Here is a 72,089-nt window from a genome sequence, read left to right on the forward strand (position 1 = left end):
TCTTTTCTTGCCAATCTGTCCAGGGTTTGTTTAATTATTTGTCAGTGGGAGGCCAGTCTCCCCAGAAAGATCAGATTTTGTTTTTACATGCCCAGATTTCAAGGTCTTTTCTGGCCATTGTCACTTTGGTGTGGGGAGCCCAGGATCCCTGGGACCTCAGAAGCAACTGTTCCCTTGATTTAGGAATGCAGATTATTTTAAATTGAGAGCAGTGAAGACCCCAGACACGAAGTTCTTATCATTGTCTCTGTCCTTTGTACTTTTTTAACTGAAATAATAATTACCATTCTCCCTTTTCATGATCTAGAAGAATATAGTTTGGAATAGGTTTATCAGTGAACATCTTCAGAAGAATCTCTTAGAACATTTTCTTAAATACACAAACTATTCTTTTTATGCTCTAAGTAAAAGTAAAGTGATACTTTTCTTATGTGAAACCTCACTGTCTACCTTTCTTGATACCCCAAGTTCTTGAACACAGGATAAATATCTGAAGGCCACTCTGTTTTTCTTTAGAGTTTGCTTTCATGTAAATTTTCCATGCCTCAACTATTAGCATAATTTTCCATTTGCCATCTATTGCTATGTTGATTACTCATCCAGCCCATGAAGACCAAAGGCAAGAGGGATTTATCATCGTGCCCCAATACTTTCCAAAATGAAGTGAGAAGGTTCTGATGTGATGACTCTGTTCTCCAATGTAATGTAATGCTGAATTACATGTTTCTTCATAATGTGTGTGTGTATATATATGCATATATATATATATTCCCACCTCTGATATTTTTTTCAATAATACCTGCAAAGGTTATAAAGTCCACTAATGATCAGAAAAAATCTATACCTGGTCCACTCAACATTTACTATGGAATTGGGGTTTATAGTACTTTACTATATCAAGATGATGAAAGTAGAATGATTTTAGCTATTTGCAATCTGATTTAGGTATTTTCTCTCTGTCAGGTGTTTGCTATCTAGCTGAGAAATTTTCGCCTATGAATCTGGTTAAAGAACTCTAATATTCATGCCTCAAACAAAATTTCAAAACAATCAGAGATAGTAGGATGAGTCAGCTATCTCCTTCTGGTTTATATTTTAAAAGAGGGTGTATTCTATTTGGGTCAGAACTAGGAACTTTTATAATTGCTAATTATGAGAAAAACAATATTAAGAATTATAAATCATTTGAGCAGTGGGTTTAAACATGTCAATGTCCCTGGTATCTATTTCATAGTTTTAAAATAATTTTGACTTGAATTTAAGTATCTCTTATATTTAATTATAATCTTAATTTATTTTTATTTTTTTGCTTTTTTCGGTCACACCCGGCGATGCACAGGGGTTACTCCTGGCTCTGCACTCAGGAATTACCCCTGGCAGTGCTCAGGGGACCATATGAGATGCTGGGATTCGAACCCAGGTTGGCTGTGTGCAAGGCAAACACCTTACCTGCTGTGCTATCACTCTATCCCCTATTTAATTATAATCTTGATCCACTTAACCTCTTCAATTTATAGCTTGCTTAGAAGTGATATCTACTTTAGATGATAGCTGTGACAATGAAATAAAATAACATGCCAGGTGCCTACCATAATACTTAACATCCCAGATAGGGCTAGTAAATATTCTTTTTATTTATTCATAGTCACAGGAGATAGAAGAAAATCATGTCATTCTCCTTTCAAAAATCAGAGCTATTTGAAAAAAATCTAATACTCTTTCTTCTGAATAGTAATTTGAATAATCAGGGAAATAATTTTTAAAGAAATAGAACTTTACTATTTTAAGTATTTTATATCACTTGATATAAATTCATGTCAGTAGCCAATGCTGCCTTTTGATGAAGGAAATTATTGAGAATGAAGGAAATTAAGTGGTTTTGAGCAATACCTTTAATAGGGTGTGAAACTAGCCATGTCTTACATAAGTGTATACTCTTAGCTTTGATTGACTGATCCAAGAGTGAGGACAAGACTCAAATGGATCCAATAACAACAATAATGCTACATTCACAGTGGCTATAGTTGACTGGTCTGAGGGTTGACATCTACCACAATATAAAGCAAAGCTTCTTTCTCAAGTATCCTTGAATGTAAATTTTCTCTCTGATGATATGTATTTCATATGTCTGATTCTGAAGTTGATGACATGTATAACTGCCATATAATAATATCAGCCAGAGAAAAGAAGAAGCACAAAAACAGAACTGAGGATGAAATATGGTGAGAACTGAGATATTAACTTATTAGATTCAGGTTCTTCACATCCTTGTGCTAGGGTTCCACAGAATATTAGGGCCAGAGTAATATTACAGCAAGTAAGGCACTTGCCTTGCATAAAGAACCCAGGAACTTTGCACCTGGGTTCAATCCCTTGCATTCCATATGGTCCCCCCACATATCCCTCAACATTGGCCAGGAGTAATTCCTGAGCACAGAGCCAGGAGCAATTCCTGACCAACTCTGGGTAGTGGCCCCAAAACAAAATAAAATAATAAAAATTCTGTTTTGGCTGATGTTAGTATGTGTAGTTTTTATTAATTGGTGCCAAACAAGCCTAAAATAAATTTTTATACTAAATTTAGTGAACTTTTTACAGTACAGAGCACAAATCATCACCATTCTCTAAATTCTCTCCTTAAACTTTTTTTAAGCATTAACCTTTTATCCCAAGTAGAAAAGAAGTGTAAAGGGTGATCTTTGAATTCCATGCAAGCACTAAATGCATTACATTATGTAAGAGGGGATAATATAAAACAAGGCAGGAGTAAAAGACCTACATCCTAAAACTGCTCCAGTTCATCAAGTACACACAAGTCCCAAGAGAAAGTTGAATTACTTAAGATTTCTCTGCACCATATAAACCCAACCCATGCTATACATTTTGGTGTGTGTAAGTAAACACACACATATGTGTATATATATATACACATACACATATGTACATATATACACATATGTATGTATATATATACACATATGTGTGTGTACTTACAACTGCTTAAATTTTACCCAAACTCTTACCTATGAATAACCTTGACATTTTACCTAGTTAAGTAATATTATTCAGATATCAGAATCAAGAAAATATTGTTCAAAAAATCTTACTCAAGTTTGAAATATCAGTTCTGTGCCTTCCTAAATGCTCTAGAAACACAGGGATTAAGACCATAATTCCTTTTCCTTTGCAATAGAATTGCTTGATAAAAGTTCATGAATATACTCCCAAGAGGGCAATAACTATCTTTCCCAATGCTGTATCTTCAGTAGCTAGGATTGTGTTTAAATCTAGGACCCTCAATAAATATCTGAGATCAATACTTATTGTAAATAAATTTGGCTTTTTTAAAACTTCCTATAACCCACACACTCCAAAGACATCAATGATGAAGTATCTCATTGATGAAAATATTACTGAGTTATAATGGAGTGGACAGTAGATTAATAATCTACTCAGCTCCAGAATACCTAACATCCACTTCAGAAATACCATGAAAAGGATATTTGAGACAAAATTAAATAGGGAATTAAATATGCATGCCTCTGAGGCATGTATAGACAATTTTATTTATACTGATAATAGAGAAAGATTTAAAATTTACATTCCAGCAAGGAGCAATAAAATGCCAAATATTTGCGCAGAGAAAAATAATTTGCAACAGGTTAAAGTAGACAATTGTAAAATTAGCCTCATTTTCTATATTCATTGGCTCTTACATTTTGACACCACCATTGTAGAACAAGTATTTTCAAGATTTGTCTTATGAAAGTGGACATCACTATGTAAACCCAATTATTCATAGACTATATTAGCAATGACAGTGATGAAATAAAAATGATTAATCTCTTAAATAAACATATATGCTCCTCAGATTCCACCAATTTAAATGGTATGAAGCAAATGATCCCCGGCATGGGTGACATCAATCTCACATAAACAATAGCAGCAGGAGGAAAACATACCTAAATATACTCCTGTCATAAGGGCTTAGGTTGAAAACAGGCAGAGAGGAAGCCCAGTGTTTTCATTTCTATCAACAGTTTGAGGCTGTGTTTTCATCCCATTGCTGTTCTTGGCCCTTAAGTATTCATAAGAACAATCCACTGTTTTTCTTAAGATTACTAGAAATAGCAGATCTAAAATTACAAGGACAGTGTGCATTCTAGACCAAGAGAATGGCAGTACCTGGTAATACTGTATGCCTAATATTCGGCCTGGCATATGAACTTGTATCTAAGAAATATTGGTTGATAAATGAATCAGTGATTTATTCAATTAGCTTGTTGATTTTTCATTTTGAACTTATTTTATAATTTGCTTATTTTAATTGTTAACCTCCAAAAAAGAAAACTTGGTCAGTGTATGAGAGTAAAACAGTTTTATTCATATGTAGAATGGGCAACTTTGAACAGATCTTTTGTTTAAAATATACCTCTTCTAAATTGCACTTAATATTTCTACCATTAGAAACACTTTGGGTTTGTTTGCAGAAGTGCACCGGTCAAATTCAAATATTTACTTTGGATCAAGTATCTGAATATGAAAGTATTTATAGACCCTATTATGACAAGAGACATGTATACATTTCTCCAGAAAAAGATCAAGAAAAAAGGACAAATTTATTATTTTAGGAGTAACTATAGAACCATAAATTCAGAATGACATTATATAGTAATACAATATTATGAAAATATGTTTGATGACCTAAATAGAATGGGCAATTTCCTGCTAATATAGTCTTGGCATAAACTCTCTCAAGGGAGTATAAAAAATATAAATTGTCCTTAATCCATGGAAGAAATAATTATTTTTTCTTTGAAAAACTACCCAGGTAATCCAAGACATTTTACATTATTCTATATTAAGTTAACTCTACTAACCTCTACAAAAGAGGAAAAAATTGTCACTAACTTCAAAATTCTGCCAGAGGAAAGAATAGAAAGAACACGGCAGAGCCTGGCAAGCTACCCGTGGCATATTCGATATGCCAAAAACAGTAACAAGTCTCACAATGGAGACATTACTGGTGCCCACTCAAGCAAATTGATGAGCAATGGATGACAGTGACAGTGACAGTGAAGATGACATAAAGTTAATACCAATATTGCTTCATGGAATAGAAAATTTAAGCTGAACTTATACAGAATCAAAACCAAAGAATAACAAACAGGTATGAATTGTTCTATGAGTGCAAAATAATTAACAATAGAAAATGCATTTATAATATTGAGAGATTATAGTAAATACAGAGGCATGAAAATCATTGAGTAAAACTATATGGTACTTCCATAAAATCAGGAAGAAAACTTCATTACATAGGGCTTTTCACAAAAATCTATAATCAGTATCAGTAGTGAATCTTTAAAAGCATTTTCTTTAGGTGCCAGAGTGATAGTATAGAAGATAGGGTTCATGTGGCTGACCTGGTTCCATCTGTGGCACTCCATATGGTCCCCAATACAGCCTGGAATGATCCCTGAGGCCAGAGCCTAGAGTAAGTTCTGAGAAATACTGGGACTGGCTCAAAAAAACAACCAAAAAAAGTATTTCATTTACATTCAAGGGCAGGGGCCAGAGAGGTGATACAGAGGTTAAGACACCACCGACATGAATTTGAACGCTAGCACCACATATGGTCCTGAGCACTACCAAGAGTAATCTCTGAACACAGAGCCAGGAGTAAGCCCTGAGCCCTGCTTACTTGAGGTAGCCCCCCAAACCAAATATAAAAAAATATATAAAAATAAATTCAAGAGCAGATAAGTCCTTCTATCACCACATTTAGTTTTATGCTGGTGTTCAAAAACCATCACAGTAAAACAGGAAAGACAAGGTCTGAAAGGAGAAGATTGAGGTTTTTTTTTAATCATGTAGTCTCATAAAGGGTTTTGCCATCAGTTGAAGAGGCTAGAGTTTAGCCGAAAGCAGCAGAGCTAAACCCCCAGGTATGATGCTTTGTGATCTCACTTCTCTCTACTTGCTTCAAAGATACCATTGGCCAGGACTACATGTTTTTGCATTCATATGCATTTTTGTCCTCTTATTACACAAGTATGTTTTTAAAATAAATACTGTATCATACTTTTTTGCTTACATGCTCAATGAATGTAAGAGTCATTGACATTATTCTTCTGATATATTTTTTATTGCACAATTTCTGCATGTGTGTAGTTTACTCATTTTTCTATTGAGTACTTATATTTGGGGGATTCCATTCCTCTTAATATATTGACAACAAGATTTGAGGATACCCAATATCAAGGATAAGACATTCTGGCTGTGTTAACTCATTATATATGGCACTTAAAGGAGGAGCAGAAACAAGAGCAAGAGGTGTGAGAAAAAACAGATAGATAAGTGGATTAAGAACCTTGTCCCTTCATCCCCGACACAGGATTATTTTGTTACCTAGATTTCTGTCAACCCTTCATCATTTATCTTTTCTCTTCATCACAATTCCTCTCAGACCATTTTCAACATTCTCATCTCTTCATTCCTGTAGCAACCCACAAAAGGATATAGAAAACAGATGAGGTTCTACCCTTAACTATAGTACTGGTGATGGTGGTTGGTTAGTGCTCTGGGACTATACCCACAGGTTCCAGGGACCCCAGCAGCATTGGTAGGAAACAGCGCCCATAGTGCTAGCAGTCCAGGGACAGATCCTAGAGCCTCACACGAGCAAGGTATGTGTCTAGTATTTAATCCACAATCTCCGACACCATAGACAACCATTTTCTTACTCCGTGCTGTTGCATTTTCCCCTGTTTGTACACAGCATCACAATCTATCCTATTTAGCAGAAGATAGCAAGGTGCTCAGTAATCATTTTGTAAAGGGTGAGAACCCAAGTTTATACACGTTGAGATAAAATGATGCTGCATTGAGGGACTCATTGCTTTCCAAATTTCCACTTTCTCATCTGTGAGTTGGAAAGATAATTAAAAATAAAATATGAGACTGGAGAGGTAGTTCAACTGCTGGAATGTGTTTGACACGTAGGAGCTCCATCCCTGGCAATTCACAATCTTCTTAGTACCAATGGAACACAGAACTGGGAGTAGTCCCTGAATACCACTGGGTGCGACCCAAAAGCAAAATATAAAAATACCCACTTCAAGGATTAAGTGATATGTAGGACTACTGAGATATGCAGGGAAAGTCTGGATGCAAAGTCCTATCCACAGTAAATACTCAGTAAAAAGTTTTAGCACTGTAGCACTGTCATCCCATTGTTTATCGATTTGCTTGAGAGGACACCAGTAACGGCTCCATTGTGAGACTTGTTGTTACTGTTTTGGGCATATCGAATATGCCACGGGTAGCTTGCCAGGCTCTGCTATGTGGGCGGGATACACTCGGTAGTTTGCTGGGATCTCTGAGAGGGATGGAGGAATTGAACCCAGGTCGGCTGCGTGCAAGGCAAACCCCCTACCTGCTGTGCTATCATTTCAACTGAGTAAAAAGTTTTAACAAAGAAAAAGATCTACAGTCCTCAAAAAATCCCACATCAAATATTACTACAAAATATGACCACATTGTGATCACTGCCATCAACTCATATCAACAGCCATCAACTCATATCAACAGAGGGCAATTTTTGAGGTATCAGGATACGATGCTGACTGAACAAACTCCTTTATGGCTCCCAAATTGGTCCAAATGTCATCAGTGATATACATTTACAAAAGCAAACTTCAGCTAAAGAGTGATCAAGGAGATTCACACATTTTGTATATTATCTGATATACCACGGCCCCTGATCATGACTATTGAAATAATATGACTAATATATATCCTAAACTTACTTTATAGAACCTTTCAAAAAAGTAACAAATGTTTATTATATACCTTATCACTAACATAGCTAATAAACTATATAAGGTCAATAAATTGTGTAGAATTAACAAGATTCACATTTTTTTCTGGGTAACTTTGTGGAAACTTCATGAGCCTTCCCTGGAATTGCATATAAAATTTTTACATAAATATGATATAAATTTGACATAAATATATATGCCATAAAATTTGACATAGAGAGTTATTTGTTTACATTACAGTCATAAAAATATCTGTGGGGGCCAAAAAGATAGCTCAAAGGACTGAAGTGTATGCCTGGCATATCTCAAGTGTAACCCCTGGCACTGCATCGCCCCCTGAGCACTGTTTAACATGGCCCTGAAGATTTCTGAACACCACTGGATATGGCCCTCGTGGTTCCCAGCACTGCTGGGTTGAGCCACACTGAATGCCAGACTTGAACACCACCCAAAACCACAGGCTGACACAAATGCTAAGTATCTCAAGGATGGGCCAAGGGGCCACTACTGAGCATTACTTGAGCACTACTGGAGAGGTGCCCTCCTCCCATAAAAATAAGTGTGTGTCACACATTGAACAAATCTCAATTTACTTAAACCACACTTGGAAGAGTGGTAAGCAGTGGTTTAGTGTATTCCTTGAGTTAGTCTTGGTGGCCTATAGTTGATATGATTGACACATGGGCATGGCATTAATCTATTCTCTAGACCACATTATGACAGAGCACTTTTCTTCCTGTGTCAATCTTCCTCACACAGAAGCACTAGATAAAACCAACTCAATGTTATTAGTGCCACAGTGAACATTCAAACTTTCATACTAGTGTCCCTGCAACAATCTTCCTGCACCTGTGTCCTTTGTTGTTATTACTAACAATAGCCCTTTCACTTTCATCAGTTTGAATAAGTGATTCTATAAACCCAATTCAAGAATGGCTGAAGACAAGGTGGACATTCAATGAATCATCATCGTTTTTGGTAAAAAAAATATATATATATACATATATATACACACATATATATATACTGACATCAAAAAATACATTATTGTTGGCAGCAAATTGATGATCAAAGAATGAAGATCTGCAATACTGATCTTCAGTGAGTTCTTGCCCAAAACAGGATTTTGGGACACCTACTGTATGTATTTACCAGGGATTCCAAATGAGGCTGGGAGATTGGAACAAAACCATTCTGCACTGTGGAGACAAGTCAAGGAAGTAGTTCTATGACAGCATGATGAATAATCACTTGCCCCAACACAGCCCTCTCCAACTAAACCATCTGACCTCTGAACTGATACAACTACTTTTAGAATTCAGATTCTCAGAATTCTTGGTAACTTGTTCAGATCCCCAAAACTAACTTCATAATTCTGAGAAACCATGCTATGAAAATTCCTGCAGTATCAACAAAAGTTAGACCAAGATGGGCACATTAAATGAAAACATATCTACTATATTTTCAATGCCTATGTTTCATGGCAATAGAATGTATATATGAGAAAGACAGTGTAATAGATATTGGCATGGCAAAATAATGTCACATTTGTAAAATACTCTGAAGTGAATATTGAACAAAATATCGGTTTTAATATTATATTAAATGCGGCCACAAAAATGAATTAAATTCAACTTTAATGATAGGCACTGTTAGTGATCAGAAACTCTTCAAACCGATAACATTCCAAGTTTCAAATATACTTTGCCACAAAACAATTGTAAATACAAATTAGTGGTAAATATGAATAAAAAGACAAAATTTTATGATTGAATTTAGAATTATATAAAATTTATATTTTAGTAGGAACATTCTATATCTTACAAACATTTCAGAAGAAATTCCTTTCTTTTAGAAAACAGCTAGCACTCTAAGTAAATTGAACTAACGAAATCATCTGATGCCAATGAGGATTAGGTACGTATCCCTGGAATTCACCTGGCTTACAAAATAAAAATCCTATTGTTGAAAGTATTTTATTAAGGGAAGAAAACCAATCCAATTTATAGTATCTAAGAAGAAAAAGTCTAAGGAAGAAGTGCTCATCCCACAAAACAAAATAAAATTTTAAAAGAGCCTGTATTCTGATAAAAGTACTTATGATCTTAACTAAACATTCTTTTGCTGCTGAGATTTCTCCTACAGCTGGAAGCTCAGTGCCTCTCGGGACATGCTTCTTGTTCAAAATTCCAGCCTTACCATGTGAAGTAAAACCCTATGTCAACCTTGAAGGGGGGGGTGTTTTTCATTTGTCTTAAGAATGAGATATGTAGAGCCTGAGCTGGGAACACAGTTTAACCCAGTTCCCATCCAAAACCTAAATCCAAATGAATCCCTCTTGGATTTTATATTCATGGTACAATAGATTCTTTATCAAGATTAAAAGAAAGCTGTGACATGATGAGCTTGTGGACTCCACAGCAATAAAGCCAGTGACCAAACCCTGGAGATAATCTAGATTAAAACCGTATCCTGCATGGGCCTCCAAACCTCATTGACACTCAATTATTCTTTGTTGGGTCATCTGAAGGCATTTCAAATCCCATGCACTATCCTTCCAACAGGAATGCAGGTATTGTTACAAATGCCACCAACAAATTCACCTGTTCTTTTTTTTATGGCTTTTGAGGTCACACCAGACAATGTTCAGGGCTTAATCCTGGCTGGCTCTGTACTCAAGGGAATTACTTCTGGTGATACTCTGGGGATCATATGTGATTCTGGGATCATATGTGATCAAACCCAGGTCAGCCACATGCAAGGCAAATGACTTACCCATTATACTATGCCTCTGACTCCACAAATTCACCAATTCTTATTCCTTCCTTATGCTGCATCTATTGAGCTAGCCAACTTCCCATTCTGTTACCATGGACTAGTGTCTCTGATAAGTATGATGGGTTTGGAGACTGATTACTTACTTCAAACTTCTCCTCCTACTGAGCTACTCATATGCCACCATACTGATTCCCTGAAAATAGAGCACTTCTGAATCAACATCAGATTCCATCCATTGTCCTAGGCTGCTCAATAAGGAACAAGATTTTCATATTCTTTATCCATATTTTATATTCTTTATCAACAAGTTTTTTTTTGCTTTTTGCGTTACACCTGGCAATGCACAGGGGTTACTCCTGGCTCTGCACTCAGGAATTACTCCTGGCGGTGCTCAGGGGACCATATGGGATGCTGGGGATCGAACTCGGGTCTGCCACGTGCAAGGCAAATGCCCTACCCACTGTGCTATCGCTCCAGCCCCCTATCAACAAGATTTTTATATTCTTTATCAATACTTTTAATTAAGGAATCTGAGCATAGCATGATAGCCCATGGAAAAGGAAACTACTTCTTTCCTAAAATTCTGTCTCTTTTTTTCAAAATTAAAATAAGCTTTATTTGAGTGCAGTAAGTTGTATAAAGGTGAGGTTATGGAATGGAAGCGAGAGCAAGTGTTTACTTGGTTTGGTAATAATACAATAATTATATTACAGTTTAACACTCCTGCTTTTTACAACCCTTTGCTGTTATCTCCAAAAGGATTATTCCTCAACACCTTAATTGCATGTTTTCAGCATGGAGTCTTATTACATCTCTCTTCTGGACATTCTTTGGATGTTGAAAGAACCACTAAAGTTCACTTAAAACAACCTCCTGTTATGCAGAATGCATAAATGACTATAGATTATCTTCTGATTATTTTGAAATTTCAGCTTTTCTCTCCCTATAACTTGAATTTCAAATTCTGTTCTTTTATGTTATAACATAGCATATTAGGAACCCAGTAAAATGCATGAGGAGTATACCTGACCTCAACTTCAGGTAATTATGAGTAGCTATGGATTTCAAGCTACCTGGAAAATATAGTAAACACTGAAGTTCTAAAACATTTTTTAAATGGCTGGGATGTGGCTGAATGATAGAGCACTTGCAGTGCATGAGTGAAACTCCAAATTCCACTTCTGCCATAGTAAAAAAATTTTTTGAATAATAAAAACATTTTTATAAAAATTAATATAACAATAAAAGGTGAATCAGTCAACAATTATTCATGAGAGTAGTGGGTACTGATTCACATCAAGATAAATAAAACACATCTATATAAGTAGGTAAATATATAAAAAAAAATTACCTATTTGGATTTTCCTTGCTCTAATGTACATCAGGGATATATTTTTTTAATAAGTTAAACTTCCTTTATTGTGTGATGATCAGTTGAAGGACCAGCCTGACAGGACTAGGGGGCAGACAGGTATTGGGGCAAGCATGTTTATATGAGAGCTTTAAGTAAGACTTGCATTAGTAGGTAAGGTGAAGCATATAAGAGTTCTAAATGTTGCTCTCATTGAATAAATTGCAAGGCTTACCCTCCCCAAATAAGAGGGACATCCATCTTTTCCTGCCTTTGAACTTAACAGGTATACCACCAGTGGCCCATATTTGAATGTAGTTTAATTAACCCAAAACTGCAGGCCAGCAGTGACATGTTAAATACAAGTTTTCCTGGACTGCAAACTGCCAGATTTCAGATAGTAACTTATTCCTCTGACTTATTGTCTCTCTCAGACTTTCATTAGACTGGAACTCCACCACTGGCTCTGCCGAGTCCCCATCTTGTCAACTATAAATCTTAGGACTTCTCAGCCTCCATAACACTATGAGTCAATTCCTAGTAATAAGTCTTTCAAAGTACATAAACATCCTGTTAGTTCTGTTTTTGCAGAGAACCATGTGTATATGAGGGAAACCACCACAATCATCACACATCTTTCAAAGGGTTACAAAAACATGCATTGCACTTTATGTCAATTGAATGGATAAATATTTTCTTACCTATCTAGTGAGTCCAAATTTGGTATTAGTAGCACAAAAGAAAAAAAACTTAAATGCTAACGAAGTTTAGAAAATTTATTGTCTAAGAAAAAATAAATTAAGGAAATTTATTCACTTTTTACCCATGTGAAAAGTCAAGCAAAATTATGAACCGATCAACAAACAGAAATACAAATTATGGCCTACTCATGCAATTGAATATTACATGGAGATGAAGAGTAATAAGCTGCTGAGATAAACTAGCAATAAAGATGAATTCCCCCCTCCAAAAAATACTGAGGATGGTAAACATGGATACATATATGTTGTATAATTTCATTTGTATGAAATCCAAGAAAGACAAATATAAAACAAAGGTATAAAAAAAGATAAGCTTGACCTTACCAGTGTCAAAAGGGCATTGATTGGAATCAAACATATGAATTTGGATGTGATGAAAATGTTCTATGCTTTCATGATATTAGTATTATGAAATTACATTTTTCCAAAACTCATGAAGTAATACTTATGATGTGTGCATTTTCTTATATGTGGTCAAACTCTACTTAAGATACTTTTGAAGAACCAAAGGAAATCCAAAGAATAATCTAATATTCTTCCCCAAATACCCAGATTCTAGAGTCCCTGCTCTGTTTGATTCTTTGATCATTCAAAGATAATTCAAATAATTCTTTTCAAAAAGGACTTTAATTTTTTCTTTAAAATTCCAACTCTTCTTTCCAATTCCAGATGTCTTTATCCTGTTCCATCTTCTATAATGCTTATTATAAACCAGCATGCTATATAATTTCACTGTATCACTGTCATCCCGTTGTTCATCAATTTGCTCCGGTAGGCATCAGTAACATCTCCATTCATCCTAGCCTTGAGATTTTAGCAGCTTCTCTTTACTCGTCCTTCCCAACAGTGCCACATTGGAGACTCTTTCAGGGTCAGGGGAATGAACTAGACCTCTTACTCTATAGTTCTCCCTCTCAGCGAACCCGGCAAGCTACCAAAAGTATCCTGCTCACACAGCAGAGCCTGGCAAGCTCTCCGAGGCATACTCAACATGCCAAAAAACAGCTATATAATTTACTTATAAATTTATCATTTATTTACCAACTGAAAGTTCTATACAGCTACAAATATTTTATCCTTTTTTTATGTTTTATTTACAAAGGCTACCTAAGTTGATACATGCCTTACATACACTACCTGGTCCATAAATCTTTGTTGTATAAGCATTGAGGTGCCTTTGGGAAAACCATACCTTTTATATTCTCAAATGCAGGCATTCTTTCTCATGCATGTTCTCAGTGTTACAGATTAACTTTAGCCAACAACTAATCTTGGCATTGTAGCTATAGAAAAGGGACTGAAAAAAGTGTAGAGAATGAAATAAATATACAGATTAAGGTAACATATTTAGTAATACAACAAAGGAACTAACACAATACATCTAAGTAAAATACCATTTTAATCACATTTATTCTTACAAATGCACTACAGGCCAATTTACTCTTAGGACTATTCAAAGTGATTTGGTCACTTAAGTGTCTAGGCAACCTTATTCTATTTACTATAATCAAGTTATTTATTCAACCTAGATCAGTTTTCTTATCTGAAAATGGAAGATGAAAGAACAGGTGGAACCAGACTTCTGAGGAAATATGTTCTAAAGGTATTTTGAAAGTAAGTTTGGGATTAAGTAGTTAATATATTTTAAACTATGTCATTAAAATGTTCCAATATTTAGAAAAGACACACACTCCAGCTGTTCTATACTTCCCCCAATTAAACTGTTCCTCTTACTTTTATTCGGTGGATTTTTACAGTGCTTCTTCATTAATCTTTACCCCTTCTTTCAAATTTATGTTCCACAGAGTAATCCTCTGTTGCTTGCAACTAAGAATCTTAACTAATAAGGAAATCAGTCCTTAGAAGAGGATTTCACTGGTGCCATATGCTCGAAAGTAAAAATAATTGAGTGAAGATGCTATGAGAAACAGCAAGGTTTCCTAGCATTCGCCTCTGGGAAATTTTCAGTGCTTACTACTCTAAATAGAAAAGTTGATTGATTAAACTACCATCTGCTGTGTTTTGAGACCCAACTCACGTGACTAAAGACAGACATTCCAGGCTGCTAGATAGAAAATGTCAGGGCTGTGAAGTAGTGCTAACTACTTCTTTCAGATGTTGATAAAATATTGCATACACATGCCTCAAGGTGATTCAGGTGAAAGAGGTCAGTAGCAGAGTAAGAAAGATATGTTGAGAGAGGCCCAATAACCTAAAATTGTCAGTGGCCACAAGTTGTAATACTGTCATTCGTTTCCTTTACAATTTGACTAGGAACATATTGAAAAGGAACAGAGGAACTTAGGACGTTGTCTACAAAATGATGACAAGATTTTACACAGAACACATATGAAAATCAAGTGTGAACAGCTCCATCAGGTAATAGAGAAATGTGTACTTCAAATAACAACTTAAAGTCTAGGTAGAGGTTGAAAAATTCCAACCTTATGTAATTAAAATTGGTGGACAAGATTTTAAGAGGAGATTGAATATAGAAATTGGATGAGAGCTAAACTTAATGGATTATTTCATTAAATCTCAATTCTCTATTGAGGAAGCAAGTAGTAGTAGTGGATGGGGAAGACCATCTTATTGATCTAATCCTGCTCCTGAAATCTTTGGCTAATAAAATAACTTAAACCTATGATTGATTATATTATAGTCACCAACTACTAATCAACACTTGCAAAAAATAGTATCTTTCTCTATCTCTAGATAGAGAGTTGAAAACTTTTTTTTTTGCTTTTTGGGTCACATCTGGTGATGCACAGGGGTTACTCCTGGATCTGCACTCAGGAATTACCCCTGGTGGTGATCAGGGAACCATATGAGATGCTGGGAATCGAATCCGGGTCTGCCGTGTGCAAGGGAAATGCTCTACCCACTGTGCTATTAGAACAGCCCAAGAGCTAAAAACTTTGAGAAGTTGTGAAAATAAGAGATAAAAAGTAAATCAAACTGATAATTTCAACAATTCAAAATTATATAAGTTTCTAAAAAACAAACAGTATTTTTGCTTGCTTCAAATGCTGATAAAACTTGTTACTTGTTACACAGAGAAGTTGGTGTATTTCTATTAAGAATCTAACACATGATGTGTTTGATGCCCTATACAAATGAAAGGAACACAAATATTAAGACTGAATTCTTGTAAGTCTTATGAATGCTATTATTATCATCCCCATTGCTATTATATTATATTCCATTTCTAAAAGCCAGAACACAAACACTGAACTGGATTCCAACATTATTATATAGAGGTGCTGAGATTGGAATACAAGCAATCTGACTCCAAGACCAGATACTAGTATTGCAATTCACCAAATGCAAATATTGCAATTTAACAATATTTTTAGCACTGATTGTTAGGTATCAGTATCTTCTAAAATGAAAAGCAATGGATTTAAGGTTGTTTTGGCAAGATAATACCTTTTCTGAAAGATGATCTAGTTCTCCAGCCTTTTGATAACTTGGAAATTAACCCACAACTTAATTTACCCAATAGCAAAACTATGCTCTACAAATCTCCCCCACATAAATCCTTAAAAATTATCATTTATATGTTCCAACCCAAGATAAAGAATACCCCCATATTGAAGATAGCCACTTTCATTTATTTCATTTTCCTGTGGTCAAACATACTTATGAACTGATTTTGTAACCAAAGAGCAGCTACGATTTAAGAAACTGTGTTGATCTTTGGTTTAGTAGCAAAGAAGAATATTCGCACTGAACTCAAAAGGCTTCTAAAATAATATCTTCTCAACTCATATCAGTCAAAGGTTGGAGTTTACTCAGAGATTTGATTCAAATAATATATTGCAAAATACTGGATGTAGAAGCAGCGATAAAAATCTACCAGTCTTCTATAAGATATCTCACACCAGTGAAAAGGCCATATATCTAACAAACAAAAAAGAAACAACCAGTTTGGGAAGGATGTGATCCTTGAACACAGAACCAGGTATGCTTTGAGGACACCTGAGTATGGGCCAAAAACCACAAACAAAACAACAAAAATTTCAGGGGCCAAAGAAATATAACTTCTTTAGCAAAAACTAAGCAAATTGAATGAGGCTTAACTAAAGGTTCAAAGGAAGAAGCAGCAGAACCCTTGGGGTGTTGGGTAGTGGGGCCGTTGACAGAAGCAGAACCTCAGGCCCCTCCTGAAAGCCAGTCAACCAAATTCACCTTCCAGACACAGAATCTCAGATGATATGGTTACCTTACACCTTCCAGTTTTAGGAACTTCATCCAAGACATCGACACTAGTTATTACTGCAGTGATTATTCCAATGTCTTTTTTAATTTATTTTATTTTTTAATTAGTGAATCACTGTGAGGGTACAGTTACACATTTACACATTTTCATGCTTGTGTTTCCCTCATACAATGTTCGAGCACCCATCCCTCCACGTGTCCATTCTCCATCACCAATGAACCCAGTATCCCTCCCACCCCCAATCCCAACCCCCCATCCCACCCCGCTCTGTGGCAAGTGTTCCCTCATCTTCTCTCTTTCCTTTTGGATGCTGTGGTTTGCAATAGGGGCATTGAGTGGCCATCGTGTTCAGTCTCTAGTCTACTTTCAGCATGCATCTCCCATCCTAAGCGGGATCTCCATCCACATTTTACTTGGTGTTCCCTTCTCTATCTGAGCTACCTTTTCCCCCAGCATGTGAGGCCAGCTTCCAAGCCATGCAGCCAACCTCCTGGTATTTATTTCTACTCTTGTTGGGTGTTAGTCTCCTACTCTATTATTTTATATTCCACAGATGAGTGCAATCTTTCCAGTGTCTTTAAAGGCAAGTTCTTTAATCCAGATTCATGTACTCAAAATTAATTTATGGGGCTGGGGACAGTACAGTGTTTGGGGCCTTTTTATGTGCCAACCTGGCACAAAATCTGAAATACAATAGAGTGGAAAAGTTGATCACCACATTGGGAGAATGCATGGTAATAATACTTTCAGTGTCTGGTCAGAGAAGCGATAGAAAACAGTTAAGTGAAGGGAAAAATTTGCACAGTAATTTAAATTTAATCACTAGACCTAGTGACAAAAATACAATGTTGTATTGAGCAATGAGAATATGCCTATATCCCCATTTTTCAGTAAGTCAAAGTCCTAACCCACAATTGAGCTACTGATTAAGAAAGAGTTAATTTTTTTTCAATGTCAGAGGCCCAACCTGGGTTTAATTCCTGGCACAACATGGTCCCCTGAGCATCACTGGGTGCAGTCCTGGAGTTACCCTGAGAATCACTGGGCTATCCCAAGCATCACTACATCCTTGGGTTCTTAAGTACCTTCCTGGTTAGAAGAAAATCTTTGTTGGATATTTCCCTGGGCCTCCTTAGCACCATTTAGAAAGTTCCCCAAAACAAAACAAAAAGTTAATTTAAGCTACAGCAAGTATATATAGATATAGATATATATTACACACACACACACACACACACACACACACACACACACAGAGAGAGAGATAGAACCTGGGACTGCTACACGCAAAGTGTATGTTCCATCCCTTTTAGCTATGTCCTTTGCACCCACACAAAATTCATTTACACTGAACACCTGAACATTCTGTCAGCACAGATTTTTCTGAAGCCATGAGCATCTCTGAAGTGCGGTGTTATCTACAAACACATGCTATCCACTTGCCTCTTGCTAGTGGGACTATTTCCCTAACTAGCCAACTCTGAAGGAAGAAATTTTGTCTTGAGCCATCACCAAGACCCCTGCGCACATAACAGTAGGAGCCGTGGAAAAGGCAGCTTGCAACGAACTGTCTTACAATCAGTTCGTTTCTGCATCCCTGACAAATACAGGAGACAGGAAAACCTATACCCAGATGCAAAATTGCCTGCGTTTTGAAAGGAAGGAAACGATGTCATTCGGAACCACATACATGACTGAACCCAGAAGACATTATGCTCACCAAAATAAGCTAGAGTTAGACAGACAAACATCACGGCATCTCACTGACATGCAGAATCTAAAAACATCAAATTTGGGAAAATCTGAGTAACAGGTGGTTTCCAGTAGCTTGAATAGAGGGGAAACGGTTGTGTGCTGGTCAGAGAGTACAAATGTCAGGCAAGGTAGGTTCTACAGTTCTAGTAACCAGCACAGTGATAATAATTAACAATGCTGAGTTGAACACCAGGCATCTTGGTATGTCTTGAGAATTCTCATCCTAAAGAAGACAGAAAAGAGGTGGGAGGAGGAAGGAGGCAGGATAGGGAAGAGGAAATAAGGATGTGAGGTAAGGATGATATGTAAGTAGCTAGGTTGTGCTGGACTTCTCATAACACCAAGTTGTAGAACTTCAACATACATCAGTGCCACTCATCAATTTTCTCTCAATTAAGCTGGGGGTGGGAGGTAGTTAGAATAGAATCCTTTCTAAAATTAATTGGAAAAAGAGACCAGGAAATGAGCCTGAATTATTTCAACTTTGAGGAAATAAGAACTTATTCATAAAAAGAACACAGAAGGAATTTTTTTCCCCCACAAATAAAATTTTTTTGAAGTTTTAATGCTTGGCCATAATCACACTTCTTTCTAACACAGGAGCCATTTCTTTGAATTCTTTTCCTGCTAACGACATGAACCATAGTGGCTGTGCCATATTTTGGTAGGCACAATCTCTCTCCTGAGTTCCCAAGTAGGAAAATAAATGTCTTCAGACTAGTGGAAGTTTCCTTGAGATATGATATAAAAGATGAAATTCACTGCATATGTTCCATGATCATCCATTTTTGTCCTCCAACTGGGAAGAGAATGATAAACACATACGACTCCTCATTTTTATGAACCAGATGTCAATGTGTTATAAAAGGTTGTATGTTTGCTAAAGTTATCTAAATAGAATATGACCACTCTCACAATTTCTGCATGGAAAGAGAACATGGCAGAAAAAAAATCATATGCATATATATCTCTATATAGCTATATATAGTAAATTAGTAGCATATTAGCAGAGACTAAATATTCTGTGAACATTCTCAAGACATACATTATGCAAGAGAATTTGGCTTCCCCCCAAATAAAACGATAAACACTCTTGCTAAAGCTTGTCTGATCACAAATCTGGATGTGAATTTACAATGTGCTTTGCTTGTAGACAAGCTTTACTTGATTTGACCAGCCCGTGAAAAAAGGAAATCCAATTACACACAGATGGAGGAAAACAAACTCTCCCTCTCAGCAGGTTTTCAATTCAAATACAGCCAAGTCCATTATGTATGAAGATTTGAAGTTGAGGAGGGAAATGGAAAAAGAAAGTTCAAGATTGAGGAGTAAAGTTTTGCACAGGACTTAGAATTTCGGCCACTAACATTTTCAAAAATGTTAACCCTTTCTCAATCAGTAGCTGAATTATGGGTTAAATCTTTGACTTCCAGGAAAAATGGAAATACAGGCATATTCCCATTGTTCAATACAATGTTCTATTTTTATCGCTAGGTCTAGTGACTTAGACAAGATCTAAATTACTGTGCAAATCTCACATGAACTTACCTGTTTTTTACTGCTTCTCTGACCAAGTGCTGAAAGTATTATCATGCATTCTCCCAATTTGGTGATCAACTTTTCTATTCTTCGTTGTATTTCAGCTTTTGGTATTTATATTCTAAAGCCATATGTTCAGTTCATAATTTTTATTTCTCTCGAGTATATCAAACATTAGCTTATATTGGAGTGACTCCATAATATAACAGTTATTGCATTGTTTGTAAAGTTTTCTTTGGGCCTTAAAGCATATTTGCAGGACATTACTTCAGCTGTTCCTCCTCTCCTTCCAATGCCTCTGTTGATGTTGTGATGACCAAGAGTGGCACACAAATTTGTGGAACTCCCCACATTTCATTGAGGTGCTTGCACAGGGATTGAACTCCTGGTCACAGTGCTCACACATCTTTGTTGTAGTGCTCACCAGGGGTTCATGCTTTACCTATCATACTCTCATACATGCTCACTAGAGGTTGTCACTCTCCTGGTCATGGTGGTTGTTGGGGGTTACACACTTTACACACTCCTGGTTGTGGTATAGTCAGTTATTGCTTGAGGGTTCCAAGGATCATAGAGAGCAGAACTGCCAGAGACTAAGAACAAAGGTGCTGAGATTGTCTTCAACACCTGGGTCAGACTTACAGTAGCCTCTGAGTCATCTCTTGGGTCCTCATACCTCCACATTGTCTGCTTAAGAGATTGCTCTATCTTCTCCTTTAAAACATTTGCTATTACTGGCAGGAGCTATAGTACATGGGTAGGGCAATTGCCTTTCATGGAAGCAACCCAGATTTGACCATGGCACCCCATCTGATCCCCCGAAGCCCCCGAGCCCCAAGCACCCAAGAGTGATCCCTGAGCCAGATCCAGGAGGAAGTCCTGACCACAGCCAGGTGTAGACCCAAACAAAAATTAACTAATTAATTACTATTTTTAATACCCTGCCATTTAAAAAAATTAATTATTGTGTCACTCAAGTTTTAAAGATTAGTATTAAAATTTAGTGATACACTTGGAAAGTATACTGGCTTGCCTTTATTAATTCCTGATGAATTTTCATTTGGTTTTTCCATCATAATGTGCTTTCTCATTACTATTATTTTTTCTTTATCTTTTTTCACCTTTACATTGACTGGGAGAAATTATTATTTTATTTTGTGAGAGCATGGGTTTGGGCCACATCTGGTAATGCTTATGGAGTGACCACTGGCAGTGCTGGGAGAAACAAATGTTGTGCTGGGATCAATCCGATTGGCCACATGCAAGGCAAGCTCCCTGAGAATTTCTCTGTGTGTGTGTGTGTGTGTGAGAGAGAGAGAGAGAGAGAGAGAAGAAGAAGAGAGAAAGAGAGAGAGAGAAAGAGAGAGTGAGAGTGAGTGAGAGAGAGATCCTCTCTATTTATTTATAAATTATACTTTGATGTTCATTTTTTCCAAGTATGTCATACACAATTAAATCTCAACCAAATCTAATATTGACCAAGACGCTTCCTCTCTGCCCTCCAAATTTAAACCTCAAAAGTCTTTAATCCTGACAGTTCTTAACTGAATTGTTATTTTTCTCATCTATTCTATCTTGCTCTAATAATTTCACCAATTAATATGCAAGGTGTGTGAAGTTGTATTTAACTACCTTTATATGAAGTTATATTTAACTACCACGTGTTAAATCATATTTACTATCTATTGTTTTACCTTTTGAGTCTTACATTTTTCTCTGTATACAATTAAAAAATTCAATCACACTAATAAATATTGATATACAGATACAGATATATTCATTGCACAATGTTCGTCTCGCTTTATCTCACACCATGACCAACATCCTGGGCTGCAATTTCTTCTCACCTCATAGTATTTCCCTACAGTGTAATTTAGACTGTCCTCCAGAGTGGACTTATTGGTGATAAATGTGCTATTATCTGAAAACAACTTCACTTGACCCATATTTTGTCATATATTGTAAATAGTTTTAAGCTAACAAGTACTTGTGCACTTTGAAGATACTCTTTTTGTCCCCTGGCTACTGCTTTGAAGGAGTTATGGGGCCAGGGAGCGAGCTCAAAGAGCTGGAGGCATGTCTGGCATGCAAGGGGGCCCTGGTTCAATCCTGGGGGATCACAGAGCCCCCCAATCACCACTGGGTATAGCTGCAGTGGTCCCCAACCATGCTGTGATGGTCTACAACAATTATGAAAACTGCCATTTTTTTTCTTAATCACTTTCCACTGCTTTTAACTTATTTTTGCCTTTAGTTCTCTATTGTTAACTCTGACTCCTTTATATTAACACTTTCTAGCTCTTTGTGTACATGTTTCAAATTGTTTTAATTATACAACTCTCTTAAGGATACTGACTAAATTTAAAATCTTTACAAGTATCAGGGGATTGGTGTGTGTAGCGGAGGTGAGGGCGCAAATGGATCATATGCACCCAGGTTAGTAAGCCTACATGAGAATTAACTTATGTTACAAATAACCAATGGTGTCATTTTCCCCCCACTCAGACCATGCCAATTTTATGTTCTGTTCTGGTGACAGGACTATTGCTCATTCTCCAGGACTTTGAAGTGAGGCTATTTGCAGTTCCAACTTTAGATTCTTTACAGTCAGTCCTAGTTTGCATCTCCTTTACATCAAGCACTATGAGTTTTGAATGATTGGAGCTCAGTTCTCTTCTACCTATCTTTTCTCTTTTTAGCTTAGACATTAACATCCCTCTTTTACTCTTCAAAATGCATAGGCAGTCGTGAAGGAAGTGATATCTTCAGGGAGCAGTCTCCCTCAGGAAGGGATTCTCCGCCAGCAGAATGGGAACACTGGCGATGCACTCAGGCTGAGATCATGGGAACTGTGTTCTCATCAGAAGCCAATGACCAGACGTCCAAAGGGGAGAGCGAGAAAAACCTTCTGCTTTCGTATTGGTGCCGAACACATACCGAGTTAAAGGAATAAATGTGACTATATTTTTTGTTAATATATGTGTATACTATATTATACTATATCATATAGTATAATATGATAACTTTCATATATAACTCTCTAACATCACCCACAATTTCTACCCAGATCCTGTTCCCTGAGTACTGGAGTCAGAAATCTTTGGGGAAAAGTGGAGAATTCAAAGACAGGGTATAGGAAAACCAAGTAGCACCTGGAGTATCTTTACCAGCCAGAAAATAAATAAATAAATAAATAAATAAATAAATAAATAAATAAATAAATAAATAAATAAATGGACAAAGAAAAACAACATAGTAACCATAGGATTGAAGTGAGAATACAGTGGATAGGGTTTATGTTTCTTTGGTTCTGCCATATTATTAATTTTTCAACTTCCTTATCTCAAAGCATTTATTTCAAGGTAACATGATACTATAAAGATATCCTCTTAATTTTGGACTGCTCCATGGGACATTATTTCTCACCTGAACTAATTTTTATTCCTTTGTCATATTTCTGTCCAATTTTTTTCTTTCTTATAGTATTTAGAGAGATCCCCTGCTAGTTACTCTCTGGTTATTGCTAAAGGTCTATTTCCAGCTACATTGTTAAAAGATACATAAGGGAAAGCCTTAGAGAATAAAATAGTAAATGGCTTGGATTTCAGCTCCTAATCTCAATACAATCACTTCATCACCATCTCTTCACACCAAATGAGCAAGTTTTCACAGCAGAGCAGGATTTTTTCCAGGTTACAATCAAAGACCTTAAGTCATAAACTTAAGATGTTGTCCCTTACTTTTCTTTATCTAACAAAGCTCGAGGACTACAAAACTAGTAATAGTAGCAGTGTACTGATTCAGTAAAAGGAATAAAGTGGGTAATAAAGATGACATTTGCATACTCCTTTATAGCTGTACCCAAACATTATTTTGTCACCAGGGACTATTCATGCAGCATACTGTGTGTGCATTTACATACATAGAGACACACTATACTAGCTTGTTTTTTTCTGAGGAATATAAGTCAAGAGTTCTCAGAAAGTATTGCACATGTGTGAGATGAAACAAATAGAGTTCATTTCAGAGAGGGTCCTGGATTATGACAAGGAATCTATTAAAAAAATTTCAAACAAAATGGGAAGCAAGTTAAAAATTTTAAGAAGGGGAAGTAATATAACAGGTATCTCACTCCACAAATAGGGTCCAGTTAGAATGTTGTTTCTCTAACTGGACTAAGTTGGCAGCAGTGAAGAAGTAATGGAGTAGACAGATGCTTCATTTAGATGGAACAACCAACAGGACTTGCTGCTGGATATGATGTGAGAGAGAAGAACCAAAACAAGGACTCAAAGATATCATAATTTTCTTAAGATAGTCAAATCCATCTACCACAAGCCCACAGCAAGCATCATTCTCAATGGGGAAAAGCTAAGAGCCTTCCCTCTAAGTCGGTTACAAGACAAGGTTGCCCGCTTTTGTTACTCTTATTCAATATAGTACTGGAAGTAATGGCCAGTTAGGCAAGAAAAAGTTGTTGTTGTTCTTCTTCTTCTTCCTCTTCCTCTTCCTCTTCCTCCGTCCTCCCTTCTCCTTCCTCCCTTCTCCCTTCTCCCTTCTCCCTTCCCCTTCTCCTCCTTCTCCTTCTCCTCCTTCTTCATCATCATCAATCATAATCCTGTTGATCATCAATTTTCTCAAGAAGTCTCAGTAATGTCTCCATTCATCCTAGCTCTGAGATTTTAGAAGCCTCTCTACTCATTCTTCCCAATGGTGATGCACTGGAGGCTCTTTCAGGGTCCGGAGAATGAGACCCATCATTGTTACTGGTTTTGGCATATGAATATGCCACAGGGAGCTTTTAAGGGCATACCGATAGGAAAGGAAGAGGTCAAATTATCACTATTTGCAGACAATATGATACTATACTTAGAAAACCCTTAAGACTCTACAGAAAAGCTCTTAGAAACAATAGGTTTGCATAGTAATGTGGCAGGCTATAAAATCAACACCCAAAAGTCCATGGCTTTCTTTTTTTTCTTTTGCATTTTGGGTCACACCTGGCAATGCACAGGGATCACTCCTGACTCTGCACTCAGAAATTACCCCTGGCGGTGCTCAGGGGACCATATGGGATGCTGGAAATGGAACTTGGGTCGACCTCGTGCAAGGCAAACGCCCTACCCACTGTGCTATCGCTCCAGCCTCCATGGCTTTCTTACATACAAATAACAAAAGAGAAGAAAGAGACATTTAAAAAACAATCCCATTCACAATAATACTTCAGAAAGTCAAGTACCTTGGAATCAACTTAACCAAAGAGGTGAGGACTTATACAAGGAAAATTATAAAACATACTTCAAGAAATAAAAGAGGATACTAGGAAATGGATACATATCCCCTGTTCATGGATAGGGAGGGTTAACGTTATCAAAAAGGAAATATTCCCCAAAGCACTATACAGATTTAATGTGGTCCCTATCAGGATACCCATGACATACTTCAAAGAAATAGACAAAACACTCCTGAAATTCGTATGGAACAATAAATCCCCACGAATAGCTAAAGCAATCCTTGGAAAAAAGAAGATGGGCAGTATCACCTTCCCCAACTTCAAACTGTACTACAAAGCAGTAGTAACTTAAACAGCATGGTATTGGCTAGAAACAGACCTGCAGACCAATGGAATAGAGTTGAATATTCTGTCACAGACTTCCAAATATATGACCACTTAATCTTTGACAAAGAAGCAAGAAATGTGAAGTGGAACAAGGAAAACCTCTTCAATAAATGGTGCTGGGAAAACTGGATAGCTACCTGCAAAAAAAAAAATGAACTCTGACCTCTAATGCCAGGCATAAAAGTCAGATCAAAGTGGATTTAAGACCTCATATCAGACATGAATCCATAAGGTACGTAGAGAAAAATGTAGGCAGAACCCTCCATAAGATTGAAGCTAAAAGCATCTTTAAGGATGAAACACCACTGACCAAGTTAGTGGAAACAAACATAAACAAATGAGACTACATCAAAACAAGAAGCTCCTGCACTTCAAAAGGAACAGTGACCAAAATACAGAGAGAGCCCACAGAATGGGAAAGAATATTTACCCAATTCACATCTGATAAAGGATTAATATCCAGGACATATAAGACACTAGTAAAATTGAACAAGAAAAAAACCTCCAACCCCATCAAAAAATGGGAAGAAGAAATGAACAGAAGTTTCCTCAAAAAGGAAATACAAATGGCCAAAGACACATTAAAAAAATGCTCCACATCCCTAATCATCAGGGAGATGCAAATCAAAACAACAATGAGGTATCATCTCATACTACAGAGACTGGCACACATTCAAAAGAACAAAAACAACCAGTGCTAGCCTGGATGTGGGGAAAAAGGGACGCTCTTTCACTGTTGGTGAGAATGCTGACTGGCCCAGCCTTTCTGGAAAACAATATGGATATTCTTTCAAAAACTAGAAATTGAGCTTCTATATGACCCTGCTATACCACTTCTGGGAATATATCCCGAGGGTGCAAAAAAAGCACAGTAGAAATGACATCTGTACCTATATGTTCATTGCAGCACTGTTCACAATAGCCAAAATCTGGAAACAATGTGAGTGCCTGAGAACAGATGACCTGTTAAAGAAACTTTGGCACATCTACACAATGGAATACTATGCAGCTGTTAGGAGAGGTGAAGTCATGAAATTTGCTTATAAGTGGATAGACATGGAGAGTATCATGCTAAATGAAGTGAGTCAGAAAGAGAGGGACAGATATAGAGGAACTGCACTCATTTGTGGAATATAAAATAATATGATACCCAAGGAGAGTAGACACAAGGGCCAGGAAGATTGCTCCATAGTTGGAAGCCTGCCTCGTGGTGGGGGGCGCAGGCAGGCAGGGGAAGTAAAGAAGGGATCACTAAGAAAATGATTGTTGGAGGAATCGGTCGGGATGGGAGATGTATGCTGTAAGTAGATAAAGGACCAAACATGATAACCTCTCAGTATTTGTATTGTAAACAATAAAGTCCAAAAGTAGAGAAAGAGTATGAGGGAAATTGTTTGCCATGGAGGCAGTGGGAGGGTGGGAATGTGGGGTTGGGGGTAAACTGGGGATAATGGTGGTGGGGAATATGCACTGGTGGAGGGATGGGTGTTTGATAATTGTGTGATTATAACTCAAACATGAAAGCTTGTAACTATATCTCATGGTGATTCAATAAAATTTTTAAAATATCATAATTTGTCTAGACAAAGGGGGAAGTTGAGAGAGGGGTGTCTAAGAGCAAGAATGAAAAGAAAGTCGGGCCAGAGTGATAGCACAGTGGGTAGGGTGTTTGCCTTGCACATGGCCGACCCAGGTTCGATCCCCAGCATCCCATATGGTCCCCCAAGCACCGCCAGGAGTAATTCCTGAGTGCAAAGCCAGGAGTAACCCCTGAGCATCGCTGGGTGTGACCCCCAAAAAAATGAATGAATAGAAAGTCTTACAAGATGATTATAGGTATTTACAGTTGAAATATAAATAATAAAAATAAAATGAATTAATGAAAGCATATCAGTTTCTGTCCCTAAGGAGCATCCCAGTGGAGATACACACAGAACCAAGGGGGAAAATTCAATCAGCTGTGGTAAGTGCAGTGCTGTAATCTGAAGTGGGTAGATCTCTGCAGCAGTACATAGTCAAGACTCCTAAACTGTGTTTTGAGGTCAAAGGGGATGGCTTGGAGGAGGTCACTGTCACCAGAGTGTATAGGCAGCTTTAGTGAGAGCTGAGGGCTTCCTAGAATCTTAAGGATTGCTTAGATAGAAAACGAGAGAAGAAATAATGAAGAAGGGCCAGGAAGGCAGGAGGCCGGACAAAACGGCCTTTTAAATTATACTCAGCATTTGATTTTCATGATGGGAGCAGTGGGATGTCAGGGTAAGCAATATAAGCTGGAAACCCCAACATGCATGTTTCCTTGTTCATATTGTCTTGGCAAACCTCACAGAGTTGTTGTGAAGTAAGAAACCGTGTGTGCCTACAAAGGAAGAGTTGGGAACACCAGCCATATTCTACAACTGAGGAAGGCCCACGAGTATATTGATTATGTATTTTATACCAAGACGGCAAATTCATTCTCACTAAGTGAAGAAGACAAAACAAGAATGAAAAGGAAAAAAGATCAAACGTATGTTGCCATCTGAGCGTTTATTTGTCGACATGAGTAGAGCATGGGTAAGGATATAAAACGCTGTCATCAGATAGGGACATTACATTGGTAATGATTGTTTCTTTATATGGGCTCTGCACCAAATGCCTGAAAAACTGATGCAGAGCAGCAAGAGGGACGGCCTTTGTATGGCTGCCAGTTGGAATTGATTTGCCAGCTAGGTTAAGACTCCACTGACAGAGAACACAGTCGTTTCCAATCTGATCTCCAAACAGAAAGCCACAAGAGTAGTTGTTTCAGATTGCTGTGATGGGTTCAAGCTGCTGCCTGTGTGGGTTGCTACGTGCGTGCCCAGTTGGAGAAGGGTGGCAACAGACTGCTAAGAGCTCTGTGAAAACTGACTTTGCTTTTGATAGTATAGTGAACGCCCAATTGATCACTAGTACAAATCTCTGCTTAAATAATCGGACAGTGCTAAGACTACAATACTTTTGCTTCTGTTTAGGTCATGGAACACAGTTGGTGCTTTGGTTTCAGCTGAACACAAATGATGCCCAGATTCTACCACCCACAACACTGGTCTTGACCAATAAGTCCAAACTTTGTGAGGTTCAGCTTCCTCATCCAAACTATGATCTCCGTAATGTGTGTTGTCCTATGCTGTTGTAAGGATTAATCCGCTAAGTCCTACAAATTACACCCTAACACGTTTGGTGTGCGGAACTTCTTAAAACATCTTTGTGTTTCAGTTTCTCAAACTTTGCTATAATTTTCTGCAAAATCCTATTTCCCTTAGGTTAGTAAAATTCAAAATTCTATCATTCTTACATTGAGTGAACAAAATAATCATTTTAAATGGAGGAATTTTTATAAAGTTTGTTTTAATGAATCAATTTTGCAATTAAAAACAACATGAATCTTATTAAGGTCAGATCTCTCGTTCTTCTTAAAGTGCTGACAAGTAAAATGAAATGTTTGCCATATGTTTTCCCATCTCCTAGGGACCACAGATGCCCTGTCATATGGTGCCATGACGCCCACAGTTATGCCCACAGGATAAAGGACTTTAAAAAGTTTGATGTCTGGAATCGGAACTCACCATGCTCAGGAGCCAAAAAAATGTCCCCAAATACACAATTCTCAGCCATAGGTTCTCAGTTTGCTGACAGACCCCTCGAGTCCCCCCCCCCAAATTCAATACAATAATTGCTGGAGGTCTTAGGTGCAGATTATATGTTCTATGGTTTCCCAGGTCTGGGCTGCTCCAGTGCTCAGTGCTCAGACAGGGAACAGAGAAGAGGCCTTCAAATCAAGTAGTGCCTGGACTTTTGTCTGATAAATGGCAGCAACATGAAACCATTAGTAGGAAAATCACTCCAAGCTGAAAAGCTCTCCATCCGGGTCTCTGTGGAGACGTGTTGGTTAATATGAGAAGAGACGGGACCAGGCTCAGGAGATAGTACAGTAGGTAGGGCATTTGCCTTGCACACAGCCAACCTGGGTTTGATTCCCAGCGTCATATATGTTCCCTGAGCCCCACCAGGAGTGATCCCTGAACACAGAGCCAGGATTAAACCCTGAGTACTATCAGGTGTGGCCCAAACCATCCTCCACCCTTTCCCAGAAGGATACAGGGAGATTTTGCTCTGCAATTAGGCTTCATAGTACAGGAATATGGAAGTAGATGGATACCACATAGTGTTTCATATTTGCAGCCATGAGGTTCAGCTCACAAATTATTAATTGGTGTTCCTCTAAGGTGTTTCATTCTATCTCTGCTACTCCTGCTCATGTGCCTATCACCCACTGTGAGAAACCCTGATCTAGAAGGTTCCTGTACAAAACTCTCACCAGAAAAGGAATAGCTGATGCACATTTGCCTAGCTTATTCAGAACGCTAGAGAAAATATTCCTTCCATGGAGATGTTTTTGGCTTTTCCCGAAAGTCCAAGGGGATATATGGCTTATGCACTCACTCAAATTCTGAAAAGCACAATTTACATTTGAATATTTCAGTGAATCATATTTGAATCTTTTGTTTTGTTCTATGACTGAAAGTAAATGCTACTCATTTTCCTCTTAGTAAAATACATCCTTTCACAGGTCAATATCCTATAATGATTAATTTTATATATCTTAAGCTAAGCCACACTTGCTATTCACAAGTAGCTAACAGATCTTACAAAGATTAGAAACTTTATATATTAAGGTTGTCAAAAATGTGTGTCATATGTACCCCTTTCTATGGAAATAAGATTTATATGATTGTATCAAAAAATACCCGGACCATGAAATACATTCAAATAATTTTATAATTCTCTTCTCCAGGCCAATTAGGTTATGTTTTTCAATATGCCAGCAAATTTAGATGAGATTTTGTCCAGAATTATTTTTAAAAGACTCATCTCAAACTTAAAAAGAAGTAATAAATGCTGTTGCATAAGCCAAACAGACCAATGCCTGGGCCATCTTATCTGTGATTAATGCTCCTTGGAAATTTCAGACTTTTACTCTTTCTTCCTTCTCCATTTCCTTGGCAGCCAAAATTGTCTTCTGGAGCCTTTGGCCTTCTATACAAACCTCCTCCATGCTTTCCCTGGCAAGCTGTCTCTGGCTTTCCTTGCCTTTCTGTCTCCTGCTCCCTTTAACAGATGCTATTGGCCCCTCACATAGTTGGTAACAACTTTAAGCTAGGCTGAACTTTAAATATCAGTAAGACAGCATTGAGAGACATCTACAGGCTGTCTTCCATAACCAAGAGGGGAATGAAGATGAATGTTTTGATGACACAAGACCATTTCACTGCCTTACCTTAGACTCCCAGAGTTTCTTCACCTACTAATCTTCACCATTGCCACCATTCCAGAAGACTAAGATCTAACTCTTAAATTCATTAAACAGCTCAGCAAATCTAAAAATTCCTATCTGTATTTGTTAGAATTTAAAAAATCCTGTAATGATGACAAAGTCTTTCTAAACCGTATTTGTCTGAAAAATCTTCAAATGATTTGTACTCCCAACTACAGGAAACTAACAAGGTATGCCAAGTTTCACTTTATACTCCAAGACCAAGAGAGTTTGAAGGGGTCAGGGATACAGTGGGTAAGGTGCTCGCCTTGAACACGCCTGCTCTGAATTAGATCCTTGTCACCACATATGGTCTTCGTAAGTATTGCCAGGAATGATCCCTGAAAACTGAGTCAGGAGAAAACCCTGCAGAACTGTGTGTGGCTCAGAAGAACATAGCTTGGAGCAAGGAGATAGCTCAAAAGGCTGGAGTGCATTATTTGCATGTGGGGAACCCTGGAACAGGTTCAAATCCATAACCTGCATGGTCCCCAGGCACCACTGGGAGTCACCCCAGAGCACTGATCTGGCTGTAACTTCTGTGCATCATTGCTATGACATCACCCAGAAAATAAAACAAACAAAATAATTTGGAAATTATTTCTCTAACGAGAAATACAAAGAGATAACAAAAAGTGAGAGCTTATTTCAGATACAACTGGAAATAGGAAGGAAACAAGTGTTAAAGTCGAGGCTTAGAATATTTTATATTTAACAATTATCACTTTCTATGTACCAGTTTCCTATCTAAATATGTTCTGCTTTGTAAATGTACAGAACCATGCAACACTCTGCAAGTTAGCTATCTATAGCTGAGGAAAACCAATCAAATGTAATGGACATATAATGCCCAAGTTCTCACACCAACTAGAGAAGGAATTCAAACCAAGAACTGGTTCTACTTGAATTATGCTTTCTATGGAGATTGAGTTTTCAACCAAGTCAAATCAAATACATACATTTAAAAATATTGTGTTCCTACTACTTAACTATCCTATAATAAATTTATAGCAAATGCAATCTGCCTATAGATAAAATTAACCTGAAAAAACACATCTTCTTAATTATATAACAGAAAATTAAAAACAATTTGTATTAAAGTAGATAATTTGCACTGGTGGAGGAATGGGTGTTGAAATATTATATGACTGAAACCTGACAATGAACAACCTTGTAACTGTGAATCTCAGTGACTCAATTTTAAAAAAAAAAAAACAAAAACAAAACCACAGTCTCCTCCTTCTCACCAAAAGATGTGGGCCCACACTTTGGGAAGAGGATAGTATGTAGCTGTCAGAAAAGATGAAGTCATGAAATTTGCATATAAATGGACCAACATGGAAAGTATCATGTTGAGTGAAATGAGTCAGAAAGAAAGAGACAGACATAGAAAGATTGCACTCATATGTGGAATATAATATAACTGAGAAGTACAAGTTGGCAGTGATGCAATTTCTGGCAGATATTTCTCTGGACTTGGTTACTAAAATACTAAAATACAGAAACCCAAAACCATGAGGCCACTAAGTGCGGTCACTCGACCTCATACCTCTTCATTCTCAGCAATGGAAAACAAATTATCAAATGCTTCCTTTTCAGCAGGTCCGACTTTAGGGGGGGAGACACTCCAAACAATAATAGTGAGTTTTGTTGAAATATTGAATGTAATCAAAGTGAAAGTAAAGTGAAATTTATCAGTTACACAGGCTGGGGGGCTAGGGGTGTGGGGGGACAGGGTGGAGCTATCCTGTGATTCTTGGTGGTGGAATATGTGCACTGGTGAAGGGATGGGTGTTCGAGGGCATTGTATAACTGAGACTTAAACCTGAAACCTTTGTAACTTTCCGGGGGCTGGAGCAATAGCACAGCAGGTAGGGCGTTTGCCTTGCATGCGGCCTACCCAGGTTCGATTCCCAGCATCCCATATGGTCCCCTGAGCACCGCCAGGGGTAATTCCTGAGTGCAGAGTCAGGAGTAACCCCTATGCATCACTGGGTATGACCCAAAAAGAAAAAAAAAAAGTTAAAAACTTTGTAACTTTCCACATGGTGACTCAATAAAAAACTTTAAAAAAAAAGAAGATAATTAGGAAAAAATAAGTAGATAAAATACATAAGTCGATCCTTAAATGCTCATACATAGAAAAATAACAATTCTAAACAGCCCAACATGAGAATCAACACAGGTTCCAGTTTTCACTCCAAGACCAGAAATAGCATTGACATCTGTTAAAAGATTTAAGACTTCTTGTGGGGCTGGAGAGAAAGCAAAGCAGGTAGGGACCTTGCCTTGCATATGGCCAGCCCAGTCAAATTCTCAAGACAACACAATCCCTAAGCTCCCAAGCACAGAACTAGGAGTAGCTCCCAATCCTTTAAAGGAGTGACCCACCATAACTAAACATAAGACTTTTAGGTAAGGTTTTGGGGAAAAAATGTCTATAGATACACTGGTTGTATCTATAATACCAGTTGAAGTCTCTGGTTGAATACTCAAGAATTCAGTTGAAAGGTGACATGGTACTAAGCAAAGCATCAGGTCTTGGTGGTTTGAACTGATGTGACTCCTGAACATCTGGCATTCTTTTGTTTACCATTAGTATGTGTAATTGTTGAGTGCTGGGGGCTTATTTGATCAATCTCAAGCCAAAGGATGCCTATAAAACATTTCTCTCAGCCTCATCTCGAGGGATATCTACCAGAACAAGCACCTTGACATCTATATAAAAGGCTTCTGAGAACAAGTTCTAGGCTCAGTTAGAGACTCCACCTCCTAAGCGTTTTCTTAGTTACAGACCCACATTTATTGGACACTCTCTGGAGTTATGGTAAAGAATTTTATAAGCTTCCAGTTTTCCCCTCATAGGAATCAGACAAGATCTTCTCAGGGAGCCTTTCTGTAAGGAGAAACTGAGTGACTATTCTTTGCAACACACTTGGAACAAGGCCTGGTATGTATTTCCTGTAGTGTCACCAAACAACCCAGCAAGCAGGAAATCTCCAGAACTGTGGACAATGCACTTCCTCCTGAAGGAACTTCCTACAAGGTTTGAGTGCGCTGTTCTGGACACCATGTTCCAGCACTTTCATCCTAAAACACAGACTCACACCCATGAAAATCCTCCTGTGGAAAAATGAAAATGTGCCCCTGGTGGCTTAAATCATCTCATCATCTGACTGGTTGGACACAACAACAAAGAAGGGAGTGGACAGCTGTGTTCAGGGAACTGGAGACACCTGTAAGCCAAAGACAGAGAATGAGAGATGAAGGACTGGGTGGTTCTTACAAAGAAGAATACCCAGAGATGTTCCCAAACGAAACTCTCAGGGGAACACAGGTGGCAGACAGGGCAGAAGACTCTCTCCATGGGCTGAGCACCTGCGAATCAAGCTGAATTTATGTAGGAGGCCCTGGGTCCCCTCCCCAGCACTGCTGGAGTCGCCTTTAAGCACAGAACTGAAGCAGCCCCTTTGCACACTGCCAAGTGTGGCCCCCAAACAAAGCCAGATTTTAAAAATTAGGTTTCAAGAGAAGATATATCCTAAGGAGGCAACTGTGCAATCGTGTCACTAAGGATATGAAAGGGTGAGGTGAGCAGCCCTCATTCAGCACCTGTTTTCTACCAGACACCAGGAGCTCAAAGGACCATGAGTGGAATCCACAGGGAAGATAGAGAGGGGAGCTGTGCCCCTATACATACACTCTTTAAAAAAATTATTTAAAATTTTGTATCGAGGCACCATGATTTACAAATACATCCATAATAGAGTTTCAGGCATAGAATATTCCAACATCAATCCCATCACCTGGGTCAACTTCCCTCAACCAGAGTCCCCAGTCCCTCCTTCCTATAGTGTCACCAAACAACCCAGCAAGCAGGAAATCTCCAGAACTGTGGACAATGCACTGCCTCCTGAAGGAACTTCCTACAAGGGGCTGATTTACAGTTTGATTGCAAACTGTCTCCTTGACAGGCACATGTTTACATTTGTTTGTTGAAGATTGGGTCTCAAGCTTTTGATGTTGATGATAGTGTGGTTCAGGTATACAGATATTTTGTACCTCTACACCATATATTTTTTAAAATGCTGTCAGGGAATCAAATTAAGAAAGTATCACCAATTTGGGGTGAGGCAGAGAAATGAAGAAAAGCTAGAAAGGCTGTGTACTCAGATGAATTTTGCTACTGACATAGCCCACCATATCAGGCTTGCAAAATATGATTATACACATAAATACAATAGCACCAAAAGGTTCAGAAAGTGCTTCCACTGACCACAGGCAAAGCGACACCTCAATCTTTTAACACATCTTCTTCCCTCACTGTTCCTTTATTAAACAGTCTCCATTTCTTGCTCTTTTTAACCTAAGCATCCCAGATTTCAGGTTTTTGACATAAGGATTATGAAGAAGTTAAGGAAGTATCATGGACTATGCACCTATAAAAAGCACAGGATGGTTATCTAAAAATGTGTTTGAAATTGCTTCAAAAACAGATATAGTTGGGGTGAAAACTCATTTAGACTAAGTTATCTGAGTTATTGTCTCGATTTAGGTCCTATTTAAAATGCAGCATTTTTGATAAATGGTTCTATAAATGATCCCGCTCTTTGTCACACAGGCTTCTGGAACTGGGTGCAATTCTCCCTGCTCCCTCCAGATGGCACACAGGGGTTTAGACTGAACCAGTTCTTTATTTTAGTTTATTTTTCTGATTCAAGTCTCCTGGTAGTTCCACTAATTATTATTTTTTCTCTGGCAGTAATTTGTATTAATACAAAAAGTTTGCATTATTTAAGGTATTTAGTATGCTTTGGTATATACAGTGTGAAAAAACAAGCCAATAAATGCATTTATCACCTCACATGTTTTGTGTGTGTGTGTGTGGTAAAAAAATTTATATCTGCTCTCTTAAAAGGTTCCAAGATGCCCATAAATTATTATATATATATTTTCTGGTATTTTGGTCACACTCAAGTGCTCAGACTTTTCTTCTGGTTCTGTGCCCAAAAATCTCTCCTGGTGGGGCTTGGGGGGACCGTTCAGGGTGCCAGGGATTGAATCCAGATTGGCCACAAGAGAGGCAAGTGCTCTAATTACTCTACCTACTATACTATCATTCCAGCCCTGCAAATGTATGATTCCTATAATAGTATTTGCACTATTTACTAATATTTCCCCCTTTCCTTCATCTTTTATTCTCTAGCAAGCACCATTCTACTCTCTTTTGCTTCTATGTGATCCACTTTTCTGCTGGGAGCTACACCCAGTAGTGCTCAATGGTGGGAGGACCAGTGGCTGGGTGGTGGGCTCAGGGGCTCCAGCATGCAAAATAAGTGCATTAGCCCTTTAAGCCATTTCTCCAGCCTGGCAAGTCTTTTGTGAATGCATAGTATGTACCAAGAATTATGCTAGGTTTTGTTGGGAAGACCATTAACAGTTTTTAAAAGTTGCCATATGGTTTAGGGAAAATGCTAGGTATGTTGTGGAGAAAAATCAAATATGTTCTTTTGGAAAACATATTAATATGATTATATGCTATACAAAAGGCTAGACTAACAGTAGAAGAAAAGTAACACATGGAAATATCAAAATAGAAGACAGGGTAAGTCCGGCAATTTACAAAATCCTACCAGGATTACCACAATTATTTAAATATTGACTCCAAAATCCCAACTATTTTTGTTCCTGAAAGCTTTTCTTTGGAATTTAATTTGTGTACAATAACTAAATTTAAAGCATATTTTTACAGAAAACAAATATAAAAAATATTAACCATGCCCAGTGAATATAATTTTTAATCATCAATGTGAAGAAATAAACCTTCACTATATAACGAGTAAACAAAACTATGTATATATTTTTTTGCTTTTTGGGTCATACCCAGTGATGCACAGAGGTCACTCCTGGCTTTGCACCCAGGAATTACCCCTGGCAGTGTTTAGGGATCCATGTGGGATGCTGGGAATTGAACCTGGGTTGGCCACGTGCAAGGCAAATGCCCTACAACTGTACTATCACTCCAGCCCCCAGAACTATATTTTCAAATAAAGAATGCAAAAGAATTTAAAATGCCAAAGAAAATGCACTCTTTGCATCTCTTGAAATTAAAATCTAATAAATTTCTTTTTGACCATAACGGTAAAAGGCAATCTAAATCTAAATCTAAACAAAACTAAAATCACTAAGTATATATACTTATTTATAAATATATATTTACATATCCATATATTTTCTTAATAGTGTAGTTAATATTACAAGTCATTTTTAAAAATAAAGATAAAATTTTAAATACTTAGAGTGGAGAAGTCTAAAATAACACAAATACAAATGACAGATGGTATTATAAATTCAGTTCCAGCAAAGAGATAAAAAACAGTGGTGGTCACAGAGACTAGCGCACATCCAAAAGAACAAAAGCAACCGCTGTTGGAGAGGATGTGGCGAGAAAGGGACCCTTCTACACTGCTGGTGGGAATGCCCACTGGTTCAGCCCTTCTGGAAAACAATATGGACGATTCTCAAAAAATTAGAAATTGAGCTCCCATTTGACCCAGCAATACCACTGCTGGGAATATATCCCAGAGAGGCAAAAAAGTATAATCGAAATGGCATCTGCACATGTATGTTCATCGCAGCACTGTTTACAATAGCCAGAATCTGGAAAAAACCCGAATGCCCTAGAACGGATGACTGGTTGAGGAAACTTTGGTACATCTATACAATGGAATACTATGCAGCTGTTAGAAAAAAGGAGGTCACAAATTTTTTATTTAAGTGGATCGGCATGAAAAGTTTCATGCTAAGTGAAATGAGTCAGAAAGAGAGAGACAGACATAGAAAGATTGCACTCATCTATGACATATAGAATAACAGAGTGGGAGACTAACACCCAAGAATTGTAGAAACAACTACCAGGAGGTTGACTCCATGGCTAGGAGGCTGGCCTCACATTCTGGGGAAAGGGCAACTCAGAGAAGGGATCACCAACTATAATGTAGTCGAAGGCCATGTGGGAGAAGGGAGTTGCAGGCTGAATGAGGGCTAGAGACTGAGCACAGTGGCCACTCAACACCTTTATTGCAAACCACAATAGCTAATTAGAGGGAGAGAACAGAAGGGAATGCCCTGCCACAGTGACAGGGTGGGGTGGGGGGGAGATGGGATTGGGGAGGGTGGGAGGGATGCTGGGTTTACTGGTGGTGGAATATGGGCACTGGTGAAGGGATGGGTTCCTGAACTTTGTATGGGGGAAGCATAAGCACAGATGTGTATAAATCCGTAACTGTACCCTCATGGTGATTCATTAATTAAAAATAAATAAATTTATTTAAAAAAAACAGTGGTGGAAAATTAATGAAATTAACTAAATTATGTAGCTTATTTAATAATATGGTGTTTGTGTTAATTTTCTTGCTTTTTATAGATGAACTAAGTTTATGTAACAGATTAAGATTAAGGCAGGAAAACTGGATAAGGAATTTTCTGTACTTGCAACTTATCAATAGCTCTAAAATCATCCCAAAATAGCAACTTAAAATATATATTAATACCCAATCACTCAACAAGCATTACTGAGGGTCAGAAATAGTATGATGAGTAAGGCACTTGCCTTACACATGGTGAACCCGAATTCAATCCCCCTCAACACACAGGATTCCCTGAGCTCTACCAGGAATGACCCTTGAATACAAAACAAGAAGTAAGCCCAGTGTACCATGGAGTGTAGCTTTAAGGAAAGGAAAAAAAATAGGGAGGGGGTGGCAGGAAGAAATATTTCTAGGCATGCAATTGGAAGTAGGAGGAAGTCAGAGAATAGACAGGTTACTGCCCCCAATTTCCAGTTCCCAAATACCACTAGGGAAGCTATTAAATATTAGTAATGCCCCCCCGCAGTGACACGGAAGTCACTGGTCACAGAAGCAGCAGCATCACTTGGTCCCAGAAAGAAATGAAATGACCCAAGCTGATGCTCTTAGGACTAATGGGTCAACCCAGAAACAAGGGAAGGAGAAAACTAAAAAGCATGGGAGGAAATTCTGAACCAGAATAAGGTTCATAAACCATAAGCCTAAACCATACGTTCTTTGGGCTGGACTGTGAACTGATTCAAAAGAGATCACTTTCTATCATCACTGGAAACAGGACTATGGAAACAGGCAGTTCAGTTATAGAGAAAATACCCAGTTTTCTATACATTTGAGAATACCAAAAAAATGTTCACAGATTTCAGAGTATTACAACCAACTACATGCTATTCAATTTTAAATTAGAAGACAAAACCTGCTTTCTATCTTTATTTTGTTGGAGTTTATAATATGAAACTTTCTAACAAAAATATAGACCAGTGACTTATTTACATAAAATCTAGCAAACTAAAAAAAAACTAGCAAACTTCATCAATCCAGTTTTGAAAATTTAAATGATCAAATTCTTACTCATCTAATTTTTGTTAAATTTAAGAATATGAATGACTTGGCATAATTTATAGTGACTACGTGGCATAATTTATATTGACTACGTGTTCAACAAGCACATTTTGTCTATGAACAGAACTGGCTCTTTTTTCTGTTTATGCAAATAAAGTTTTATTGGAGCAACTACTCCCATTTATTTATTATCTATGGTCTCTGTCGCAACAGAGACCATTTGGCTTGCAAGTCTATAATATTTATTCTCTGACTTTTTATAGAAAGAGTTTGCCAAGCACTGAGTCTTAATCAAGGCAAAATGTCTTTGTGGTCTCATCTTTTACAATACTACATAGAGTGTTTTATTTCCCCCAAAGCATATTGAGGTCTGATTTCATTAAAGTTTTCCAAACATAATGCTTAGATCATTGCAGAAGGTCTTTAAAGATCTTGTCCTCTGCAAAATGGAGCATGAAGTAGAACAGTAATCCGGGAAACGAATACCACTAAGAGATGAAAAACTGCAATGCTCTTTAGCACATCAGGAAAAAAAATATGTATACATATATATGTGTGTGTGTGTAAATATATATACATCCATATATATCTATGAATATAGATGTAAATATCACTTGTATCACTTGTAGTCCCGTTGATCTTTGATTTGCTCGAGCAGGCACCAGTAACGTCTCCATTTGTCCCTGTCGCGAGCTAGTGCAGCCCAATGATATCTGCTTGCTCCAGGAACAGGAAGAGCCTCAAATTGTTCATTCAGGGATTTGACGAAGAAATCTGACCATCTAGTTGGTGGGTGGCCACGAGGTCTTCTGACGTCCCGTGGAATCCAATCGGTAACAGCTCTAGTCCAGCAGTCGTCTCTGAATCACATTACATGACCGGCCCACCTGATTTTTGATGCCTTGGCAAACAAGACAGCATTTCTGATTTTTGACCATTGACGGAGGTCAGAACTCCGGATTCCTTCTCTCACTTGAGTGAGACATGATAGTCCCAGCATAGCTCTTTCGATTCCTCTTTGGGATACCCTAATAGCATTCTCATCCTGTTTGCATAGGGCCCAGGTCTCTGAGGCATGTTAGTGCAGGAAGAACGGTGGAATCGAAAAGATGTGCCCGGAATCGGAGGTTCTTTGTTTTCTTAACCATTTTTTCGATGCTCTTGAATGCATTCCACGCTGCTCTCTTCCTCCTGCGCAGTTCTGGCACCAAGCCGTTCCTCATGTTGATTTCTCAACCCAGGTACACATAGCTGCTGCATTCGGAGATGTTTGTTCCATTGAAAGCAAATGGAGCTTCAGGGACCAGTTCGTTTTTCATGGACATTGTCTTGTTGAGATTCAGCTGCAATCTGACCTTTCCACACTCGTGGTTGAAGTCGGCCAGCATTTGTGTCCCTTGATTAATGTTTGGTGTTATGAGAATGATGTCATCAGTGAAGCATAGGTGGTGTAATTGCCAACCATCTATCTTCACGCCCATTCCTTCCCATTCCTTCCCATTCCAGTCATCACATGATGTTCTCGAGGGCGACACTGAAGAGTTTTGGTGAAATGGTATCACCCTGCCGCACCCCTCTCTTTACATCAATGATGACTTCCTTGTAGAATGGTGAGATCCTGGTGGTGAATCCACAATACAGGTCTCAGAGGATTTTGATATACTGAGTTTGAATGCCCTGTTTGGACAGGGCTTCGATAACCGCCTCAGTCTCAACAGAATCAAAGGCCTTCTTTTTTTTTCTTTTTCTTTTTTTTTCTTTTATTTTTTAATAAGTGAGTCACCATGAGGGTACAGTTACAAATTTACCCATCTTCATCCTTATGTTTCCCTCATACAATGTTCGAGAACCCATCCCTCCACCAGTGTCCATTCTCCACCACCAATGAACCCAGTATCCCTCATACACTCCACTCCCGTCCCCCACCCCCACCCAACCCAGCCTCTGTGGCAGGGCATATCATTTTGTTCTCTCTCCTTTTGGGTGTTGTGGTTTGTGATAGGGGTATTGAGCGGCCATTGTGTTCAGTCTCTAGTCTACTTTCAGTACGCTTCTCTCTTCTCACGTGGGGTCCCCAACCACATTTTGCTTGGTGTTCCCAACTCTATCCAGTCTGCCTTTCCCCCCAGCATGTGAGGCCAGCTTCCAAGCTATCGAGCCAACCTCCTGGTATTATATACTGCTATTCTTGGGTGTTAGTCTCCTACTCTGTTATTTTATATTCCACAGATGAGTGTAATCTTTCTATGTTTGTCCCTCTCTTTCTGACTCATTTCACTTAGCATGATACTTTCCATGTTGATACACTTATATGCAAAGTTCATGACTTCATCTTTTCTTACAGCTTCATAGTATTCCATTGTATAGATGTACCAAAGTTTCTTTAACCAGTCTTCTGTTCTTGGGCACTCAGGTTTTTTCCAGATTCTGGCTATTGTAAACAGTGCTGCGATGAACATATAAGTGCAGATGTCATTTCGACTATACCTTTTTGTTTCTCCAGGATATATTCCCAGAAGTGTTATTGCTGAATCAAATGGGAGCTCAATTTCTAATTTTTTGAGAAGTGTCCATATTGTTTTCCAAAAGGGCTGAACCAGTCGGCATTCCCACCAGCAGTGTAGAAGGGTCCCTTTCTCCCCACATCCTCTCCAAGAGTGGTTGCTTTTGTTCTTTTGGATGTGTGCTATTCTCTGTGGTGTGAGGTGGTATCTCATAGTTGTTTTGATCTGCATTTCCCTGATGATTAGTGATGCAGAGCATTTTTTCATGTGCCTTTTGGTCATTCAAATCTTTCCTTAGAAAAGTTTCTGTTCATTTCTTCGCTAATTTTCTGATGGGGTTGGATGTTTTCTTCTTGTAGAGTTCAGCCAGTGCTTTATATACCTTTGATATCAACCTCTTATCGGATGAATATTGGGTGAATATCCTTTCCCATTCTGTAGATTACCTTTGTATTTTGATCACTGTATCTTTTGTGGTGCAGAAGCTTCTTGGTTTAATATGGTCCCATTTGTTTATCTCTGTTTCCACTTGGTTGGTCAGTTTCATGTCATCTCTGAAGATACCTGTAGCTTCAATATCATGGAGGGTTTTGCCGACCCCTTGTCTTCGATGTACCTAATGGATTGTAGTCTGATGTTGAGATCTTTAATCCATTTTGATCTGATTTTAGTGCATGGTGTCAGGTCGAGGTCTAAGCCCATTCTTTTGCGTGTGGATGTCCAGTTATGCCAGCACCGTTTGTTAAAGAGACTTTCCTTGTTCCACTTCACATTTCTTGCTCCCTTATCAAAGATTAGATGACCATACATTTGAGGTTGTGTGTAGGGATATTCCACCCTGTTCCACTGGTCTGCGGGTCTTCCTTTGTTCCAATACTATGCTGTTTTAATTGTTACTGCTCTGTAGTAAAGTTTAAGATTGGGGAGGGTGATGCTTCCCATCATCTTTTTTTCAAGAATTGTTTTAGCTATCCGTGGGTGTTTTTTGTCCCATATGAATTTCAGGATTGCTTGATCCACTTCATTGAAGAATTTCATGGGTATTTTTATAGGAATCGCGTTGAATCTGTATCATGCTTTGGAGAGTATTGCCATTTTGACAATGTTGATTCTCCTTATCCATGAGCAAGGGATATATTTCCATTTCCTCATGTCCTCTTTTATTTCAGTAGTATAATAGCTTATTCTACCTTCAAAAAAACTATCTGTGAACAATAGAAACTTTGCAAGGAGAGCATAGACTTAAACGTTCACTAGAGGCCCCACCTAAATCAGATGTATGCCTGAGAGTAAGAAAGAATTATAGAATAAGTACAAGGCTACCATTATCAGTTTAGCGCAAATAGAGCCCCTCCTCCCGCAGCAAGAGGGAATAGGGATAGACAACTAGAATGTTTCAACTCTATACTTCCATACCAATATGAAGAAACAGCGAAAATCCCCTCCACAAAGAGAGGATGAAGAAAAGATTCCTGAAGCCTCAACAGGGGCTACCCACCTCTACGACCTTTCAGAAAAAGAATTCAGAGAGGAAATCTTGAGGAGAGTAGATGTACTCCAAGCAACCATGGAACAGACATCCAATAAACTAAGGGAGGATATAAATGAAGCATTGGAGTGGTCCACCAAGGAAATGCAGGAAGAAATGAGAGCAGAAATTTCAAAGCTACGAATGGAATTCACACAAATAAAGGAATCGGTAGATGAATTAAAAATCTCAGTAGGATCCCTCAACAGTAGAATGACTACAGTCGAAGACAGAATCAGTGAGTTCGAAGATGAGCTGCACAAAGCTTGCAGGCAACAACAAATAATGGCAAAAGACCTCAAAATGGCACTAGAATGAATCAGAGTCCTAGGGGATGACCTCAAGAGGAACAACATAAGAATCATTGGAGTACCAGAAGCACAGGAAAGTAACCCCAATGAAAAAAGCACAGTGAAAGACATCATTGCTAAGAAATTCCCAGAGCTGGAGGAGGCAGGCATCCAGATCCAAGGAGCCGGAAGAGTACCAGCAAAAAGAGACCCAAATAAAAAGACTCCAAGGCACATCATAGTCAGAAAGATGGATGCTGTGGATAGAGACACAATACTGCAAGCAGTAAGGTCAAAGAAGGAAATCACATACAAAGGAGCACCCCTTAGATTTACAGCAGACCTATCAGAGGAAATCCTCCAAGCCCGAAGACAATGGTGGGACATAGTGAAAAAACTCAATGAAATGAACACATCACCTAGAATACTTTATCCAGCTAAACTCTCACTCAAACTCGAAGGAACCATACACTATTTCTCGGATGAACAACAGCTCAGGAACTTCATAGATTCAAAACCAAACTTAAAAGAAGGAATAAAGGGGCTATTGTAAGACAAGGAAGAACCCCACAAGAACAACAAACCCCAAAGGAAGATGACACAAAACCCCATGACAATAATCTCTCTCAATGTCAATGGCCTAAATGCACCAATTAAGAGACTCAGAGTGGCAAAATGGATCCGGAAAATCGAAGGCCTTTTTTAAGTCATGAACATTAGACAGAGCGGAATCTTGAACTCTCACAAAACTTCAATGAGTTTGGTCACTGTGTGGATATGGTCTATCGTGCTGAATCCCCTTTGGAACCTGGCTTGCTCACATGGTTGTCCTTCGTCTAGTGTTCTGCCTATTCTATTCAGGATGACACGAGTGAACAACTTGTAGATGACAGAGAGCAGGCAGATTGGGCGATAGTTGCCGATGTCGTGGAGGTCTCCCTTCTTGTACAACAGAACAGTCCTACTGGTTTTCCACTAAGACGAAACCTTGCATTCAGACAGGTAGCATGTGAAGAGTCAAGCCAGTGTATTGATGAGTACTGGCGGCAGATTCTTCAGGTGTTCAGATCTGACCTTGTCCGGACCAGTTGCTGTACACGTCTTTACCAACGAAATGGCATGTCGAATTTCAGAAGGGAGAACGTTGGGAATGACATATCCATCCTGCAGAATTTGGTATGTGGGCAGGTGGACATGGCTTTTGTTAAGAAAGATGTAAATATATACATCTATATATGTAAATATGTATACATGTAAGTATATCACTGTATCACTCATCCCATTGCTCATCTATTTGCTCAAGCAGGCACTAGTAATGTCTCCATTGTGAGACTTGTTGTTACTGTTTTGGGCATATTGAATACGACATGCATGGGTAGCTTACCAGTCTCTGCTGTGCAGGCAAGATACTCTTGGTAGCTTGCCGGGCTTTCCAAGAGGGGTGGAGGAATCAAACCTGGGTCCTCCGCCTGCAAGGCAAAAGCCCTACCCTACTGTGCTATTGCTCTAGCCCATAGATGTGTGTGTGTATATATATATATATATATATGTATGTGTGTGTATGTGTGTATATATGTGTGTGTGTATATATATATGTATATATATATATATAAATTGGTTTAATTTAGTTTCCACTGACAGTGTTAAAATTTGAGCATTGAGGGGCTGGAGCGATAGCACAGCAGGTAGGGCATTTGCCTTGCACAGGGCTGATCTGGGTTCGAATCCCAGCATCCCAAATGGTCCACTGAGCACCGCCAGGGATAATTCCTGAGTGCAGGGCCAGGAGTAATTCCTGTGCATCACCAGGTGTGACCCTAAGAGAAAAAAAAATTTGAACATTGAACATTATGATGCATTCAAGGAGAGTATGACAATAAAAAAGCCTCTGAAACAATCTGCAAAGTTACAAAGATCAAGCCTATATCACAAATATTAAACGCAAACCCCAGTGTCCTATTCATTTCCTTTTATCTTTTATATTTTTCAAAAGAATCTTATTTCAGCTGTATCAATTTCTTCTTGCCTTGCTTTATTTTTCCCATTTCCAAATATAATTCACAATGCCATAAAGAGCTCAAATTAGCCTTGTAAAAAATTGAATGGGCTGAATGCCAGAGAATCGATTTCTTTGGATATAAACTCTGGATATAATCTCAGTTTGGAGACAGGATTATAATATTGATCAGTATATAAAATAATTTATATTCACTCTAGAAAAAAATTCAATGTTTAAATAATGTGAAGGGCAAAAAGGAAGCATCTATAATGTTTCCCAAGTCCCTCAGTTATTAATTTTACATTTAAAAAAGTTTTCAGTGGACAGACATTTAAAATAAAAATTAGTGGCATTTATTCTGTAGTAAATTTCATCATGAATACCTTTCCATATTGATAAATATCAACTAGCAATCTTTGGTGTATGATGTATATCTGACATCTGGTTTATTTTTCTGACATCTGATTTATTTATATTTATTTATATCATTTTATCCATTGTTTCCAGGTATCATTGTTACTCATAAAGTCATAGTGTGTGTTTTGTGTGTGTGTACTTAATCAAATTGTTTTTAGGCTACACTTTGCGTAGCAGAATTCTACTATCAAAAGGTTTGAACATGGGGCTGGAGCAATAGCACAGCGGGTAGGGCATTTGCCTTGCATGCAGCTGACCCGGGTTCAATTCCCAGCATCCCATATGGTCTCCTGAGCACTGCCAGGGTTAATTCCTGAGTGCAGAGCCAAGAGTAACCCCTGTGCATTGCCGGGTGTGACCCAAAAAATGCAAAAAAAAAAATTCTGAACCATTTGATGCTTTTGCTACTATTGACAAATTGTCTTACCAGGTTATATTCCACTTCTCATTCTTGATTTGACTAACAAATTTTTCCCCACACATCATCGACTTAACCAGGCCACCTACACTAATAATTTTTAAAGTCATTGAGACATTGACTATGCTCCCAGAGGGGAAAAATGTGTCCTGTGATCTAGAATACACAGAAATTTACATAATCAATGTCTGTGTGAATAGCTATCCCTAGGTGCACGCACATTTTAACTAGAACAAAATGCTCACAAAACAATTCTAATCCTTACTACATGACAACCATTTAAAACCCTATACTATTTCTTAAGAAAGAATGCTGGCTAAGATCCAGGAAGTTGATTTTATGATTGATATTAGCTGAAAAACAGTGAAAATTGGGGTAAAACATTTATACACTAAAAATCATTAACCACAGCAAAAGGTTTTAGTGGAATTAGCCTTCACATGGATGGTGTGAGACTCTACAATTGGGATAAACACCATCAACAACCCCTGTACTCAGTGTTTCCCATCCCCAGGATCCCAGCCAGCCTTACCTGAAAAACTTCTGAGCTTTCTAAGGTGCTTTTTCATCATTTGCATACCATCAAACATGATTATTTCTTCAGTACAATCCTTGACTTTTCCAAATCATCCATACTCATGATAACCCTTCCAGCGCTCCAGAATTGTTCCTCAAATTTCTCATTTTAAATTCAATTCCATAAACTTATAATAATCTGGAAACCCTGCTGTGAAATTGTCATGCTTCTGTCCGTAGCCTCTCATTATCCTGCCACTCCTCCCCGCCCCGTATTTTTAATAATTATCACAAAACCTTCACCAGACTCCTCCTTTCCTTATGAAGACTCCGAGGTACACCTTCAGACTGAGGGCAAGTGTATTTGTGTTTGGGCACTCCTGAATTTTAGGAAAGGATCTGGGTCTCATTTCTCTTCGTTGCCATTCTCACAGAGACTTCTGGAAAATGCATTTTACTGACTAACCCTGGCATAGTTATCAAACATGACATCTTTCTTGGTCTTCAGAATGTGTTAAACTCCACCTTCAGAGTTCAGGGAGACTGCCTATTTTTTTCCACTCAATTTAACAGCCAAAGGTTTTTATCCATGGTCCAAAACCTAGGAGCACCATAGAGAGCTTTCTGCACAGACTTCAAGAAAGAAGGGGGATAGATGAGCCAGGTGGTGCTCCCGGCTTCTGCAGCCCCTCTAAAGAAGCTGTCATGCTTTAATTAGTTTTTATTTTCTGGCTCTGCACCAAAAAAAAGCTATGTTTTAATCCCCCAGTAGTCATTTCCATGAAATGTCTGATTCTAGAAGGCAATGCAAACAAGAATGCACATGTGTGTGCATGCACCCACTTTAAAGAAATTCAGCAAGCAGGGAACAGAGAGGTAGAGCAGTGGTTAAGGCATATGCGACTAAGCCTGGTTGGATTCCTAGTGTCACATGTTTCCCTGAATTCCACTGGAGGTCCCAGAGCATTGTGGGAAGTAGCCCAGATAATCCCCAGCCATGCAGGATCCCAGCACTGATGTATCCTCAGGCCCCTGCACTGGACCACTAGCCAAGTTGGCACCAACATCACCATCTAGTTCCATCAGGACACTTGTATTACTCTAGTAACTCTCACAAGTGAATGATTTGGGGCAGTCTTTAAATGATCCAAGAAGTTTTACCCTGGTGGGTCTTGATGGCCTAATAATTGTTTGGGATTTTACATGGGTAAAATAGACAGCAATCCAGATGTTTCCTTTTGGGTACCTGCCACTTCTCATTACAACATAAAAATAGAGTGGATTTGGCTTTAAGCTTGCTCTTGGTTCTTTATCCTATGCAATTTATCTGTCAGTGGAGAAAAACTCATTGCATCGAAGGACCTGTTCCAATTTTGTTCAGGCAACTTCTACCTGAGTTGGAGCACTGAGGTTTGTTTTCAACTTTGTGGCCTATAATACTCTGATGCAGGCAGTATATTAAGCCCAGAAGCAAAGACTATTCTTACTCCCCAGAAGATGGTAACAGAAAGATTAGGAGGGTAGATTGCACACCATATCTGACTTCAGTTCTCAACACAATAAATTCTCACAGGCATATTCTTGTTCAGGATGCAAGATTTGTCTGTGCTTCATGTGGTTCTTATGCCAAAAAAAGCTTGATATTAGCAGTACTGAGAAAATTCCTATGATATTCACAGTACAAAAGAATTGTGATATTACATACACACAAAACACTTGAAGAAGAATCCAATGTATAGTAACTTCTTAAGAAGAGTTAATTACATTTACAAAACTTTAACCCACTGATGTAAATTGGGATCTATATTTTCCTGGAAGAGAAGTCACATTGTTATGTCACAGGAGAAAGTGAGAAAACTATACACACATTATGTGGAAATAATCATAGTTTTATTATTACACTTGAATGTCTGTTGAGAGTAACATGAGTCAATCCAGCAAGCCACCTAGCTTTATCATGATCCCCATTCCACAAGATGCCTTTTGTCTGACATGTTCTACTTCATTCAGATATTTTAATGAGAGCAATCTCTTTGTGATGAAATAAAAGGCTTTTATATTCACTGATTTCCTCTGCCTTGTCACCACTCTTCTTCCTCCCCTGTCACTGCTAATAGCTTTTCAAGGGAGTCAACAGCAAAGCGCTTTCAATTTAGAAACATAAAAAGCAGAGAAATAGATTGAGCTGAAAGAAAATATTGAGAACACGTAGTCCAAGCAGTCCTACTTTCTAGAACTCAGAGTTGAGAAATGAGAGGTGTCAGTACAAGGTAATTCCATTCTAATGATGTAGGCAATGGTGAAATCCTGTGACAGGAGTTTAAAATCAAACCCTGGTCCTGGTTCTCACCTGGTAGGTATCCAATGATGTTGAGTTGATTGAGTACCAAAGAAACGGCTCTCTTCCGCTGATCCATGCACTCATCCATGACCTACACCAATCATACTACTCTGTTTTCTTTCTGAAACCAGAGGTAACATAATACCTGCTGTGTTTCACGTTAGGCTTTTCAACAGCTCTATTTATGTGACTGAATATTTCTGTATGTGCAAATATTGAGTCCTGAGACTTGGCTTCTGGTAAATGCATGCAATGTGTGATGTCTTTGCTCTGCAGAGCACAGCAGCATTAGAAGAGGTTGGTGAGACTTTTGCTATATTTGGCAAGACAAGAAAACTTTTCAAGTTGAGTGCTTCCCCAGACTAGCCCATCTCTAAAAGTCATTCGTTTCTGATATTTTCTGTTTACATCATCAGAGGGTAAAACCCCACTCACTCCTTCTGAAATCAAGTCATTACAGCTGTGGATGAACACAGTATGTTGATGTGTTCAATTGATGGACAATACAGTTATCCACTCATTGATCAACAAGGATGGAACTGTACTTAATTGACTTCACTCTGCTAAATGCATTGATTACAAATACAAAGAGTGTAGATACAAGAAATATCAGGAAATGAAAAAAAATGATAAAAAATTGTTTACAACTTTTTTCACTTGGTATTTTGGGTTCAAAAACAAAGAACAGAAACCAACTTGAATTTCATCAACCATTGTAATTCTATGGGCATTTGATGTATCAGAGAATCCAAGAAAATGAATTCTGGTCATTAGAAGGACAGAGCTCAGGAACCATGAGCAGGGAGGGGTTTGTTTTCTTTGGGGATCTGGTGGTGCTCCAGGATTACTCCTGGCTCTGTGTTCAGGGATCACCCTTGGTGTTGATCAGGGGAACATATGTGGTGCCTGAGATCAAATCAGGGTCGACTTTGTGTGAGGCAAACATTTTACCAACTATACTTTCGCTCCAGCCCAGAATTCAGGTATCTAAAGATCTGATAAGTCTCTGGTTTTTCTCTCTACTCATTTTATGTATTTAATTTTTCCTCTTGCTCTTTACTATAAACTTCCTTTATTACTCATCTTACATGGCAGGACAGGGACACTTGCCCACAACACCTTGGGTTTGTGTGTTACATTACAGGCTTACAATTATCTTGATTTGGGTTCACATTCCTGGGGAAGGAAATTCCTTGACTAGTAGTTGATATATGGAACCCTAAACGTTTTTGAAAACAACCATCCCATTCCTAGAAAAGGGATGCTCTACAGAGAGAGAGAGAGAAAGAGAGAGACAGCGACAGAGACAGAGACAGAGAGAGACAGAGAGAGATGCTCACTTTGGATATTTCAGTTCAAATTCTTTTTCTCAAACAATTGGAAGTAATCTGAAAGTTTTGTGGGTTTTTTGTATATTTGTTTAGGGGCCACACCTGACAATTCTCAGGGGTTATTCCTGGCAGTGCTTAGGGACCATATGAAATGCTAGAGAGAAAGGTTATAACCAGAAATCAGTACTGAAAGGCAACCTTTGGCTGTTTAGAATCATAAATTAGATACACTATGGTACTGCAAGATGAATCAGAAAATTCACCCGCAGGGACCGAGCAATAGTACAGCAATATGGCGCTTGCCTTGCATGCAGCCTACCTGGGTTCCATCTCCAAGACTCCCCATGGTCCCCTGAGCATGACAGAAGTAATCCCTGAGTACAAAGCCAGGAGCACCACCAGGTGTGGTCCCCAAACACAACACAGCGAAAAAGACACCCTGAGAAGCTCCATTCCCTTTATTGTTGCTGTCACCTTGATCCTGTTCCAAGTCCAGCCACACCATACATACAGTGGATCTGTATAATTCCAGGACTTTGAAGATTTTTCTCCTAAATCTTTCTCTTCCTCAATTTTCTCCTTCTCTTTCTAGTATATCCTATTTTTATGTCTCCATTGAGACACTTATCAATATAATATAGGCAACTTAAACAAGGAATAATCCACCAAAATTATGACTTCATTTGACCTGAATCAAAGTATGTGCTCTGTAGAGAACTTGGCCTCAAATAAAAAGTCAAGAACACCCCCACAAAAAACTCATATGTAATATATGACATATTTAAAGAACCACTTCCTCCAGAGATCCATACTTTCCTCGGTTCCCATTTTCAACACCATTTGAGACTTAGTCTCCATTATTTCACTTCCCACTCTAAAGAAGCATTGTTTTCTGTAGCACTGTAGCACAGTCATCCCATTGTTCATCAATTTGCTTGAGCGGGCACCAGTAACATCTCCATTGTGAGACTTGGTGTTAATGTTTTTTGGCATATCAAAAACGGCATGGGTAGCTTGTCAGCTCTGCCATGTGGGCAGGATACTCTCAGTAGCTTGCTGAGCTCTCCGAGAGGGATGGAGGACTCGAACCCAGGTAAGCTGCAGGCAAGGCAAATGCCCTACCCACTGTGCTATCACTCCAGTCCTAAGAAGCATTTTTTCATCACTTCCAAATAAGCCCTTCAGACTATTGCCCCTCTGGAAACCTCAATTGTCAGAATCCCAATTCCCAGATCTCCCCTATAAAACCCCATGGAAGCATTTGGCACAGCTAATGTTCCTTTCTTGAAACACTCCCTCCAACTGGCCTCCAGAACATGAGACTCTCTGAAGATGCTTCGTATTTCACCAGCATATCCGTCAAGGTCAGTCTTCATTTTTTTTTGCGTCACACCCGGGGATGCTCAGGGGTTACTCCTGGCTCTGCACTCAGAAATCACTCCTAGCAGTGCTCAGCATATGGGATGCTGGGAATCGAACCCGGGTCAGCCGAGTACAAGGAAAATGCCTACCCGCCATGCTATGGCTCCAATCCCAAGGTCAGTTTTCTTACTGGCTCTTTTCTGCCCTCTTCTTTGTCCTCATGTTCCCTAATAAAATAGCTCAATGCTCTCACTTTAAATTATTCAAATAACATTTATATCCAATACGCATGGGTAGCTTGCCAGGCTCTGCCGTGCAGGCTCGATACTCTTGGTAGCTTGCTGGGCTCTCTGAGAGGGGCAGAGGAATCAAACTTGGGTTGGCCACGTGAAAGGTGAAAACCAAACCTGCATGCTATCGCTCCAGCCCAAAATAGTAACAAAAACTCTCAATGAGACACGTTACTGGTGCCCGCTCGAAAAAATCGATGTGCAATGGGATGACAGTGATGACTTGACTTAGTTAGCTATAACATTTATAAGTGGACATTTCCTAAATATCCTCGGAGGCGATGGGATCCAGCTTCCCTCCCCACCCCGAGCAGAGCTTCTGGCGGCCAAAGACCTCCGGAGCCTAGCCACAGCCATGCTCAAGGTCCCTCTCCACACATTCGGACGAGCCTCACACATGAAAGAACCAGCAGAGGAACACAGTTGTGTGTGGGACCCGGGGCTGAGACCTCCAAGGCTGCTCAGATCCGGACTGGGCCTCCTCTGGCCAGATTTCCTATCTCCCAGTAGCTAGGTTGTCACACCCAGGGACTGCCCCCAGCGCCGTGTAATCCTGTTAACGGCCAACATACAGAGATTTAAATGCCAGCTCCCAGAAGCAATATCTTATAGCCTACTTCTCCCTCTGGGAGAACCTGGCAAACTACTGGGAGTTTCCTGCCCACATGGGAGAGCCTGGAAGGTCCCCATGGTGTATTAATATGCCAAAACCAGTAACAAGCTGGGTCTCATTCCCTTGACCCTGAAAGAGCTTCCAGTATGGCATCGTTGGAAGGACGAGTAGAGAGAGGCTTCTAAAATCTCAGGGCTTGGACAAATGGAGATATTACTGAGACCGCTCAAGAATTCAACAATCAATGGGATGATGATGATTTCATAAATGTTTCTATCCCTAATAGCTAGTAGGCTTGATCCTGTCTTTACCCAGATATAAACATACACAGAACAATGAGATATTATTAACCAACAAGGCCTTGAATATTTTTACTTCTAATGGTTTGTAGTCCATTTAAAGACTTATTAATACATGAAAGAACAATGTCGTTTTTGTTTTGTTTCATTTTGGGCCACACCTGGCTATGCTGAGAGCTTGCTCCTTGTTCTTTGCATACAGAGATCACTCCTGGCAGGGTTCATCAGGCTGTGTGCCATGCTGGGGATGAAATTCAGGTCAGGTGTATGCAAGGCTAATGCTTTACCTTCTGTACATATCATTTTGGCCCCATGACAAGTTTTCTTAGTGATTAAAATGTTAAGTTTTATGTATTTAACCTCAATTGGAAAAAATCAGGCTTCCTGCCAAAAACATCAGATGAGAAGCTAGAGAGATTGGAAGTGTCTGTAGGAGGGAGAATAAGCAAAGATTTAAGATGCCACGACAGAACTTTGGAGTCTTTTGTTTGTTTGTTTTTGTGAAGCTTTAGTTATCATAGTTGAGATCTTGTACATTACTTAGTTAAGAGTTGTATATTACTTTGGAAATGGTCAAGAGCCTTTATAGAGTTTTAAGGCTCAGGATAAATTAATCTTAGGATTCTTTTGAATAGAGATCCCATATGATATCTAAACAGCTTTCAGACACTTTTACTGCGTTTCACTTAAAGGCATAATTTACCTTTGTCTGTACCAAGAAGCTTCGGCTCCAGAGCTGTCTTCTAGTAATGTTTTAAACCTCCTTCTAAAACCTTAAGCTGAAAGAAGCATCAGACTAATGGCCCCTCCTGAATTATATTCAAATGCCTCCCTAACAAAAGAACGCAAATGATTCCCTAACAATGAGAGGGCTAAAGACCGTTTGAAAAGGAACACCCTTGAACAAAAATATTTCCCCTGCTCCCTGGCAGCCCTGAAGCCTTCTCCCAGCTGCGGGATGATCCTTGGTGTGTAAGCACAAAAGCCAGGGCTGCTAACATTTCATGGCAGGAAATGAGCCTTGCCGCCTGCAAGTCTGGCATGTGAGGTCTAAAGATCTATCTTTAATCAAAACCATGGGCTGTTGGCACTTTGGGCGCTCCAAGAATGCAGGCCAGAATTCTCCACCACCCAACTCTGGTCAGAGTTCATATGAACACCTGATGCTGCCTGATGCAGTGAGACCCATTGTTCATGCTCTCTCCTTTAGCTAAGCATGCAAGTGAGTCACAGGAACTCAGACACCATACACCAAAGCCTCACTGCAACAGCTCTCTATCTGCATGTCTCTAGTAGCTTTTCAGCATTTATAGATTCATAGAGGGAAATATAATATATATATGTGTGTATACACACACACACACACACACACATATATATATGCCTGACTGGAAACACCTGTAAAGGTGATTAGAGACTGCCCCAAAAGCCTCCATCCTTCTCTGAGAGTCTGGCAAACTACCAAGAATATCCTGCCTGCATGGCAGAGCCTGGTAAGCTACCTGTGGTGTACTCGATATGCCAAAAACAGTAACAATGATGGTCCTCATTCTCCTGACCTGAGTCATTCTCCTGACTGAGTCCCTGACTGAGTCCCCAATATGCCATTGGGCTATACTAGCATGCAACAGAGACTAATGGAGATGTTACTGGTGCCCGCTCGAGCAAATTGATGAACAACAGGATGAGATGAACAAGAGGATGAGAGTGATACAGTGATAGGTTCAGACATATTCAACTTTTTTAAATAATGGGGGGTGGGGGTGGATACCCAAGGAATGCTCAAAGAATATGAGCACTGATATTTGGACAGCTGATTGGACCATTGAACCATTCAGTGCTCAGGCCAAGACAATACTATGTTGCTTAGGCCGTGTGGTGCTGGGAAGCACCAAAACCAAGCTGGCACTACTGAAAGGGACCATGTGATGCCAGGGATCAAACTCAGTGTCCTACAAATGCAAGGTGTGTACTCCAGCCCTTTGAGCTCATTTAAATACCCTGAGCTCCTTTTTTTTTTTCAGGATAAGTGGCCCAGATATTAGGAAAAAAACTTTGTAAGTCTTTATGTGGCCCAGAGAAAATTACAGGGCACCTTCTTGAGCTGACCAATAAAATCTATTTTTTTTTAGGTATTCGTGTAGGAGTACTACCATTTATTCAGCCATTGATTAAGCTGATTGAATTGAGCATGAAATCCACTGAGCAACTTTTAAAGACAATAATTCTTTTCGTCATTGGCTGGGATTTCTTCAAAACACTCTTGAGAGTCACCAGAGTGATTTTAGGGCTCAAACTCATCTCCCACCATTCTCCTTACAGATCTAACATAGTTCCCAGTCATCTCATCTGTGTGCCTCTGACAAATATTTTCAGTGAGGGATGGAGAACATGAAAATGGAGAAAACCTGCTTCTAGCCCTCAGGTTGTTATCTCAGACAAGAGACAAGCAGTAGAAAGACACTGAGGGATCAAGGTATTTTCTACCAGTTTCTCCCCAGCATGGTTACAGTAGGTGCCAAAATTCAGTGCCAAATACTTCAGGAGCTTTACAATCTTTAAGAACCCTCCTGTTTCCAGACAGGACCTTACTTTGACATTGTTTAATAACAATGAGAAGGAAATTTAAGATAGAAAGATTAGCCAAAAGGGGCTTTACTGTCCTCTCCTGTCTGACACTTTTCCGGGTTTTTATGCCCAGATAATAACAGCTTTGAGCATGGGGTATATCTGTCCCAACAGGGTGATTCAGGACTACTGAAGCTTAACCCACAGCCAAACCTTCTGGCTTTGACCGGAGGACTGAGAGCTTCAAAAAATCTTCCCGTCAAAGTTCATATGCTCTTTTGTTATTTTCTGGACTGGAAACATTTCTTATCACAGCTTGTAGTTCTTTTGAGTAATCAAGAGAGAGGTTTCTCTTACTTGATATAGGACCATGAATCAGTTTGGGACATGATAAGTTTTATCCCCCAAATTTTACAAACTCAATATACTTATTCCACAAAAGAAGATGGCATACTTGATTCTACAGTGACTCATTGGATAATAATAAACAAGCATTGCACTGTAGCACTGTTGTCCGGTTGTTAATCAATTTGCTCAAGTGGGCACCAGTAACATCTCCATTGTGAGACTTCTTGTTACTGTTTTTGGCATATCGAATACGTCACAGGTAGCTTGCCAGGCTCTGCCATGCAGGCAGGATACTCTTGGTAGCTTGCCGGGCTCTCCGAGAGGGACAGAGGAATCGAACCCGGGTCGGCCACGTGCAAGGCAAACTCCTTACCCGTGAAACAAGCATTACAGTTGGTTAATCCTCTCTCTGTTCCACAAAAATAGAAAAACAAATTATAAGCTAAACGCCAAGGTTCTGAGGTTCTTTGTGATGGTTAATTTTTTTTTTTGTTAACTTGACTAGGCTGAGGGTACCCAGGTACCTGATTAAACTCCTATTATGTTTGTGAGTGATGGTGCTTTCAGAAAAGAATAGCTTTTCTGAATCAGAGTTACTGAGTAATGAAGAGGTACACTCAAAACCTGGGGGTGGAGGGAACAAACTCAGGTGTGTGAAGGTCTCAATAGAAGAAAAACAGGCAGCAAATGGGGAATTCTTTCCTGTTAAGCAGAAATACCCATTTGTCCCAGCCCTTGGACCCTGGAGTTCACAGTTCTTGGTCTCAGATTTGGGGGCTTATTCCAGTGCCCTAACTTTCTAGTTCTAAGTTTTCAGACCAGAGTTATACCATCAGCTTCCCTAATTCTCAGGTTTTTAGGCCCGGACTGAATTAAGTAACTATTCTCCTGCTTCTCCAGTTGGCAGATGGCAAACTGTGAGGCTTCTGAGTACAGGCCTGTATGACCTAATTTGTAAAATCAATCTCCTTTCATACATACCTCTCTTGATCTGTTTACTCTGGTAATTGCAGTTCCCTGCAGCAGCTTAATGCACATCTTCCTTTAAAAGGGAAACTGAATAAGGAACTCCCATAGCAAACATTCTTCAGGTGCCATCACACGTTAAGCTTGTGATGATGCTGAACCACATTACATGTGGGTTTCCTTCAAATAGATATGTGTTCCCATGATCTCATCTGCATTTGGGTTCTCCTTGAATTTTTAAATAGTATTACTTTCACCATTACCAGTAGGTCATTCTATATATCTATCTATATCAATATAGAGATATAAATTTTCCATTATTAGCTACTAAATTTTCATGTTTAAATAGCATTAGTTTTACTTTTTTAGGTTGGAGGATTGAGCCATACCCAACCGTGCTCAGGACTAAAACCTGGTTCAGTGCTCAGAGATAACTCCTGCCAGTGCTCAGGAGACTTCATGTGGTGTTGAATATTAAACTTAACACAGCTGTTTGCAAGGCAAGCATCTCAACTCATTTACTATCTCTCTGCCCCTTTTCATTCTTAAGTCAGGTGTGCATTATGGTCATTGCTATTCATCACAAGTTTTCCATTATTTTAGTAAGAAGTTTGGTGTTTTTCACTTGGTGAATTTTACAAACACTTTAAATATTTTTCTCATAAATATTTGCCACTAAATAGTATGACGTTGGCCAAATAAATAAATAAATAAATAGCATTAGTTTTACCATTAACTATTAGGTCATTCTATATCTACATCTATCTATGTATCTATCTAGATAGAGAAATTCTCCATTATTAGCTACTAACTGCTCATGTTACCATCTTCCATCAACAAAGTAATGCCACACTGATACAACTGAATGGACCATTAGGCATATAGCTTCTTATCTATCAGCTATTCCTAACCCATGTGTCTGATACTCTATACCATGGAATGAAAATACAGTGATATCTGAGAATTTTATTTTTGAAAGTACTGTGGAGAAACTTATAAATCATGACTGAATTTTCATTTTCTCCTTTGATCATGTTGAACATTATTAGTATTTCAAGGCCACTAGGTCTTTATTCCAAGAATATTAGATCTTGCTACACAAGCTCACAAGATTGGGGGTGTTTCTCTTCTCCCTGTGTTCCAGCAACTGGGAATATCAGCTGAGAGTCTTCTTTTCTGACTCAACTTTCTCCACACCAAGGTCAAGTTTATGGTATAGATTTGGATAGAAAGTATAGGAAGCCTTTAGTTTTTTTATAAATTGTCAGCCAAAGAGTCCTGGCAGTTGGGAATTAGTTTTTGTTTTTAAAACAATATTTTTCTAAGTCATTTTTTAAAAATATTTTTTAATCTAGAAGAAAAATTAAGAGTACCCTAGAATGCTAGCAGGCTGAGAATAGGCCATTTCTACATTAGCTCAGTCTTAGTTTCCAAGACAAATCATAACCATCATTATTGTCACACTGGCATAACATGGCACGTGGTTTATAGGTTTATACTTTTCCAAATCTATGTTCTCATACCATACTTAACACACCAAAGAAACTCCCACCTCCATCCAAGTGCCTCATTTTCTTCTATTCCTTAGCTTCTGTTTCCTTCTCAGCCACTAAGTAATCTCAGTTCTGCCAAGTCCAAAGTTCATTTTGATTTTTGTTACACAGTTTGCTTTGTTTCTATATAATCGACATGAGTAAAACTCTATGGTATTTCTTTCTCCCAATTCGGTTCACTTATCAAAACCTCTTTTTTTCATATTCTTTCAAAAGACAAGATTCCATATTTTCTTGTAGCCAAGGATAACCTGTGAACATACTCTATCACCTTTCCCACTTGTCTATTAAGCTCTTGGTTTTCTTCATGCTGTGTTGCAAATCACGGTACAGTTAACAAAGGTGTGAATATATAACATTTTCCAATTCACAGTTTTTGTGTTCATTACAATGAATTCTTTTCAGTACTATTAGTGGAACAACTGGATCATATGGTTGTTTGTTTTTATTATTTTGAGAAATCTCCACATTTCTTTCCATTGTGGTTGGAGAATTTACATTCACACCATGGTTATTTTTCTCTCTCCATACCTTTGTCAGAACTTGTTTCTTCCCTTTTTAAGCACAGGCCATTCTTAAATATGAATAGATAGATGTTTAGATTTTTAATAAGAATTTCCCTGATAATGTGATGTTGGCTAACAGGCACATAAAAAAATGTTCTTCTGGTTGCCTTCTTTAAAGAAGAGTCTATTCAGATCTTTGCCCCCTGACCAGTGAGATTTTTTTCTTGTATTTTATGAGATCTTTGTCTATCTTGGATATTGTCATCATACCAAGACAATTTCTTTATGATCCCACAGGTAAGAGAAATAGAGCCTGAGAGAATGTACCCTCTACTAGTTCCATCTGCCCCCATCCCTAACATGGCCATAGAATCTGCAATGGAAAAGGCAGATTACATAGCATTTCCCAAAGAACTTTCCAGGGACTGAGTAATAGCATCAGATGCTATTAGAAGGCACTTTCTGTTTGTTCCCTTAAAGAATGTAGATTTCCAGGACCACAGAGGTAGTACAGTGGGTTTGGCGCTTGCCTTGTATGTGGCTAACATGGGTTCAATCCCTGGCACAACATCTGATCTCCTGAGCCCTACTAGAAGTGTCCCTGAGAAAAGAGTTAGGCATAAACCCTGAGGACAGTCTAATGGTGCCCCCCCAAACAAAAAAAAGGTATATTTCCAGGAGGGGTATTGATCTTTTTCATTTTTCCTGAAAAGGCATAGAGGCAAAATCATCCTGGGAACCACTGATCTAAAAAATGGTTTTCAACAACCAGGTCCTGGTCCAATGTCAGTCTTCTGGCATGAAAAGGTAGGAAAATTTGTCTAAAACATCTGACATGTAATGAATCAGCTGGTCCCTACTTCTTACCTAAGGTAGTAACATGAAATTAGGTTCCAGTCAAGAAAAAGCAGAAGAAATATGGACAGGAAATGTGTAGTGGCTAATACAAAGTAGGAAGCACACTCAACTTCTGTCCACAAAGCAAAATTTCTAATAATTAAAATCCTTAGCACTGAAACCATCACTGGGAATGTGATCAAGAATGACAAAGTGCTTTAGAAGAAACAGAGCATTTGATTGAGAAATGGCAAACTCTATGAGCTACAATCTCTGACCCAGTCAAAAGGTTTCAACTGTCAGCCATTTTGCCACATTCAACAGAGAAGAAGCTAGGCATTCTGGTAAGCAACTCGACCGGAGAATGCTCCAGACCTGAGACCGGGCCAGCTACACCAGGAAGCCAGACAGAGGAGGTACAGCCGATACACCTTCTCCAGATGGAACTCCGGCGACAATGAGTGGCAACTAACACGGCTCCGGGATGCGGGACTGGGACAGCTCCGAAACATGTAGCCGCTAATGTGGCCGCGCAACCTTTTCTGAAAAATGAAAACATACAATCTTTTGATGCCATCCAACATGTCTGACTGTTGGAGGAAAACCTCCAAATAATGATAGTGAGATCCCTGTTGAAAATTGAATGTAATCAAAGTAAGGAAAGAGTAAAGTGAAAAATGTCTGCCACACAGGCAGAGGGGGAGTGGGAGGGGGGTAATGCGGGGGTTTGGTGGTGGATCAAATATGAAAACTTTGTAACTGTATCTCAGTGATTCAATAAAAAATAAAATTTAAATTAAAAAAAAAGATTTCAACTGTCATTCAGTTGAAGCCCCGTTAAGAGCAACAAATGCCCAATGATCATTTCCAACTAACTTTGTAATAAAGGTTCCTAGTATGACTGTAAACCCAATTATGAACAACTTTGTAACTGTGTATCTCAAAGTGATTCAATTTCAATGTCACTGTCACTGTCACCCCGTTGTTCATAAATTTGCTTGAACAGGTACCAGTAACAACTCCATTGTGAGACTTGTTGTTATTGTTTTTGGCATATTGAATATGCCACAGGGAGTTTGCCAGGCTCTGCCATATGAGCGGGACACTCTTGGTAGCTTGCCAGGCTCTCAGACAGGGATGGTGGAATCAAATCTGGATCGTCCATGTGCAAGGCAAACACCCTACCTGCTGTGCTATTGCCTGCTGTGATACAATTAAAAAAAAAATAAGAAAGCAAGAAAGAGAATAGCAAATGCCCAAAGGCAATAGAAATGAAGAACATAAAAAATGGATTTTAGTTGGAAGTTTACTACTAAGGGTAGGACAGGGAAGGGGACATGGATAAAAAGATATGGTCACTCTGAGGTGGGTGGTGCTGAAAGGTGGTAGTGTTAAGCACAAAACCCTATCAGTAACAGTATTGTAAAACCACTATACCAAAAAGAAAAAGAAATAAGGTACCTGCCATAGATAGCCTGCAAGGGAAGGAGGGAAACTTGGGGACACTGGTGGAGGGGAGGGACACTAGTGAAGAAACTGGTGTTAGAACACTGTAGGCCTGAAACTCAATCACAAATGACTTTGCAAATCATGGTACCTTCATTTTTTAAATAAAAGAAATTTAAATTTTTCAACAATGTTTGCTTAATTTGATTGCACTCAATAGGACTCAAATTATGAAAAATCTTGATGATAATGACTTATTTTTGTTTATATGAAGGGAAGAAAAACATAAATGACAAGAATAACTACAAAATACATTATGAAAAAAAAAGAGAGAAAATGTTTTTTTCTCCCAATAGCAGGAGAGACCACCAGGTGTCAGTGGAAGCTAGAAAATAACCAAGGCCACTCGAATTTGCTTTCTTTTTTTTTTATATTGAATAACTGTCTAAATTTACAGAAGAGATTCCTTTGAGATAAACAATAATTGATTGTCATATACAGAAACCAACATTACAGAAGAAGCCTGTACATAAACAGCATGATAAATGAAGTCCCCCTTTCACGCGGAGTCAGAGAAATGCCAGTTATCCAGAACACATTTTGCAGGAAGAAGCTCTGCTTTCTACTCGGCAGAGAGGTGGCAGAGAGCAAGGTTATCTGAATGCACTGGATTGTCAGATGCACTCACGCCTGTCATCTTCATAGAGAGCACAGGCAAGGAACAGCTGTATGAGGCTCCCAGTTCTTGATGACAAGGAAATACAGGGCTGCTTTCTCCACACTCCCCAGGCACACAACTTGCTTCTGAATCTTCCTGGCAATTATAGAGAAGGTTCTGCCTATTTGAGGAATTTCTCTTCCACAAAATAATAATAATAATAATAATAATAATAATGAATGACAGTTGTACCTCCCAAAATGGGATCTATGTTACTACACTGAAAACCATGATTTTCACATTGAAAGCCACCTCCCAGAAAGGTCCCTCTTTCTTTTTCAGAGGTCAGTGGGTTTTTAGGGTGACCACCTGTCCTTTTAAATTAGCCATCTGCTTAATCAATATCTGTCTCTCTTTGCTTCAAACCCCAAATTACCCCTGAGGAAATAAAAGCCAGTATTTTTATGTCATTTATATTTGCAAGACAGTCATTTTACCCAAATTTGATTTTATAAAGCACTGTTGTGTAGGTAAAGTAATTCCATACCCATTTAGAGACGACGAGACTGAGACTAAACAATGAAACTGAGTGGCACATTTAGGTTAACTCAGCGTCAACTTCTTAGTAAATTTTTCTGACTTATTTCCAAAACAAATAGAGTTATAAGCTCGGACCAGAGAGATAGTATAAAGGGTGAAGGTGCTTGCCTTGCATGCAGCCAACACTTGTTCAATCCCCAGCACCATATATAGTCCTGTGAACACCACTAGAGGTCACTCCTGAGCACACAGTTAAGAGTAAACCCTGTGCACTGTTGAGTATGGCCCTCAAGAAAGCAAAACAATCCCCCCCAAAAAAGTCATAGACTATTAAGACAAACAAAAATTGGCTTCCATTTTCAGAGACACCACCATAGGAAGGCAGAATAAAGAGACACTATATGAATAAGGCTATCCAATGAAGAAAAGACAAAAAGAACTTTCAACACTGTCCACTAAAGCAATTTTCTCAAGTGCTAGGTAAGGAGATGGCGTTTTCTTGATAAAACACCAATGTAAGCAAGCAAAAAAAAATGGTCATAGATCTTTTCCTCCGTGTCTTTGTCAGGAGCAGAATAGAACTATGTGCTATATTTAATCCATAATTAGCTTAAATTGTATTAGGAGGAAAACAAGAGGTTTTTTTTTTAAAAAAAAAAAAGAATGTAAAACTTAGGTGGATTTAAAAAGGATCCCTGACAATACAAGCTGTTGCACCTGCTGGGTCCTGAACAATGAGCTATGGAGAAGTTAGATGGATGGGACAGGAAGCATCAGCTCTCCTGGCCCTGAGCTGTCAGCAAATGTGACGTAGGAGGGAGACAGTTCTGATTCCTGCAAACATATCCTCATCAGACTCCAGAGAAGGATACAAGACACAGACTTGAGAAAATTTGAGAATTTGAGATTTGAGAATTGCCAAGTCATTGACAAGCAGGAGAGTCAAGCAAAGAAACTGAGCGGAGCCTAATGCAATCAGCCTGCAGGCCATCCAACTGAAAAATTCTAAGAGAAAGCGGGGAACACACCTCGGTGGTATCACAACTTCACGAACATCAAGCAGGCACAATGGTCCATGGGCTCCCACTCCATCTTACAGTGAGAGCTGCTTCAGGAGAAAAATAGTTCTCCAGGCCTACTCAGTCGCATGCATGTTCCACACATGTGCTTGCCTCCAGGGATGTCCACTCTCAAGGGTGGTTTTCATACAACCATTATTCTGCCTGCTGAGAAGGAGGAGGAGACTCATAGGCACACAGCACATTTGCTGGACCCATTAAGGTCAGCACTGGCCAACCTCAATCCTCCCAATAGGGCAGGGTTCTTGCTCTACGTTTACCACATGAACTATGGCAACCAAATCAGAGACATGCCTGAGTGAAGGAGAAAAGAAATGAGCCATGCATATTCAACTTGCCTCATCCAAACTTATATCAGATGTCACTGCTCTACTGAGAAGAATAGGTGATGGGGCAAGAGGGTCCAGGTGGGTACTTTGATGGAGCTAGGGAGAAAGTCAAACAGTGGCAGTGTTGCCTAGGAATGGAGGTAGAAGAAATCTAGAAAAATTAGAATGCCTCTCCTCACCTTTTAACTTCTTGCTTCTTACATGAAAGAAATGTGCAGCCAGTCATTTTTCTTTTTCTGGTTTGATTTGGGCTTCACTGAATTACTGGCACATTTCTACCTAAATAAGTAAAGGTATGACTTGGGCAGCAGAACTCCAAAATAAATACATTTTACAGAATCAACTAGCACAAAAATTATTTTCAGACCTTAATATATATCCTCTAAGGGAGAATTCCAAATCATAACCCAGCTCGTGGGCAGTGAAGTCAACCCTTGTTTCAAATATTTTTATAACTCCCAAATACCAAGTAAATGGACACAGAAAGGTGAGAAGAGAGTTGGCAAAAAAATAAGATACTATAAACAGCAAAATAGCTCTGTATAACTTGTCAGGAAAAAAAGTACCTAAGATTTATAGGGTTATAAGATACTCATGCTTAGACATAAATAGCATCTGGATGTGGCAGCCCAACATGTTCTATTCAATTTATTTAGTTAGATGCTGGAAAGCTTTCTAACAAGATGTATCTAGCAGCCAAGTGTACAAAATGTGGTGGAATATGTGTGTGCATGTAAGTGGACTTATGTGGGAGTGTGTGCATGCACTTGCGTGTGTGCACCTTATCGGATAGTGATTAAATAATGTCCCTTGGCATTTTTCAATTAGGTACAAAGGTGAGACAGTACACAGAGAGCAAATGAAGTTCCCATAAGCAAAGTCACTGTGAACTATCTTGAAGATAGTTTAATGTCTATTTTGTTAGACATTGTTATATATCTTTTATATCTTTATAACTTATATAAAATATATAATTTATATATAAATAAAACAATTTATTTCTATAAAAATAAAATATAATTTTAAATTAAAATAATTGATTTTAAATTATATATAATTAATATAAATTATCAAATTAAACAAACTATCAAAAGAGACAGTGAATTCTTTTGAAAGCCAAAGACAACAGTTTTCTATTCCTTTTCTGCTTTCCACAGGGACTGGCTGCCTATTTGCCAGATGAAAGATGATCTATTCTTGTATCACAAATTGACCTAAAATGTACCGGGAGTGGGGGGAGGGGAAATTTTTATTTTCTCATAGAGTTCTCTGTATCAAAAATCAGAGAAGCTTAGCTGTGTATGTCTGGTTCAGGGTCTCTCATGGTGATACAGCTGGTGATACAGCTCCAAGACATCAGCAGGGGCTGCAGTGCACTGAATGAAGTCTTAACCAAACGAAAGGATTTGCTAACAGGATCATTCATGAAGATGTCATCCATTAGCATTCCATTACTACCATGGGCATCTCTCCAAAAACTTCTCACAATATGGCAACTGACTTTCCTGGATCCAGAGGTTCTATGGAAGTTGAGATAACCAAGAAGGCACCATCAAATCTTTTATGATCTCAGACACATCTTCAGTTCTGCCAGGGCCTATTGTTCACATGAGGCTAATTCTTGAATGAAGTGAGAGGGAAAATGTGGATTCTAATAGGAAATGGTTATCACTGTAGACTCTCTAGGAGGTTGGGGAAAAAATAAGCAAATGACAGGTTGGTGACTTTCAATCACAGAGGAAGAGGTGACACCCTCACTGATCTCTTTCTATAATTATGGAGCAATCCTTATTCAAGAACAATGGAGACTCTTGCAAGGAGACAAGCTAGTAATAAACAATGAGTCAAATAGGAAACTGGATGAAAAAGACTGTCAGGTCTCTTTCAAACAAGTTGGTGTGCAAAGAATGACCATTTTTGGACAACTTTTTGCTTTGCATTTTAGACATTTATTATTGAATCCTGCTTAGAGAGGTCTAGGGATTTCTTTTGGTAGAACTCAAATCTGCCAATGCATCTCCAGATGGAAAAGTAACCTTCACAGAAATGTCCTGAGAGCAAAATGATGAAAGGGAAGACAGACCATCAGATTCAGACCTGGCAATAATTTCCAAGTAAACATATTTTAGAGTTATCTCTTGAGATCATTATTATCAACCTCCACAGCATAAACCATGCATGAAATAGTGATACACAAAATAGCTCTACAGGGAATTCTAGACTGCAAACATTGACCAAGCTCGTCATGGTACTATTTAAAATAAATCTTTCAAAGAAATCTTTAGACTTGTTTTCCATAATGCCTATACCAATTTTACCTTCCATTAACAGTATAAATGAGCTCTTTTCTTTCTCTTTGCCAACATTTTATCTCTGGAATTTTTGGTAGTGGTCATTTTAAAAGATGGTATCATTTAAAAGATGTTATCTCATTGTGGTTTTGATTTGCATTTCCCTGACACTGAACATCTCTTCATAGCTGTTCTTGAGGAAAATATCTGTTCTTGTCCTTTGTCCTTTCTGAAATCAGATATTTGGTGTTTTGCTGTTGGGTTGTATGAGTTCCTTACATATTTTGTATATTAGCTCCTTACCAGACATATGGTTTGTAAATATTTACTCCTATTCCACAGGCTTCCTTTCCATGCAGTTGATTGCTTTCTTTGGTGTACTGAAACTTAAATTTGGTATAACTCCATTATCTCTGTTTACTTCTGCTGCCTGAACTTTGGTGTCAAATCTAAAATGTTATTTTCAAGATCAGTGTCATGTAACTTCAATTTACCCATTTTCCTCTTGACATTAAATTTAAATATTTAATCTATTTTTGGTATATAAGTTAACGGTTCAATTTCATTCTTTTGTACGTCTACATACAGTTTTGCCTGTCCTATGTATTGCTGAGACTTTACTTTCCCCTTTGGATATTCCTTGATGCCTTGATCAAAGATTAATTGGCCATATAATGTGTGGGTTTATTTCTAGAATCTCCATCTGTATCATTGGACCAAATATATTTTTTTGCCAAGCAAACTTCTTTTACAATTGTATATTTGCAACATAATTTGAACTCCTAGGAAACATGATGCCTCCAGCTTTGTTTTCTACACTCAAGATTACTTTAGCTATTCAGGATCTTCTGACATCGGGCAAAATAAGACAACTTGTGTTTCTTCTTGTCACTGACCGAAATTACAAGTTTTTTTTTTGTTGTTTTTTTTTTTGCTTTTTGGGTTACACCTGGCGATGCACAGGGGTTACTCCTGGCTCTGCACTCAGGAATTATACTCTTGGCGGTGCTCAGGGGACCATATGGGATGCTGGGATTCGAACCCGGGTTGGCAGCGTGCAAGGCAATGCCCTACCCGCTATGCTATCACTCCAGCCCCTAAATTACAAGTTTTACTATGGCCAAGGTATTTAAATTTTCTCTGAACTCTATCAAGACATATTTTGTTTTATTTTTTGTTTACACTTGGTGATGTCTATGACTGACTCCTAATACTGAGCACAGGGAACACTTCTGGTAGACTCAGGGGACCATATGGGGTGTAGGGGATAGTAACCAGTTTGGCCATGTGCAAATACCCTGCCCTCTGAACTCTCTGGACCTACATCAACTCTTTCTAAAAAATAAGTTGAATTTGTGGTGGTTCTAAAACATGCTTGTAAATACTTTGGTATTTCTCCCATCAGAGACTAATGCCTTCTCAGTCTCTCCTTATAGAATGTGGAAAGTTACTTCCAAGATCAACTTAACAAAAATGATAGACACTGGGGCTGGAGAGATAGCACAGCGGGTAGGGCGTTTGCCTTGCACGCGGCCGACCCGGGTTCAAATCCCAGCATCCCATATGGTCCCCTGAGCACGGCCAGGGGTAATTCCTGAGTGCAGAGCCAGGAGTAACCCCTGTGCATCGCCAGGTGTGACCCAAAAAGCAAAAAAAAAAAAAAAATGATAGACACTGGAGACACTCAGAGCTTCAATACATGGTAGAGAAGTCTGGCTATCCTGAAGTTACCTAATTTTAAAGAGAAATAGAAAAATCTAAAGAAATACAGAAATTGAGGCCTGAAAAACTTCAGCCCAAATAGTGCCTTGTCCAGTCAGAGGTAAGCGAATGGTGGAGGTTTGAGGATGACCAGTTCTGGCCATGTCAGACTAGAACTCCCTGAGAGACTGACTGAGGACCAATGAGCAAAATCCAGCCAGTCCAGATGGAACTATTTCAGCTCTATCAGAAACAGTGATTTAGTACTTCTTAGCCACTGTTGGAGGTGGTTTGTTACTCAGTAATACCTAACCCAACATAGATATACTTCATGAAATGTAAAAGCTCCCTCAAGGCCTAATTTGTGTCTAGAAGGACTTCAGCAATTTTTTCTGGGTTTGATGACCTTGAAAAAATGATAATTTCATTCCCTTTCTTTTCTGAACAGAATTGTCTTAGATGCAGGAATTGAGCCTTGAGAGAGCCTTTTTTAAAATCCAAACAGTAAAGGAGCACTTCCAATCCCTCCATTTGCTAATTCTATAATACTTTACCTTCAGAAACTACTGTTTTCAGTAGGAGAAATGACATTTGACAGAAAAATGGATACCTTGGAGGGGTCTGTTTTAGTACAGCCAGACTAAATCTCACTAGTCTCTCGGGTGATTATCTTTCAAGGCAGTTGTGAAACATTCCTGGGTGTCTCATTTAAACCACAGCAGAAGGTGTTTTCTTATTGAAAGACTCCAAATTCAGACTACTAATCACACCTTTTCTACCCAACCAGATTTACAGCGTGCAGGTATGAGAGCAAGTAAAACATGCCCAGCGATAAACTATCTCCCCCTCCCCCAACTAACCAAATCTACAAAGAGACACTCACAGAGTAACCTGGACAGCAAGGCAGGAATGCAGCAGGGGTGGGTAGCAGACTAAGAAGGGCTGTGGAAAGGGTAGGGATTGGTAGGTCGATTATAATGAAACACTGACGCATTGCAAAATCAAAGTAACATCCACTATTTCTCTCAAAAGCTTTGCATTGAGATCATTACCCCAATGTTTGAAACAGCCTTTGCAGTAGGATTTTGAACAATTACACACTAACCTCAAACTCTGGGGACCTCCTATTGATATAATACATAAAGAACCTTGTTATGTTTATTCCTGGCCCCTCATAAACAACCCAAAAAACTTAACTCTCTTTACTTCCTTAAAGAAGCTTCTGGTTTATTCATTCCCATGCTATAGTAGAAGAGTGAAGTTCTAAAGGAGTGTTGAAGAAAAGGGATGCACTCTCCCCATACATGTGACTCAGATGATCAGAGCCTTCAGCTATACACTCCCTGCACAACTTCTGCTGATGGTTTTCGATTTCATCAGCAATCACCCAATGAGCTCTTTAAAACCAATGGCCGGGGCTGGGAGATAGTGCAGTGATTAGGATCCATGCTAACATGTACCTAATATGGTTTACTTCTCAGCACCACATTGTCTCCTGAGTATCTCAGAGGTCCATGAGCACCACCAGTTGTAGCCCAGGTAATCTCCCAAGGCCCAATCAGCATCAGATCCTCAGGCCTTTGCATTGAGCTGTCAGTCAGATTGGCAAGGAATATCTAATGGGATCCCTGAGCCCCCTGAGCACCAACTGAGTGTCAACCCTCCAAATTAAAAACCTAAACAAAACATGATGCCCAACCTGTCCCAGATCAACCATATCACTAGAGGTGCGGCCCAGCACTGGGCTGTTTCCAAGTACCCTACTGTTACTAATGTACTGCTAGGGGGCCTGCTTCTACTGTTTCCCATACACATTGCTTATGGTTTTCAGAATAACTATTTTCAGTGCTATGAACTTCACCTTCCTGCCTTTAGCCATTGCTACAGTTAATACTATAAATGGCCTTGAAGTCTTTAGAAATTTATCAGGCAAAAATATGAAAAATTATTAGAAAAGGAAGTGGTCTGTAGAGAAAATGTCTTTTGCTTGAAAAAAATGGGAATTTTGTACATTATCCTGAGTCTAGTTATTCTTATTCAAGATTCCGCTCTTGTTTTGTACCTATCTTGCCTAAACAAAGTATAGAGCCCTCTGGGCCCAAATAAGCATAGGATTTTCTTCATGAATCACCACAAATGTATCACCAAAATGCCTCAATAACCATTGTATTGAAAAAAGAGAAGAAAATTATATGTAGAATATGATAAATGCTTGATACATAGCTAAAATGCTTGAAAATACTGTCTCATGTGCTGTATAAAAGGTATCAAGTTTATAGCAAATACCTCTAATCTCCTTCTTGCTCTCTGTCTTTCAAAATTTCAGCCTACTGGGGATGCTCCATTTCTCTCTCTTCTCTTTTTTAAATTCAACTCCTTACTCTTTTAAGTAGCTTTCTATTTTATGTTTCATCAGCCATCTCTGGTATTGTATGCTCAGAATCCATTATTTCTTATTCTAGTTTTGAAAGTATTTCTGCCTTGGAAAAAAATCACTTCTCCCCATAAGCCCTCTCTAGAAAATATTTCCTAGATCATTGACCTCACCTAACTCAGGCTGACTCTCAGGCTGAGTTAAGACCTAGCCAGTGATCTGTAAATCACACAGGATCTTTCCAGGATGCACACACATCAGCCAGCTCTACTAGTAGCAATGAAACAACTCCAGGGCAGTTCTGCAATTAGAAAAGAGGTTTTCTCTCCCTTTGGACACCAGTCTCCAAAACATGTGAGTCTATAAATGCAGAAAAGAGGCACAAGAATAAAGGCAAGGTCAAGGAAACAAAAGGAAGTAGATGTGACATCACTCAATCGGACTAAATCCAAACGTATTGGGATTTTTATGGAATCCAGCTGCACTGCCACGAAACTCCGGCCTAATTAATATATAATGGACTGCCTTAAGAGTACGTTGAGTTGGGTTTCTATTGCTTGAAACTGATGAAGCTGTGTCCAATACAGGAACAAGTATTTGGAAACAGGGTAGTGTGAATCAGAGTCCACCTGCAAGGAATTAGCTGGGCTGTAGAGTGATAAATGGGAGTCAGCTGATTTCCACTCTAAGAAGCTGAAAGAGTATAAAGGGGCTGATCACCTCTTGCACCCAGGATTACAGATAATGTATGAAAGAAGGCAGCATTATTTAGGAACTTTGCAGAAAATAACAAGACCTAGAATGAAGGTTCATCCTTACAGCCTTTTTGTAAGGAATTTTTTTTTTTATTTTGTCCACACCCTGTAGTGATCAGAACTTACTCCTGGTGGGTCTCTGGAGACTATATGAGGTATCAAGGATCAAATTTGGGTTGGCTGTATGCAAGTTATGCACCCTATCCGCTATACTGTCACTACAACTCCAACTCTTTACAAAGAGCTCATGTATGCGAGCCCAACTTGGAACAGAGGAGAGACGTGAAACCCTTGCTAAGAAAGACCTTTTCCACCTGCAAGCAACTGAACCCATCTCGGATTCAGTGCCGGTTTTTGCTTGTAGGACTAGAGATACTAATTCCTCCACCGCCCCAGGATAAAGTTGGAATCAAGGCTAAAAGAGGAAAGTAGATAAGATAGCAGGAGGAATCCACGGCTTCTTTTAAATACTAAACTCTCTGGAAAGGAAATAATCGCACATAGGGTAAAGTGCCCGTTCCCACTGGGCACTCATCAGTTGTGACAGAGAGCAGGTGGAAGGTCTTCAACTCATCACTGTGTTGTCACTCTGGTCCCCATTGACCGGAATCAAATTCCCA

The sequence above is a fragment of the Sorex araneus genome, chromosome 2 (assembly GCF_027595985.1).
Source record: "Sorex araneus isolate mSorAra2 chromosome 2, mSorAra2.pri, whole genome shotgun sequence".
Lineage (NCBI taxonomy): Eukaryota > Metazoa > Chordata > Mammalia > Eulipotyphla > Soricidae > Sorex > Sorex araneus.